Source organism: Nothobranchius furzeri, chromosome 13, assembly GCF_043380555.1.
Source record: "Nothobranchius furzeri strain GRZ-AD chromosome 13, NfurGRZ-RIMD1, whole genome shotgun sequence".
Lineage (NCBI taxonomy): Eukaryota > Metazoa > Chordata > Actinopteri > Cyprinodontiformes > Nothobranchiidae > Nothobranchius > Nothobranchius furzeri.
Window position 1 is genome coordinate 62344375 of NC_091753.1, and position 67500 is coordinate 62411874.

The 67500-nt window shown below is 45.8% G+C and overlaps 3 protein-coding genes across 4 annotated transcripts in view; all 3 read right to left on the reverse strand.

Moving 5' to 3' along the window:
• Positions 1-4637: 4637 nt before the first annotated feature.
• On the reverse strand, positions 4638-12306 carry ywhae1 (tyrosine 3-monooxygenase/tryptophan 5-monooxygenase activation protein, epsilon polypeptide 1). The gene is made up of 6 exons (XM_015977165.3): positions 12084-12306; positions 10778-10977; positions 10179-10285; positions 8141-8347; positions 7899-8035; positions 4638-4923 (listed from the first exon to the last, which is right to left on the reverse strand). Exons 1-6 carry the CDS (start codon positions 12145-12147, stop codon positions 4871-4873), a joined length of 768 nt encoding a protein of 255 aa, XP_015832651.1. The 5' UTR covers positions 12148-12306; the 3' UTR covers positions 4638-4870.
• A 4371-nt stretch (positions 12307-16677) lies between these two features.
• On the reverse strand, positions 16678-31744 carry crk (v-crk avian sarcoma virus CT10 oncogene homolog). The gene is made up of 3 exons (XM_015977164.3): positions 31389-31744; positions 30356-30936; positions 16678-17034 (listed from the first exon to the last, which is right to left on the reverse strand). Exons 1-3 carry the CDS (start codon positions 31606-31608, stop codon positions 16897-16899), a joined length of 939 nt encoding a protein of 312 aa, XP_015832650.1. The 5' UTR covers positions 31609-31744; the 3' UTR covers positions 16678-16896.
• A 4590-nt stretch (positions 31745-36334) lies between these two features.
• The window catches only part of lrrc75a (leucine rich repeat containing 75A), a 53476-nt gene continuing 22310 nt past the window's right edge, over positions 36335-67500 (reverse strand). For both annotated transcript variants that reach the window (XM_070543748.1, XM_070543749.1), the window contains exons 4-5: positions 38668-38941; positions 36335-37145 (exon numbers count right to left, since the gene is read on the reverse strand). In XM_070543748.1, coding sequence (XP_070399849.1) covers positions 36537-37145; positions 38668-38941 — 883 coding nt within the window. In that variant the 3' untranslated portion in view covers positions 36335-36536. The remainder of the gene's footprint in view (positions 37146-38667; positions 38942-67500) is intronic.

The window sequence follows — 67500 nt, forward strand, 5'->3', positions numbered from 1 at the left end:
GGTAGCGTCAGGACGTGTGGACTATGTCCAGACGCAATATGCGTCATTTCCGGTTCTTCGTGTTCCGGTATCCGTGAAAACAACAACATGTTTCCCAGTTCGGAAGAGATAGCGACCGCGTTTGTTTGCGCTTTAGTTTCCTCGTCACTCAAAGTGAGGTGCTGTGCCGCGACTCGCCATTTTGCCCCCAACTTGTTGTTTACTTCCGGTGTTCTGGTGCGTACAAGACGTCTCGCTACTCAAAAGAACAAGATTCCTTGCGAACAGAGCATGTGCAGAACACACGCTTTGATGGGGATATCCCGGTATGCGTTTACACGACCAAACATTCGGGTTAGAAAAGGGTTACCCCAGGTGTAGTAAACTCCGGGTTTTTAAAAACCCGGTTATGAGCATATCCGGGTTTTTGGCGGTGTTTACAAGGACCTGCGGAACCGGGTTATTGTGAATATTCGGGTTTTAAAAGGGTTACTGGCTGCATGTAAACGCACTGTATGATTCAGGTAAAGCATCTGTCCTAATGATGCCTGACCTCAGTGCAGCTTTTGATACTGTGGACCATAACATCCTTCTGGACAGACTCACACACTTGGTGAGACTATCAGGCACAGTGCTTGGCTGCTTCCAATCCTATCTCAAAGACAGGGGCTATGTTGTCTCTAATGGGCCATTCCCATCTGTACCGGGTCGGCCCGGGCCGGGTAGCCCCAGTCGGCCCCAGCCTGGCCCGGTTGATTCCACACATCCTTGTCTTAAGCCCATGTGGGCCGATTCTACCCACCAATCAGAGGCTTGCTCTAATGGAAGGCTGTCAGCAGTAGGTGTGTTGGTCCTGGTCGGCCTGAAGCAGACCCCCTCGAGAAGAGGGCTGAGAATGAGCCTTGGTTGGCCCGGAAAAATACCAGGCCACCCAGATATGTAAACAACCTACGCTACCCGGCCCGGGCCGACTCGGTACCGATGGGAATGGCCCACATTAGGGACTACCAATCAAAGCGGATCACCATGACATGTGAGGTCCCCCAAGGCTCAAATCTAGGATCACTACTCTTCAATCTCTATATGCTCCCCCTGGGTCAGGTCACACTTAAAGGGACTTTACGGAGTTTTGAATTTTTATGCTCGCGATTGCCCCCTCAGGCCAAAAATGTAACGGCAGCTTCAATAGTAGGCTCGTGCACGAGGCGCACATGCTGTACGTGCACACTCCTTAACGAAAATAACAGTCAGATAAGACAGTCAGCTCCGTGTGTGTGTGTGTGTGTGTGTCCTGGAGGACAGAGGACAGGAGAACGTGCAGCTAATTAATTAAATAATGTGGTTCTGTACCTTTCTCTTCAGCACAGCCGACAAAGGTTTAAGATGGGTCAGTCCTCCTGCATGCTCAGATCATTCCCTTCCCTTGCTTGAAAAATTGTTCCAAAATGAAAGTTGAACCCACATCTTTTTTTATCTGTGAATTCAATGCCGTTCAGCGAGTCTCAAATAAAAATTTGGGCATCTTACTGTAAAAAAAATATACCATTAATGTAAAAAATAAACTCTAAATAAACTATGTTCACATCCAGAATCAAACCCGGGTCATATGCACGATAGTCCGACGTCTTACAAGGCGAGCTATCGCGCCAGTAATGTAACTTGTATCTGCACGATTTAAGAACGGTTCGGAGGGCGATGCCTGAGCGTGAACGAGCATGAAGCAGCCTGCTCGACCCGAGCATCTCTCTTTTTCTGTGGTTTTACAGAAAAACAGGCAATCACAGTAAAAATGCCAGGGCTCATTCTACAGGACCAGGGCATTGCAGGAGAACGTATGAAGACATTTATTATTTCTATACATGTTTTGGCTGACACACTTACATAATGCCCCTTTAACAACAACATAGCCTATCATAGCTATGCTGATGACACCCAGATCTACCTCGCCCTATCACCTAGTGACCGTCGGCCACTGGACTCACTCTGTCAGTGCCTAGAACAAGTAAACGACTGGATGCAGTCAAACGTCCTTCAGCTAAACAAAGACAACTGAAGTTATTGTCTTTGGCAACAAGAAGGTTAGGATGGATGTTGTTGCTCAGCTGGACTCCAGGGGAATAAAGACAGAGACCAGGTTAGAAATCCAGGTGTTATTGACTCCGACCTGAGCTTCTCTGGACATATTAAGGCTATAACTAAATCAGCGTTTTATCACCTTCATCTAACATCAAGAGTCAGAGGTCTCATGTCCAGACCAGACTCAGAGAAACTCATTCATGTGTTCATCTCCAGCAGGCTGGACTACTGCACTGGTCTCCTAACTGGTCTTCCCAAAAGCTGTGAAGCAACTGCAGCTTGTTCAGAACGCTGCTGCTGGAGTCTTAACAAGAACCAAGAGAACGGAGCTCATCACTCCTGTTCTCAGATCTCTACACTGGTTACCAGTAAACCACAGAACAGACTACAAAGTGCTCCTACTGGTTTATAAACCACTCAGTGGCATGGGACCAGAACATGTCTGATCTCATTCCTGTATACACACCCAATAGGGCTCTGAGATCCTTAGGTAACAATCAGCTGGTAGAACCTCGGGTCAGAACCAAACATGGTGGAGATGCTTGTAGCTACTATGCTGCTCACATGTGGACTCAGCTTCCCATGACCTCAGATCTGCCCCAGCCAGTGTTGTTTAAAGCTAAAACCCTCATGTGCTCATCAGCCTTTACATGAATTGTTTCTTATGCTGCATCGTCTCCGCTGTAACTTGGTCTTCTCCTTTAGCTCTAGACTGTAATTCTGTGTGTATTTTTATGTTTTTGTTTTCATATGTTCTGATAATGGTGAAGCACACTGAATTGCCTCGGAGTTTGAAATGTGCTCTAGAAATAAAGCTGCCTTGCCTCTAATTCTCACGACTCTCGCTGCAGCATTTTGGACAACCAGAAGACCTTTAACTATTTTCTGTGGACTTCCTGATAGTAATTTGGTGTTTTAATAAAAACCACATCTGAACATGATTGTTTTATCGTGTTGGCAGGTTTAGACTTTGATTTGCTCCCATTTCTCGTGACGGGCAGTTTGACATGCAGAAACCACCAGAGGAGCTGCTGCACCTCCTTTAGGAGATCCCTAGATCTGTCGGCCTCACATCACAACTCTTCCCTCCTACAGGAGGGAGGTGGACAGAACAGACCTGTCTGTGGGGTGCGACGCCTCCTCAGGTGGAGCAGAGTGGATACAGCTGCTGTATTCTCTCCTGCAGCATCCTGGACCGAAGCTTCTGTAACTTACCGTAAACCTCCAGCAGATCAGCACCATGCCGGCCCCATGCTGGACTGTGGACATGCTAGTCATGCAGGACGGGGGTTACTGACTCACTACAGGCTCGCCACACCAGTAACCCACTCACCTCACAATTATCTTGCTTGTTTGATAAAAGAATAAGACACGTAGCTCTTCTAATCACTTTAGTGTAAATCATCAGATCGGTCCAACTGCTGGTTTCGTCTGAGGGACTCATCTCGCTGCAGGTCAGGATGCTCCTTATGGTGTCCGTCTGCTCGGACAGGCTCCTCCACTCAGACTGGCACCTAAATTTAGACGGAGGAAGTCCGACTACCAAGGTTGTGATGTAATGGCAGCTATGCTGAGGAACAACCTTAAGTCAGGATCCCTCAGTGGCTGTGGGCATAAAGGCGTCTGAGTCACACAACCAAGATCTGGTCTTCAAATGGCTGCAGTGATCACATGACTGCTTTTGACCATTCACAAACATTCAAACTGTATTTGTCCTACAAGCCTTAGAATAAAACAAATAAATGTGAAATAACTCAGATTCCAGGGATGCAGCAGGGACGTAAATGACCCGAGTCTAAGATCTAAACATCAGGAAAAACCAGTCAGGGTGTTCTTAATTAGATCGTTTAATGTTAATTCCATGCCACGTGTCATCAAGAACATTACAGGTTCCCTCCAGCAGATATCCAGTAGTACAAATCAGCTCCAAGTTACACAGAATGAGACCAAACCAGGAGAGGGACAGAAAACCGCAAAAGAAAATCACTGATCCTAAAGGAGCTTCAATATGGTGTGTGTGTGTGTGTGTGTGTGTGTGTGTGTGGGGGGGGGGGTAATGTGTTCATTTGTGCAAACACTCACCAGGATTTGTTGGGGCTTCCTGCAGAGGGGCGGGGCCAGACTTGATCTCTAGAGGAGAGTCAGCATGTGTGCACACTGACAGCATCCCAGTTCTAAACCGGTACAGGTACCGGTACCGGTACAGGTACAGGTACAGGTACAGGCACAGGCACGCGGCGCGCTCCGGAACAGAATCACTATGGTGTAAACGTTACGCTCGGACTTGCCCCACATGGATATCACACATGTTGCCACCTTCCTCTGAAAAACTAAGTTAACAAAAAGGTAAATCTGCTCAACATTTCACTAAAAACAGACAAAACAGCTCCCATAACTATTATTCAACATTAGTAATAAAAGTTAATTTCTGTAATTACATTAGGAAACAATCTCAATACATCCAGCAACTGATACAAATACTGAGGAGAAAGCAAAACCAAAGATACAAGAATGAAAACAAAGATAAGATCTTCAGAACTGCTTGTACCAGGACACGACACAGCAAACCAGCCAGGACCTCCGTCTTTATCTTTGTTTCTCTAACATTGGACTTCCTGTCTCAATTAAGTGGTATTAAATCCAACGGTGTGAGGGCTAATACAAAAATAAGAGAAAAATAAACTTAACTCCACGACCCTGCTGGGTCCTGGAGGGAGGGGGATGGATGAGGAGGACAACGGTGGAAGGGTGAGGAGGAGTGTGAGGAGGTGAGGGGCAGAGGGGTATCGAGTTGTTGGCTGTTGGTGGCAGAGTCTCACTGGGCCTCGTCCTCCACGTCCTGCAGTGCCTCTTTGCTCTGGTCTTCACCTGGACGCAAGACAACGCCGTTAGGACACTGAGGGAGGAGCATGTGTGTGACCACACCCCACCAATAAAGACCGGACCAGACCGGCTGTGGTGGGACAACCGGCCATCGTCCAAACTCAGAATCAAGTTTCATCTGCGGGCTTTAAAGGGAAACGATGCTAGTGTCCACTTTAATGTATGGTTGTAAAAACGTAAAACTCCACGTGTGTGTGTGTGTGTGTGTGTGTGTCCAACAGCTGAAATGTCTCCCCAGCCTTCACTAGTGTCTACAGGAGCAGTTCATCACTAAATCAGACCAGTAAGCTGTGTTCATGATCTAAAACATGCAGAAATGGTGTATCGAAGCTCTCCTGATTCAGTAGTTTACGCTGGTGTTGTATTCATCCATTCACACGCCGGTGGTGATGAGCTACACTATAGCTACAGACGTCCTGGGACACTCTGACAGACTGCCGAGAGCCAGGATCGATCTACAAGCCTCCGATTACAAGCTGCTCTACCGCCTGAGCTACTGCTGCCCCAAATGAATGAATGTTTGCAGGTTCACATAAAACTGATGGTCAGAACACAAAGTCAGTAAACGTCAGCCTTTTCAGACACAGCCACGTTTACTGATACAGTATGACTTTAAAGCATCCCTGAAACAAACAGGAGGAAGAATTTATTTCAACACAAACTCCTTAAAGGGGCATTATGGAAGTGTGACAGCCAAAACATGTATAGAAATAATAAATGTCTTCTTCATACATTCTCCTGCAACGCCCTGGTCCTGTAGGATGAGCCCTGGCATTTTTACTGGGATTGCCTGTTTTTCTGTAAAATCACAGAAAAAGAGAGATGCTCGGGTCGAGCAGGCTGCTTCATGCGCGTTCACGCTCAGGCATCGCCCGTAGCATTTGCTATCCGTAGCTTTAGCAGCAGAGAGAGAGGCAGTGCCGCCTAGTGACAAAGCTAGCTACATTTCTGAGGACCCTTAGCTACTTTCTGGTAGGGATGGGTACCTTTGACATTTGAATCGATCCGGTACTGATTCCCAGTACCTACGAACCGATACCGGTACTTAACGGTATCGATTTGATACTTTTGAGTGTTTAATATTTTACTTCTCTTTTATAATTAAATATATATTTTTCTCAATATATAACCATATTTGATAAATATCACGATAAATAACATACAACTGTTTGTATTTCAACATCGTCCTTGTAGTTTTATAAGCTGATAATTAAACTGAAGCAAACATCTTTACTGTGAACTAAATTTACTGTGTATCTTCATTCCTTTTACCGTCCTTTTTCAATTGATTTTTCCTACTGGGAAGTTAGAATTTCCGAGGAGAAAGTGAACGCACCATTAGCTGATAACAACGGTGGCAATGGAAGCTAACATATCAAGCTAACGTTATCTTAAACAGTTTATTTACCTACCGGAGCAGATTAAGATGAGGATGTCACACTTAGATCGTTGTCGCTGGTTTCATCATCACCCAGTTACCCATCACATTTAGTGAAGTGGACCCAAGCGTTAGCGTGCGTTCTTTCTACCATGCTGCTCTGTTTACAACTCGCTCGCAGCGACCGACGACTTAATGCTCTTGACCTGGGTTCAACTCCGGGTGTGAACATAATTTGTTATTAGGAGTTTCTTTTTTACATTAATGGTATTTTTTTTACAGTAAGATGCCCAAATTTTTATTTGAGACTCGCCGAACGGCATTGAATTCACAGATAAAAAAGATGTGGGTTCAACTTTCATTTTGGAACAATTTTTCAAGCAAGGGAAGGGAATGATCTGAGCATGCAGGAGGACTGACCCATCATAAACCTTTGTCGGCTGTGCTGAAGAGAAAGCTACAGAACCACATTATTTAATTAATTAGCTGCGCGTTCTCCTGTCCTCTGGGTCTCACACACACACGCACACACACACACACACGTCTCAGCTGTTGTTTTCGTTAAGGAGTGTGCACGTACAGCATGCGCGCCTCGTGCACGAGCCTACTATTGAAGCTGCAGTTACACGTTAGGCCTGACTGGCGATCGCAAGCATAAAAACTTCCTTACAGTCCCTTTAAAGCAGAGCATGAGAAGGTGAAACACCTGAAGCAGGTGGACAGCAGCTCCCAGATCAGTGATGGGCTTATGGTGGGAAATGCCAGTAGAGATCAGTACCCCTTATGGGCGAGGACCAAACAAACTGGACTTACTGGAACAGTCTCAGAGTGATGAGGTCACACATTCCTGTCAGCAGACAAATCTCTTCACGTGTACACAAGATGTAAACGTGCCCTCCAGCTGAGCTCACAGTGAGCTGAAGCTAAGTAGATCACCATCAACAGTTACAGCGTCTTACAGAGAGGCGGAGCTTCTGTCTGATCCACTGAGTCAACTCAAGCATGCAACTAGGAGCGCGTTGGCAACGAGAGGTCAAAGGCAGCAGTTCCTCACACACACACAGCAAGCATGGTGTGTGTGTGAGGAACTCTTACCAAGTACGGCCGTCATGAAGAACAGCTGTGGTCCTTTAGGACTCTACAGCAGAGGACGAGACGAAGACAAGAGGACCCTAACCCTAACCCGTGGAGGTGAACGGAGGACTAAAACAACTGTAAGATGGTTTAAATAACAAACAGCAGGAATGAACAACAGCTGCTTTGGAGGTGGACCAACACAGAACCATCTGCCATCACTAGCTCATGAATGGGGAGGCCCTTCTGGAGCTGGCAGCTCAACTTCACCATGACGGGAACTGAATCACCTTTCATAAGAGACGGGTTAAAACACGTGCATGAACAGCTGATTCCCTGGGCGTCATCACAGCGTGGAAGAACTAAACCAAAAACGTGTTGAAGATGTGCCCGCCAGACAAATAAACAGCAGTGTTGCGTTGTGTTGTGATGAACCCGATGAAAGCTAAAGGCTTTCAGGCGTTAGCTGGCATGAGGCTGGCGCAGCAGCGCAGGCGGGACTGCTTACCCTCTCCCTGCATATCTGAAGTCCATAGTGTCAGGTTGTCACGTAACAACTGCATGATAAGTGTGGAGTCCTTGTAGCTTTCTTCACTCAGCGTGTCCAGTTCTGCAATGGCGTCGTCAAACGCAGCCTTCGCCAACCTGAGAAAACACACTTCAGATGAAAGAGCTGAGACATCAGCGTGAAATGGGTGTGTCCAGACGTCACCAGGAGCCACAGTGGCTCGCTTTAAACGCGGCAGTAACCTGCAGGCGCGGTCAGGTGAGTTGAGGATCTCGTAGTAGAAGACGGAGAAGTTGAGGGCGAGGCCGAGGCGGATGGGGTGGGTGGGGGGCAGCTCGGACATGGCCAGATCCGTAGCAGTTTTATAGGCAACCAGACTGTTCTCTGCTGCCTCCTTTCTGTGGTTGCCGGTGGCAAACTCTGCCAGGTACCTGTGGTAGTCGCCTTTCCTGCAAAAGCACAGGTCCAAAACTAAACACACACAGAACCAGTCTGGAGCCTGGAGCCCAATCCTGTTAAACATCAAACCCACACACCAGGAGTCAAGGATTCCTGTTTCTGTTCACACGCACACACACACACACACACACACTCTCACACTCACTCACACACACACACACTCTCACACTCTCACACTCACTCACACACACACACACTCTCACACTCTCACACTCACTCACACACACACACACGCTCGCACACGCACACACTCACACACTCACTCACACACACACACACGCTCGCACACACACACACACACACACACACTCACACACACACACACACACACTCACACACACACACACTCACACACACACACACACACACACACACACTCACACACACACACACTCACACACACACACACACACGTTTGAACCGTGTATGAAGCGGAGGAACAGCACAAGGTTGGACCAGCAGCAGGCTGGTTTCACCAGAACCCTCCACACTATTTTCTGATGTTGTGGTCAGGAAGCGATGGAGAGAGTTTCATCATGCATGAGCTCTTCTCAGAGGCGACGGGTGTTGTTTGGTCTACGTACCACGTGTGACTCCAGCAGATAGACACCACCATGAATGGGAAAGATCTAAACCTTTAGTGAACACAGCTGATCAGGATGATGCTGTGTTAGCTTGTTAGCATTAGCGCTTTCAACTGCATCATCATCTAGCTGTGAACTTTACTGACCCTCACGGTGAACTTCCTGCTGTTTAACACAATAAAAGTATGAATCAGGCTGGGGAGGGCGGAGCTTCTTGATGTATTTCACACCTATGTATGGGTTTTTTTTGTGTGTGTGTGTGGGGGGGGGGGGTCATGATGAGCTGAAAGCAGCAGATGGACGGTCCATTATTAATATTATTATTATTAATATTAGCTGGATGTGTACAAGCGTCTGTGACAGAAACAGTGTTGGGTCTGGGTCACCAGAACTAAAGCTGGATAACGGACACGGTCAGAGTGTACCTAGCGGTGTGGCGTACATCACGTGTGTCAGAACACAACGCAGCATTTGTCTGGTACCGCTGTAGTTCTGATGACTTCTGCTGTTTGGTGGTTCTGGAGCGTTTACAGGAGACGCTACAGCTCGACCGACTCCACATTTCCTGATTCTGGCAGATTCGTCATCAAAGACGAGATCACCTCTGTCACTAACTCCAGATACTCTCCAGCTGCTCCTTAAGATCAGAGTTCACGTGGAGTTTCGTATGAAAGCTGTGGTTTCAGTACTCAAGTGTTTCATTAACAAAATGTTATTGGCAGGAAATCCATTTGAGGTTATTACAACGCTTTAAAACTCCCATCCCACCCCAAAATGGAACCTCCACCAGCTACTGGGTGAGACTGGTTTCTGGAAGTCTGCTGGATCTGACCAGCTCCCATCGTTCCCCTCCGAGTCTGTGACCCAGGAGCTTCCCATGTGTAGCCAAGAGAAGACCTAAGGAACTGTTTAGGGCTCTTAAAGGTCTGTTGGTGTAGCTGTGAAACATAAACCTGTTACAGCATCAGGAGACGTCCTACACCATCAGTGCTCACGCTGCCCGAGCACTCGTGTAGCGCATTTCTACCCACAGCAGGCCAAATCTGTGCCGGACGGACAACAGACACCATCGTTTCACTCAACTCATTTTAAATCAGAATAAGTATCTGCATTATTGTAGGTCATCAAAATGAACATCAGCAGAAATAAACGTGTCTTTCATAGCAGCAGTGCTGCCGCGTGTCGCTGGTTTACTTGAGCACCAGAGAATTTACTGATCTGAACAGAAAACACTTACATTTTATTGTAGAAGACCTTAGACTCTCCCATGGCTGCAGAGGGGAGTAGGTGCCTGTCCAGAGCATCCAGAATATCACCACATATAGACTTCAGCTCCTTCTCCACCTGCCAGCAAACCAACAACCTTCCATCAACCACAAACAACATCTTCAAGTAGAAGTCGTACATCCTGCTCCGCTGGGAGTGGGTCTACCTGGACCACGTCTGGAGCTTTGTTTGGACTAATGGTCCAGCTAGAAGCCGTCTTTGTTACAGGACACGTTAGATTGTTGCTGAATGTTCATTAGAGGCTGTAGTGGCCACACAAGAGAACTGAGAAAGCAGTTCAGGAAAATCCAAATGGACTCATCTCAGTTTGCCATGATGGCTGCAGTCCAGCTGCCTCGCCCATCTATAACAGTCTGGCCTCTCCCAGAATAATAGCAGCTCTCATTCTGGTTCATAAAGCCTCTGGAGTGCAGGCAGGCTGCTTCAGCTATGACTCAGAAGCAGGCTGTCCAGTAGCAGCTCAGTCACAAACAACATCTCATATTATCAAAGCAAACTGAGGCGAAAGTGAGGCAGAGTTTCCTCCTCAGCGTTTATTAAAGGATTTACCGTTTGCCTGTATTCCCGGATCATCTTCAGCTTCTCTTCTCCACCCTTGTTCTCCTCTCTCTGTTCAATACTGCTGATTATCCTCCAAGAGGCTCTCCGAGCTCCGATCACGTTCTTGTAGGCCACCGAGAGCAGGTTCCTCTCCTCCACTGTGAGCTCCACGTCCATGCCCGCCACCTTTTTCATAGACTCCACCATCTCTGTCAGAGGGGCAAAGACAACGCCCGTCAACACCTTTACACTACTTATTTACTTCTTGCAAAAAGCTTGGGAAAGATTCAAAATGACCAGTGTCCAAAACACAGTTAACGTCTAAAGGAGCGGAGATGTGTGGAGCCTTGTGGAAGACATGCTGAATCACCATCTACGGGCAGAGTTACCAATGAATCCAGTCTAGAGTAACACAGTACAGGCAGAAATCACAACACACACACACACGCACGCGCTTCACTCTGTGGTCGTTCACTAATAAAAACATCTAAATCTTATTTTTGAGGGAATGTCTCATGTAACTGGGTCAATATCCTTCCACACACCGAGAGGCCCTACTGGGTTACCCTCATTTATATATATTTGATCATGCACACACACACACACACACACACACACTGTACAAATGGTGATAACTTTGAGCTACATTCCTGCGGGGTTACCGTTTAGCTACTAAACCGTAAATCATTGTGTGCTCTCGGTCCAAATCTCCTGAATGAGTCATGTTGCACTCGCCTAACGTTACCGGGCAACGTGCGGCCGGTGGCGAGGACTAAAAACAGCCCCGACACGGCCTGTAATGGTATGACAGAGACAGGAGCCGGAGTCATCCTCGCTGACCCATCTGTGCACCCTGCTCGCCCGGGGAACACCCCACCATGAGCAGCAGCGCTCCGCGGCCTTTCTGCACCCCGCTGACGTTTCAGCGGACTAAACTGTGTGACACCGGTAATCGGTAAAGTCGGTAGCTGTGTCAGGGTCAGTGAAGTAGCTCCTGGCTGAAGCTAGAGACAGCGTGGTGCAGGGGAGGCAACTCCTGACAGCTTCACCAATCCGCCATTTTGTTGTAGCCACACCGCTAACGTTAGCAGCGTCTGTAACATCCCTACATTATTAAAACAGAGGAAACGCCGCACGGCACTGTTTATCGATTTAGGGACACGGCAATTCCTTCTAACAACGAGCCACATGTCCTGTCAATAAACGGTTAGCTCGAAAATAGCTAAATTAGCCCCGGTAGCTGGCAGAGCAGCTCCTTTAGCTAACCCTGGGCGAAAAAGTAGAATGAGAGCGGTGAACCTGATCCAGTCCTTACCGTCATACCGCTCTGCCTGCTCAGCAAGTTTCGCCTGATAAACTAGGTCTTCTCGTTCTCCCATGGCGACACAGAAGAGGCAGATAGAGCGATATAATAGTAAATCAAAGTGTCAGGTCGGAAGTAAAAAAAACGGTGGCGCTGCCTTCACGTCTGTCGGCGGTTCCTAGAAACCAACTGGTCGATCAGTCTCGATCCGTCCCACCGGCAGCGACGTGCGGGGTGAAGGAGTGGATGGCCGCCAGTCTCATCCGGGTACTGGCTGTAAGGCAGGCCGTTTTGACATATATTCGAACCGGCACATCTTTTCAGTCCTGTTTAACATATCAATAGTCGTCTTTCTAAGCAAAATGACACTGGTACTGGCCACTATCTAATTAACAAACAACTACAGAATTGGTCATAGTAATGAAAAGTGTAATTGAAATTATTAAAGAAAACTAACCTGTTTAAATCCACAAGTTGTTAATACATTTGTTGGCTAGACTTCTTCATTCTTCCTGGTCAGAACATCCATAGGGTTCTCTTTTCCATCATCAACCTGTGATTCTCAAACACCCTTTTCCAGGAGGGGTTTGCTGCCACTTTTGCATGAACAAAGTTGTAATTACAAAAAGTTTAATTTTGAAACAGTATATGAGATATTTTCCTGTTCTTACATATTTCATATGGTCAAGCCAGACATTTTCCTGTTCTTACCATACATAGCCACCAGCTTGACTCAGGGAGGTTCCTCCATAACAGGAACCTGATCTGAGTCCAAAGATAATAACACATTATTTGAACTAAACTAAGGTCATAATGAGATTTCTCTCTGGGTTAGAACATCATCGGAGTCTTTCAAGTGGAACAGATTCATGTTAAGTGGGTCCTGTCCAGGCTCGCCATGTGGATCAGGTAGCAGAACAAAATGGGTTTATCTGGATATGATCAGGCTTACCTTGATAAGAACTATTTGCTCTTGAGAGGGGTTGGACATCTCTTTTGTTTGACCTGGCTGGCTTTTGATTACCCCCAGACTCTGCCTGCATGTTGATATTTACCCTGAAAAGTGAAACGGTAGCTTGCCTTTTTATTGGGAAGAGGTCGTTACTAATGTCTTCACTTATGCCCCAAACATCAGTTCCAAGTTCCCACTCCTCCTTAGACGAGTGATAGATGGTGCCTCGGCGGGGGGCTCCATAGTCCTGCAGGACTTGGTGCAGGAACAGCCACCTAATCCGAACCTGAGTGGTATTTTCTGTTAACAGACATGGGCGAGCTGCAGTTCGGCCAAAACAAATGTTACGTTCAACACAGGGGTGTCCATTGGTGCGAGGACAGCCAAGGTGATAGGTCAACCATCGACTTTGTAGGCAAGCCAAGTTTATGAAGCACTTTAAAAACTGACCAAAGCGCTGAAAAGATACATGAGCTGTTAAAACTCAAAAGATAAAATGACAACGCAAATAAAACAGCATGATGAAAAAATGCATTAAAAACAGATCAAATCAATAGTAAGCAGTGACCAACATCCATACGCTAAGATAGGAAGGTGGAGAGGAGCAGAGATTTGAACTGATCACATGGTAGGGGATGACATCATGTAGGCCTGGCAGGACTAGATATGTGGTGAGGGTCTGCTGTGAACGCCCGGTGAACAAATCTGTCAAAATGGTCTTTAAAATGGGACCTGTGAGGAACCGGAGCTGCTAGACCTTGAGATGGAATGACTAATGCCTGAGGCAAACACCCACGTAGCCATGGAGCCCTAGTAGTATGGTAAGCATATCATAGCCTTTACCTGGTCTTTGACGAGTCGAGGCATTAGCAGACCTGCTGTCCAGGACTGAAAGATAATAGATGCAACTAGCAGGTTGCGTTTTCATTTTCTCAGTCATGCACATTGAATGTGAAACACTTGTGACCCAAGTCAGAAAACAATGACTTGTTAGGAGGAAAAAGTCATAATTCTTGGTAGAAGCTGATTTTATGATATTTAGGTCAGCAAATGATCCAAACAATCTTCAAGTTCAGAAACCTGAATGTGTCATTTTAAATTCACAAGGTTAGTCACACTACTTTACTGAAACGGTTTTATTGTAAATAAATATTCCAACTGAATAGGATCGTGTGTGAGGTACACTACGGGCTATTTCTCCAGATGCATCCTTTTAAACCATTCCTACAGTTTCTGCTCAAAGTATCTTCTGATGGCAAAGAGAACCAGCCGAAGCTGTTCTCGTTGAACGATCTAAAAACTTTTTATCCTCCGATCTGAATACACACAAACGTCACTACTGCCAGGGAAGAGCCAGGTGCAGGATGATGGCAAAAGTTTTAATCATGAATTGAACACAGCTGGCAGACGCAGCAGCCGCTCTCCTAAAGGATTCGTTCCTAACTTCATTGTCATACATTTAAAACATATCAAAAACACTGAGACATAAAACAAATCATTTCATAGGGTTGGCTTTACTTTCTAGTATATTAACACATTACATGCTACAGAAAATAAGGTCATTTCAATTGTTTTTAAAGAATATAGTGTCGTAATAAAATGGCACATTTTTATATTACACAATTTTCACTGGCATCATGCCACCCAATCCTTCGTTTGAAAGGAAATGAATGACTTCATGCAGGGCAACTAAAAAAATACTTCTTGGTGGTTTCATTGGCAACACAATGGATAAGACAGGAATCACGTGGCGGAGTACCTGCCAGGTGCCGTGGGAGCGGTGGGGAAGCTGCATTTGTCCAGAATCAGAGAGAAGACGGCAGTCCGTTTACCTACAGCCACTGAAACCACAAACCTCGGGTCCAACCATCAAAGTTTAACTAAACCATCAGGAAGAGGCAACTTTAGCAACGGACGATGCTTTCACCACCCTAAACACAAAGCATTTACTTATGCCAGCTGTGGCGGACGTGGCCCCGTCAGCAGGGGCACCTCCAGGTGGAGCTGGAGGGATCGTCCTCCCAGTACGTTCCTTAGTGGTGAAGCTCCCCCTCTGCCACACACCCGTTTCCACTCACACGAGCGGGCCTGGTGCTACACGGGGCGTTGAGCGCTGGGAGTGAACACGCAAATCAAACACAAACTGGACATTTTCTGGCAAAACAAAAATCTCATTATTTGGAAAGAAAACGGCAAAAATCAAAAAAAGTTTAAAGAGGAACCGTTCAGTTTGGCCTGTGACACAATTAAAGCAGGAAGAACACACAAAAGATAAGTACTAAAGGAATTTTTGGTGAGAGGTGACAGTGAAGATAAAATCATGATAACCACTCAACTCCTCGCTGCACTTCCTTCAACACGCAGCAGCCTGCTGATCTCAGGTCGGGTGGACTAACGGAGAAGGGAACTTGACTAACTGGTGCGGTGGCAGCCTACATTCAGTCTGTTACACTTCAGTCAGGCACCAGTTGGCCCGTGAGAAGATGCGGGCGCCAGGACCGATGCACCGCCCAGCTGCCGGCCCATCCCAACATGCAACAAGAAAATAAAAATGTGCACCCCTGGACAAAATCAGCTATGAAGAAAACTAGCAAAACCTACATTTAGCATGAGATGAGGACCACACAGCACATCATAACAACATGTTCTACCCATCCGACAGGAACTACATGGTGGTGCTTGGTCAGAGGCGAGGGATGACTGGGAGGAGAGGATGTAGTGTTGCCTTCACCGCCACCTCTTCCACACACTCTAGGGCTTCTCTGCTGGGTCCAGTCACCAGCTGCTGGTCTGGTCCAGCTGGTACTGGGTGGTAAGCAGGCCTGCACTGGCTCTGCTGGACCGAGTGCGGTCACGTCCTGAAGTTAGATAGTTGTCTACTCTGAGACGCTGCTGCTTCAGTCTGTCAGCCATGGGCTCACCCCAAACATTGCTGCATTCATGTCCAGTAAGGTACGGGCTTTTTAAAAATACAACGTCATAGACCTCACCTTGGGTACGTAGTAGCCAGAGAAGAGTTCTGTAGCTTCAGTCAGGACTGCTGCCTTTTCAAAGTGCTTTATGACATACAAGTTTATACAAACAACAGGCTGAAGGAGGATCCATTACAAGTAGCTGGGATTCACACGCATGCACGGGTTCTCCAGTCCGTGCACCGGGACTAAAGGAGTAGTGAGCCTTTACGAAGCACGCTAGTTGTTTACGGGGCAAACCGAGGATTCGTCTCAGATGCTTGTTCAGAGTTACATCCAGCATGTAGTAGTTCCCTCAGGGCTGGCTTCGACCAAACCAAAAACACCCAGGAGGAACTTCTAAACTTCCACTTATCACTTTAAATGAAACCCAGAGTCACAGTTAGGTGTTGCTCCATCCTGCTGGGCCAAAACGGTCCGGCTTTAACTTCATATTCATGGTACTGACGCTAACAGTCTTCCAAACAAAATCATGGCTTCAGAGTGTGCAGTCTTTCCTACGACATCTATGAAGAACTACACGGATCTTTGCACCTCCTTACTGTACTCCCGTTTGACATGAATGCAGCAGAACTGACCACAGGGGTGCGGTTGCCATAGCGACCGATAAAGATGAGCAGCCATCTACTGGCTCTGATACAGGAAGAGGAAGTGGTTGAATGCTGCAGTGAAGTGTCTCCTTCAATCAAGCGCCGATGAGCTGAACGAGGTTGGCGACAGCAACGCCACAGGGGCCCGGCGAGGCCCGGTTTGTTCTACGGGACTCTCCGAGACTGATCTTGGTGCAGGTAAAAGACAGAGGAGAGGGGGGGTGAGTAGAGCAGGGACTGGGGTGGGTGTTAGAGTGGAGGTGAGGAAGGGTCTAATACTAGTGTCCAGGTGACGGCCCAGCTGCCCGCTCTCAGCTCAGCTCGTCCTCGGCGTTGTGGTGGTCCAGCAGCTTGACGTGTGTGAAGGGAAAGTGACCTCGCTTTCCTTTGCACTCCCCCTCCCACTGGCCGTTCACGTTTATTTTCGTCACCTTCACCATGTCGCCCACCTGGGGAGGGAGAAGAAAGCAGGTGTGAGCACAAACACAACACACTCGGCTACACACTCATGCCCCGTAGAGCTGAAGCTACGATCCACCCAACGGGAAAAGGGTTCAAAGTTTGGGAATCTGTGCCGTCTTCATTTCACTCAAGGCTAAATCCTGCAGGTGAGACGCTTGTTTGGACACAAACAGCATCTTTGAAAAGCTGAAACCATTACACAGATCCCAGTTAAACCAGTGATTAATGGAGGAATCGTGTTGGCCTATCCAGGCTGAGGAGTGGCTGCTGCTGTGTCAATGAACCTGAACAAACAAGCCCAAACAGACGGGTGCAAAGTTCAGGGCAGCATGGGCCGAACAGAGTCCACCCGACACGATGAAGCCTTTCTGACTAGAAGCACGTGTCCCACTCGTCTCTTTGTCCCGACAGGATGCAGGTGGGCACAGAACAACCGTCTCAGTCCCACTCCTGAGGCCAGGTCTGACCCCCACACCTCGGTGCAGTTTGATCACACAGATTCATCATGAAAACATCAAACTAAACCCAGTCGTGCGCCGATTTTCTCACAGGATCAACAAGATGGGAAAACGCGGCTTTAGATTCACAAATGCATCACCAAGTCCATCTATGGATAACTGGATGGGCTGCGTGGTGGCGCAGTGGTTAGCACTGTTGCCTCGCAGCACCAAGGTTGCAGGTTCGAAACTCGGCTGCAGCCTTTCTGCGTGGAATTGCGTGTTGTCCCCATGCACGCGTGGGTTTCCTCCGGTTTCGCCCACAGATCACAACACGCCCTATAGGTTATAAATTGTAAGTCGCTTTGATAAAAGCGTCTGCCAAATAAACAAACATAAACATAACTAGTGGCGTGTATTTTCCATTCAAGAGAAAATCAGGCAAAAGGAGGCGCGGGGACACCGGTGCTGTCCTGCAGGAGGGGCCCTTACACTGGCTGAACTGTTGAGGCCACGTTTTGAAATAAAAGCAGGTTTACATCTAAAGCAACAGTCGTGTTTCCTTCTGAGACCACAAACCCGACTCCCACCACGTCATTTGCAAAGAAAAGTACAGAGTTTCTGTGTTTGTCAGCGCTAGAGACCTGCAGGGCGTGCCCACACATTTCAGGTGGCTTGTCTCATATTTCACCACCGATATGTCCTGACTGCACCAGCGAGGCAGCCTGGTCTGCCAGGCTCGTCCTCTGAATTCTACACAGAGTCTGGATGGGAGCATCATGAGGGGCGGGACTAGCCAGCTCAAAGATAACCAATCAGAAAACAGTCAGAAATGATGACTGTATCGCGCAACACTGTAGTTTTCTAGCAGTAGTCAAAGATGGCGTCTGGCGTCTTCTTTAGAAGAACGGCTTTTAGTGCCTTTTCTTCCCGTGGTTTTAAAGACGTGCCCGAGTCATTTAGAACAGAGGGCAGAGCTGCGGCTAACTCCGCTTCAGTCGTTTGTTTAGTCGCGTGTGACGTATGCTACTCAGCACTGATTGGCTCGATTAGAATTATCAGGGGGCGGGGTTAGGGATGCACAACAAATCGGCATCAATATCAGCCGATGTCAGTCATTTTTTAACATATCGGTATTGGTCCGATAAATAAAACTGGGCCGATGTTAACAACCGATATGTTTTCCACCTTGTTTCCATTTGTTTCAGAGGGTGAGGGAGGTGATATGTATTTTAGTCATGTGACAGTGACTGAACATCTCTCAGAAGTGTAACTGTGTGTGGTGTGTGTACATAATAAGGTAAATACAACAAACACCTTTCATTCTGTACAAAATCTGCTGATTTTAGAAGCATTAATGTCAGTATGGGGGGTGACGGTGGCACAGGAGTTAAGAGCTCACCCCATAATCAGAAGGTTGCAGGTTCAAGCCCCGCTTGGTCTGTCGCTGTTGTTGTGTCCTTGGGCAAGACACTTAACCCCCCTTGCCTGCTGGTGATGGTCGAGGGACCGGTGGCGCCAGTGCTCGGCAGCCTCGCCTCTGTCAGTGCGCCCCAGGGCAGCTGTGGCTACATCGTAGCTCATCACCATCAGTGTGTGAATGTGTGTGTGAATGGGTGAATGACTGATTGTGTTGTAAAGCGCCTTGGGGGGTTCCAGGACTCTAGAAGGCGCTATATCAAATACAGGCCATTTACCAGGATATCGGTATCGGCAAACATCTGTTATCAGCCATTACAGCGATATTAATATCGGTGCATCACTGGGTGGGTCATTTGAATGGGAGCGTTACCACGCCCTTTACTTCCCATAAGGAATCATTGGCATGGCTAGCCAGGCTACCAGGGAAGTGCAGGTCCTCCAAATCTGATCATCTGGATTTACTTCACGACTAATCTATTTGATTGCAAGTCTGACTAAATCCAACAAATGTGAAGTGGAAATAACAGGTAGCTTAAGAGTACTGAACAGGAAAAACGGCCTCGCTCCGAGCCTATAAATAGTAACAGAGTTGACAGAAACAGGAAGCGATGCATGTTGGGGAACTGTCCAACATCATAGGGAGGCTCCTCCCCTTCCGGTCAGCTCACGGGACCCTGAGCGGGGCATTAAAGGCTATTTTCTGGTCTGCTTTGCCTCACACATTTTTTGTACTTCAGTTTAAATGACAAATATGTGACCTTCGACTATATCGACTATGAGATTAATGAGATTAATTAGCCTGTAAAAATGACTACAAACCAGACGGTGTATAACCTCGCCCCTATCACAGCAGACTCTCCTCCCCAGCGTAGCGGTTACTTTCCACAAGGTCTGATTTAGAGTGGTTTTATCCATGTTTAACGCTCCTTCTGTCACTGTGGAAAAAGCACATGAAGCTCGCTAAACTCCGCCGTTTTTCTTCTCCTTGCCTGGTTTGATGACGTCACCATGGTGAGACCAGCAGCTGTAGTCGGTTACGTCTTTTCACAAAAGAACCTAAAATAACTTCCGCCTCCATTCAAAAATAAGCGCTTTCTTGGCATCTGAGTGTCACTCACATAGACGGATATCATGTGTGAAATCAGCGGCACACATCAAACAAGATCAGAACATAACGTTTATCGCTTCATAAAAATCCAATTCCATTCATTTTTTTGACAGTAGGGACCCACGGACCGGAGGTAGATGGGTGTGACGTAAGCTCCCCATCAACAGGAGTCCAAGCACAGCAACAGCTGGACATCAGGTCAGAAATAAACGGTTTTCACAGAAACATCAAGCGTTCAAATTCAACTCGGCACATTTGAGATGATCTTTAGTGAGTGGGGCCAAAAGTCCTGCTGATCACCTGGTCCAGCTTTAGTATCCCTCTGCTAAACCAGACACGGGTGATGAACTCTTTATTATTAATCAACTCACCTGCAGCTGTCAGCCAGAACCAGGCGGACAACTTACTCCACAGGATGATGCACATGAAGTATTTGTTGCTGAAGCTGCACCAGTTTTGGCTTTACGGAGCGATGATGCAGATTTAAGCACGAAAGCACATTTTTATTTCCCGTTTCAAACTTAAATGAGATTTCTATTCTGTTGGATGAAACAGTAAAATGCTGCAGCAGCAACTCCAGTAGGGTTTTTTATGTGAACGGGCAGATAAATGAGGTTTTTACCTGTTAAAAACAAAAACACACTCCTGGTTTTAGAGCGTAGGCTCCAGCTGAATTCAGTCTGCTGGCTGCAAAAAGGCAGACTAGTGAAGCAGATGTTTAAAAATGTCCGTCTGGATCTTGTTTAATAAAAGGTGCGGTTTACTTGTTTATTCGATGCATTTGCAGTGTGCCTCATGAGTCATTAAAAAAGCTGCAATTCTCCTGTTCTGAGATGCAGCTGGATTACTCATTATTACTAATGATACGCACACACCTTGCTTCTGATTGGCTAACAGAACGTGTTCAGCCACATGGCAAAGTCACCATCACCAACACACTATGCCCTCTCACCTCGCTGCAAAAAAAAAAAAAAAAAAAAAACTAAAACGCCCTCTAGTGGGCAGGCACGAGCCAAGATGAGCGACGCCATTAATGCTAATTCAGTGTGACATACCGTAAATCCTCTAATACAGGCCCGGGCCTGTATTTGACTCAAGCTCATCAAGCTCCAGGCCTTTATTGGAAGGAGGACCAGTATTAGAGGCAGGCCTCAATTTCTTTTCGAGCAAAATGAACTAATGGTTCGCTGGAGTTTTTGACGATTAAAAATGCGCCCACATTTTCAAAGTTAAACACATTTCTTTTAACTACGGTAGTTTCTGCTTCAGCCCTCTCCCCCCTCCCCCTGCTTCAGCCCTCTCCCCCCTCCCCCTGCGCGGCGGCCGCAAACTCACTGATGCGCCTGCAGCCTCTCGGAGTTGCTGCTGCTCTAAACATTAAAATAATTATTTCATTTTCTGTTCCTCACTTCTGATTACCTTCAATGGTGTCTGTTTGTTGCAACCAGCAGGTACAAAAACTAACTTGTTTTTATTTGGCTATTTTTCTGTCCTGCCTGTTTATTATCTTCCTGCATCTCCTCTCAGTCCTAAAGAGAAACTGCTACCTGGGTTCATATATATTCACCTCATGAGTTACCTTTGAACTGCAGCTCTAAAAGATCTACCGACCGCAAAAACAGCGGGGTGCTCGCCGGCCGCATCGGTGAGGTGCGTCACCGAGGACAAAACAGGTGATGCGCCCCGATCCACAGCAGCGAAACGCATCAGGCACAAATAAAAGAATAAAAGAAAGAAAACATAAAAGGAAATGAGCCGACATGAACGATCGCGTGTTAAATTAGTTTTTGAGGTGGCGACACCTGATTTGATAATGTTACTGTGGCCGTGCTCAGGACGCAGATGTCTGGAGCGCGTCAACAATCAGAGCTTTGCATGCGCAAACTGGTTAAGGTTAGGATGGGGGTGAGGGGAAGGTTAAATTGCAAGAGGGTAAACGTCACAATTTGGTTAAATGTCCGTTTTACGGCGGGTGTCGGTACCGACGCTCTGGCACAGCGCGTTGCCTCCCGACGAGCAGGAGCTCGTCACCTGCTGACAGCAGGCTGCTGTCTTTTCTGAGGACTGCATCTTGCCGGTCATTATCGCGTGACAGCGACTAGTCGATGACAGGCATAACAAGTCACTACAGAGCGGTGAAGTCGACTAGTGACTAGTTCATACAACCCCTACTACTGCTCCCCAGAGTGTTCTGCAGCATAATCAGCACGTTCTCTTTGAACTTGATATCAAATTTTCGCCTCCTCTTCGTCTCCGCACGGTTAAAGTTACCCTCGCGGTCTATCACTGGCAAATCAAAAGTGAGACGGATGACACAACCGCCCCCCGTACTTGCTTGTTACCACATTCCACCCGGCCACAATAAAAACAACGGCCATTATTCACCTCCGCCGACTCCGACCAAAATGTGATACCCGGCCGTTAAGTGAATACAGGCCAATATTAGAGGATTTACGGTAGATATGTGAGGACTTTCCAATCCTAGCATTTCACAGTTTTTTCCTATAAGAAGCTAACGCAGGAGATAGGTGTAGGAGACTGTTTTCATGTTCAGCCTGCACAGACAGCTCAACCCATTATAATCAATCATTAAAAAGGGTTTTCAGCCAACCGCTCCTTTAAAGGTCATCATTTATTCTATGTTGTGAGTAAATAAGTAGATATATATGTACAATAAAATCTACCACAAAATTACAGAACTTCTACACTAGATTACAGCCTCCCAATACTGTTGTTAAGATCAAGGTAAATATTTTGTAGAGCATTTTTCTGAAGAGCTAGAATGATGCTTGGGGTTTTTTCTAACTCTGTGAAGATGGATAATGATGATTAAACCTAAAGCTCTGACCGATCAAACGCATCACCTGTTTGAGCTGTTGCCTCACACCTCTCCCTCTTGCTTCAACATTTAACACAAACAGAAGTTTTCTCCACCCACCAACATTTCTACAAGGAAGACCTGGTATCGCTAATTACTGCTTAGAGGTGGTGCATTCAGGAACCAGGAAAAAGACTGCATTTTTTATCACTGCTTGGTCTTTAAAGGTAAATAATTAAAAGATATTTGAGTTTCAGCTAGGCCCTTCATTAAACAGCTGAATCTGATGACCAGCTGACTGCATCACTGGTTCCCAGCTCCTCAAGACCAATCTTCACTGGCAGGGGGGCATTTAAGACCTAGGAACGTTGGCTAATTATTAACTGTTCAGCACAGACATGCTGAGTCACTAACAGTCATGGCACTAAACCACAGGAGCCTCATTGGGTCAAAGGCAGACAAGTACAAACCCAGTGCAGAGGAAGATTGATATACAGGTGATCCCTCGTTTATCGCGGTAGATTCGTTCCAGACCTGGCCGCGATAGGTGAAAATCTGCAAAGTTGTGCAGCACCAGGCTAAAGGTCAAAGGTGACAGATCATCTGCTGCTGTGGCCCCCAGAGTCTGGACCTCTCTCCCCCCGAGCCTGAGATCAGTGGACTCGGTGGTCTCCTTTAAAAAGCAGCTGAAGACTCACTTGTTCAAGCTGGCTTTTGTATGACCTTCTTCACCTCTCTCTCTTTATTCTGCTCTCCCCACCTATTCCACCTTCCTCAGGATCCACTGGTTTCCCTCTTTCCTGTTCACTCTCTCTCTTTCTTAACATTTTTTAATCCCAATTGTCTATTTTTGCTCATTTTAAATATATTTTAACCATTTTCTAAATTATTTTTCATATTTTTACATTTTTTTGTTTTTGTGAAGCGCCTCGTGGTTTTTATCTTGAGAGGCGCTATAGAAATGATATTTTCTTCTTCGTCACAAAGCCAAACACGTGCACACAGCAGCAAGCTAATGTCCTGACCAAGGAACACGTTGGTCATAGACACGAGAACCCTGTCCATGGTCGGCGATCAAGGTTTCAAAGAGACTTTATTTCTGTGTTAAATCTTATCCTACTTTTTTGATATAACAGAATTATTAATTTGAAAAAACAAACTTTTATATATTTTATCTTTAAGGTAAACCAGACCCTCAGAGCTGCCAATGACTCCCTGTCTGCTGATGTGTGGACGAGCCGTGCTACAGAGGCGTATCTAGGTGTGTCCTGCCCTTTCCTGGGTGAACATATGCTGCAAGGGCTGCACCTGGCGGTAAGGCGTTTCCTGTTTTCAGTGTTGCACTACGTGAAGCTGTTTGGTGTTTGGGGCTCGCTAAAGCTGATTTAATTTCTCTGTACTAGGATAGCTCTGAGTTATTGTAGCACATAAGCACGCTAAAACACACATTTTCTGTTGTTCCACCTAGCTTTTAGGGAACCATTTGAGTTCGCACGCAGTTTATTTGGTGTTGACTCGTCCAGTTTGCTCGTCCAGTTAGCTTAGCGTCAGCATGGCTATGGCTACTTCTGTCTCTGCGTCTCCGTCTCCTATCTCTTGCTCTCTGTGTCAGATGTTTAGTTACTCCTCTGCCTCCTTTAGTGATAATGGTACGTGTAATAAATGTAGCATTTTTGTAGCTTTGGAGGCGAGGGTGTCTGAATTGGAGTCCCGGCTCCGCGCTGTTGAATAACCCGTAAACAGCCGTAGCTACTTAGCTAGCGCGGGGCTAACTAGCTCAGAACCACCCCGTAGCGATCCTCCAGCAGGACCCGAGCAGCTGGGACCTCAGGCCGGCTGGGTGACAGTACGCAGGAAGCATAGAACCCAGCCCGTGGGCCACCACCAACCCGTCCACGTTTCTAATAGATTTTCCCCGCTCAGTGACGCACCCACTGACAAGCCGACTCTGATCATTGGCAGCTCCATAGTCAGAAACGTGGCATTAGAGACTCCAGCAACCATAGTTAAATGTTTACCTGGGGCCAGAGCGGGCGACATTAAATCTTACCTGAAACTGCTGGCTAAGGATAAGCGTAAATACAGTAAGATTGTTATTCACGCTGGCGGTAACGACACCCGGTTACGCCAATCGGAGGTCACTAAAATTAATGTTGCTTCGGTGTGTAAGTTTGCCAAAACAATGTCGGACTCTGTAATTTTCTCTGGCCCCCTCCCTGATCGGACCAGTGACGACATGTTTAGCCGCATGCTGTCCTTCAACCGCTGGTTGTCTAGGTGGTATCCTGAAAACAACGTGGGCTACATTGATAATTGGAAAACTTTTTGGGGAAAACCTGGTCTGATGCAGAGAGACGGCATCCATCCCTCTTTGGGTGGGGCAGCTCTTCTTTCTAGGAACATGGCCAGTTTTATTAGTCCTCCATGACAACCCAGGGTCCAGACCAGGAAGCAGAGTCGTAGTTTAACCCACCCCTCTGCAGCTTCTGTACTGTTACCCACCCACTACCCCATAGAGACAGTGTCCTGCCCACGGCCAAAACCACACAGATTAAATATCAGGCTTAATAAAGCAAATCATGGAAATCTCATAAATATTAGAACAAACTCAACTGAGCAGAAAACTAGAAAAATTAAATGTGGGTTGTTGAACATTAGATCCATTTTTTCTAAGACGTTGTTAGTTAATGACTTGATTTGTGATCATCAGATATCTTTGCTCTCTCTCACAGAATCCTGGCTGCAGCAAGAGGACTATGTTAGCTTAAACGAGTCGACTCCTTCAAATTATTTAAATCATCATATTGCTCGAAGTACAGGGCGAGGAGGAGGAGTAGCAACCATTTTTCATTCGGACTTATTAATCAGTCCCTTACAGATTAATAGTTACAGTTCATTTGAACATCTTATTCTTAGTTTTCCTAATCCAGATTGCAAAACTGTAAAACCACTCTTGTTTGTAGTTTTATATCGTCCACCAGGCCCTTGCTCTGAGTTTTTGGATCAGATCTCTGATTTTTTATCTGATTTGGTGCTAAATACTGATAAGGTCATTGTAGTGGGGGATTTCAACATTCATGTGGACATTGAAAATGATTGCCTCAATGTAGCCTTTAGTAATATCTTAGACTCAATTGGTTTTACTCAAAGAATACATAGCTCCACCCACTCCTGCCAACATACATTAGACCTTGTTCTGACTTATGGCATAGAGTGTGAGGAAATAACGATCTTTCCACATAATCCAGTCCTCTCGGACCACTTTCTGATAACCTTTGAGTTTTTTATAACTGAGTTCTCGAGACATGAAAGTAAATTTCACTATAGTCGGTCTCTATCTGACAACGCAGTTGCATCTTTTAAATCAACTGTTCCATCTTTACTGTCCTCAGCATCTCAGAGGAACGTAGCAGAGGGCAATATTTTCAGTTCTAGCCCCTCACAAATTGATGCCTTAGTTCATCATGTTAATTCCTCTTTACGTGTGGCATTAGATGATGTTGCCCCTTTAAAAAAGAAGGTAATTAGGGACAGGAAGTTGGCTCCCTGGTTTAATTCTCATTTACGAGCCTTAAAAAAAACTCTAGGAAATTGGAGAGAACATGGCGCTCTACGCACCATGAGGAGGCCTACCTATCCTGGAAAAATAGTCTTGTGCTTTATAAAAATAAGCTTCGACAAACTAGAACTGCTTATTTTTCAGCATTAATTGAGGATTTATAAGCATAATCCTAAATTTCTTTTCAGTACAGTTGCTAAACTTACACAGAATCATAGCTCTGAGCCATCTATTCCCTTAGCCCTCAGCAGCAATGACTTCATGGGATTTTTTACAAGTAAAATTAATTCTGTTAGAAACAAAATCTTTAGCATCCTCCCTAATGTGATTTCTTCTTCCTCAGTAAGTGAGGCAGCTTCAGAGGTGACTGTAGAACCTCATCTGTGCTTGAACCGTTTTGATCCAGTTGAGCTTTCAGAGTTATCAAAAATAGTAGCTTCATCTAAACCTTCCACTTGCATTTTGGATCCAATCCCAACCAAATTATTTAAAGATGCATTTCCTTTGGTTACTGCCCCCATTCTAGATATAATCAATCTATCCTTAGTAAATGGGTATGTACCACAAGATTTTAAGGTTGCTGTAATCAAACCTTCACTTAAGAAGCCTTCTCTGGATCCAGATGACCCAATGAATTATAGACCAATATCTAACCTTCCATTTTTATCCAAAGTCCTGGAGAAAATAGTGGCCATCCAAGTATGTCAGCATTTAAACACTAATGCTCTGTTTGAGGAATTTCAGTCTGGTTTTAGAGAGTATCACAGCACTGAAACTGCATTAGTGAGAGTTACAAATGATATTCTCATGGCCTCAGATAAGAATCTTGTGTCTGTTCTAGTCTTGTTAGATCTCAGTGCTGCCTTTGACACAGTTGATCACAATGTTCTTTTAGAAAGACTTGAACATGTTGTAGGGATCAAAGGAACAGCGCTAGGCTGGTTTAAATCCTACCTGTCTGACAGATTTCATTTTGTAAATGTACATGACAAATCGTCTTCATACTCCAGGGTTACTTGTGGAGTACCACAGGGTTCAGTGCTTGGACCAATTCTTTTTACTATATATATGCTCCCAATTGGTAAAATCATTAGACAGCATGGGATAAACTTCCACTGTTATGCTGACGATACTCAGCTATATTTATCCATTAACCCTGATGAGCCTAATCGGTTGGGTAGATTACAGGCTTGTCTTGAGGACATAAAACATTGGATGACTCTAAACTTTTTGCTTTTAAATCAAGACAAGACGGAAGTTCTCATCTTTGGACCAGAAATCCAGAAAAGGAAATTGCTTAGCCAATCGCCTGACCTGAATGGCATTACATTAATCTCCGAGAACAAAGCAAGGAACCTTGGTGTTATCTTTGACCAGGACATGTCATTCAAATCCCAGGTTTCACAAGTTTGTCGGATTTCCTTTTTCCACCTTCGGAATATTGCTAAGATTAGAAGCATCCTTTCCAGGAGTGATGCTGAAAAACTAGTTCATGCATTTATTACATCAAGACTGGATTACTGTAATCCATTACTCTCAGGAAGTCCACAGAATGTAGTTAAAAGTCTTCAGCTTGTCCAGAATGCTGCAGCTCGAGTTCTGATGAGAATTAAAAAGAGAGATCATATCTCTCCTGTCTTAGCTTCCCTACATTGGCTACCTGTTAAATTCAGAATAGATTTTAAGATCCTTCTTCTCACATATAAAGCTCTTAATAATCAAGGTCCATCATACATCAGTGATCTGATTGTTCCATACGTTCCTAACCGAGCACTTCGCTCTCAGACTGCAGGTCTACTGGTGGTTCCCCAGAATATCTAAAATTAGGATGGGAGGCAGATCTTTTAGTTATCAGGCTCCTCTCCTGTGGAACCAGCTCCCAGCCTTAGTCCGTGAGGCAGACACTTTGTCTACTTTTAAGAACAGGCTTAAAACATTTTTATTTGATAGGGCCTATAGTTAAAATCTGATGTTAGCCTAAATCTGGACAAGTGGGGGAGTAGAGGGAGGTGGAGTGTACAGTCGGTAAAGACGGCTCTCCCTTGCCCTGCCTCCAACATGCCTCCATCTAAATAGGATAGACTATCCAGTTATCTCTGTAGTTATGCTGCTATAGGCTTAGACTGCTGGAGGACACACTGACCACTTTCCACACTCTACTGCTTTCTTCTACAATCTGCTCTTTAACTGTATTATTTCCTGCTATTTCAGCTGTTAACTTTATTTTCTCTCTAAGTGTTTTTCTCCCCAGAAGAAGCTACAACGATGTTCTGCTGAGCTGTGGTGGCCTCATGGAGGGGGCCATCGACTAGCACACTGCTGCTAACCACTAATACATTCTCCCTCTTCTGATAATAACTTTTTGCTTTCCTTGACGTTGGACGTGCTACTACTAGTTTATTCGTTTAATTATAGATCCACTAGCATAAATACAATAAAGTTTATCTCTCACCAAATAGAATATTTACTAAGAAATCACAATAGAACTATAGACACATTACTTGTCTTTGTGTGTGTGTGTGTGTGTGTGTGTGTGTGTGCGTGTGTGCGCGTGTGTGCGTGTGTGTGTGTGTGTGTGTGTGTGTCTGCTCTGTCTTCTCCATCCCCAGTGAGTCGTGGAGGATGGCTGCTTATACTGAGTCAGGATTCTCTGGAGGTTTCTTCCTGTTAAAAGGGAGTTTTCCTCTCCACTGTCGCTGCATGCTTGCTTAGTATGAGGATTGCTGTATAGTCACTGACACTAGTCAGTGACTCGATGCAATTTGCTGGGTTCCTTATATAGGAAACATTATTTCTGACTGGCTTAATGAACTGACCTGAATTGGAATGTTTATTATGTGAAGTGCCTTGAGACGACTCTTGTCGTGATTTGGCGCTTTATAAATAAACTTGAATTGAATTGGAGTGAAAGTGAGGGTTTTCCCACACCTGCACAGAAAAGATTTAGCCACATTAAGCTCAGCTGGCTAAATCTTTTCGGTGCACCCATGCCACTTCCACCCCATCGAAACAGACCTTCTCTGCAGCTGGAAACATCTGCTCTCAAGAGAGCAAGTCTTTCTCCAGAACATGTCGAAGCGCTAACTTTCCTGACTGAACAAGAGCCCTGTGTAGGAATAAAGACTATTTTAGCTGGATACACTTGTGAACACAAGTCATTTTTGTGTACCGCTTATATTTGGGTATACGTGCCTACCTCCATTACCAGGTTACAAAGTTAATTAAAGTTGTTGATAAGCTATAACTGTCTTTATTATTAAATGGTACATAACTGATCACACTTCAGGCTAGAAGCGAATGATGGTCTATTAGAGCATCTTGGTGCAATAAGCTAAACTTTATGCAGGACACAACTAGTTGACTAATAGATAGTCATTTGTGGCTGCCCTAATTTGAACCCCGATCACCCGGTCCCAGGGCGGACACTCTACCACTGAGCTGGTTAACTGGAATTACTTACTGGTTACTAAAATCTGTTGTTAGCTTGAAAATCAGCAGAAGGGGAAAAAAAACATCTTGAAGGGTCTGTTATGTCTCAGAAGCCCTGAGAATTTGTGTGTGTGTGTGTGTGTGTGTGTGTGGGGGGGGGGGGGGGGGGGGTCTTTGTCCAGCTACTAGCTCAACTGGATTCCAGACTTCACAGAGTCCAGAGGAAATGGTCCTGTTCCCAAACACAAACTATTTCCATCCCCCAATGACCTGCTCCGTGGGAGCCCCCGCTCTCACTTCCGCACAGTTTAACAGCCCAGCCGCTCTGCAGCCAGCACAGCTCGTGCTCAAGAGCTCTTTAATCAACAGGATTCATACGAACAATTACAGGCAGACTGTAAACTGGCTGACCTGAAAGATGTGCGCAGAGAAAATATTCAGAAGAAAAACGGACAAAGTTAAAAACGCACTCTTCCACCCACGCTTTAATGCATGCATCAACACCAGAGGGTCAAGATAACCAGCACACACTTACCTCTAAGGCCAGGGCGGTCTTGTCGTAGGCATTGGGCACCCTCTTCTGTATGACCCTGGCATAGACAGGTCCGTTCTGGAGATTTGGCAGGGGAGTGGGCTGGGCGTACTGGCTGGGGTCTCCCAACAGTGGAGTACCAGACGGTGCAACAGAGCCATCAGAGTTCCCAAGCACCACCATCCCACCCGGTGACCCCCCAGGGCCCACCATTGAGTTTGGCGATGCAGGTCGATACTTCTCCACGTACGGCACTGGGATCATCCCTGTTCGACCGTCAGCATTCTGGGCATTCCACCACTGCTCCTCCGGCTTCTCCAGAACTCGTAGTACATCCCCCTTCCTAAATGGAAGATCCTCTTCATCATTGCCTGGGAAATCAAAAAGCGCTCGGACATACTCATCCTCCAAGCGTGGCGGGGGTCCGCCACCAGGGCCCGTGCTCATGAAGGAGGAATGTTTGGATTTGTTGATGGGTTCTATCAAGGTGGTGGTATCCAAGTAATGGATCTTGTAGAACTCAAGCAGCGCCGGAAGAGCATCGAACTCCTGGTCTCCAATACGGAACCTGGGATGGATCATACCTGGCCCAAAAGAAACAAAGAGAGAATTCACAAACGCATCTTCAGCACCTGCTCTGATGTTCGCAGCTCCTTCTGTGAGCCCAGTTATGGTCATCAGGCATGACGCTGGTTTCCAGAATGAGGGCATATTTTAATGATCAGATTATGCACTTGTTCTTCAACATGAACATCTCGTATGAAAGAACATTATGATAATTTCAGTAGATGCATCTGAAAAAAAAATCATAATTCAGGGCAGAAACTAAACGGGTAGTTAGTTGTTATAATAATAACTATAATTATAATAATGTAAAAGAGCTTATGATGTATTGGGGGGTCACGTCTGAATGGTACTGTCTGCCATGTCCCCCACCGGTCAGTAAATGGGACGATTGCGCATCTTTTTTGGTGCAAGTCATGCAAGAACGGTCACATTAGCACCACCACCACATCCCCAGCCCCTCCGCTCTTACCCGGTCCGGACTGCCGGTTGTTGCTGATGCTGTTGATTATGTAGTGCGAGACTTTGGAGTTTTCTGACACCGACAGGACGTAGTCTCCGGGGCTGGTGATGGAGTCCCGGACCAGAAACACGCCGTGCCGCTGCCCCTGCAGCAGAGACACAGCCTCCTGCCGGCTCAGGCGACCCCAGTACCAACTCCCACGGTCCTCCGCGTCAAAATTTCCGGCCATGATAACTACTCCAAAGCCGAGGCTTCACAGGGCCTTTCCTTCTCTCCCTCCCGCTAGCCACCCGCGGAGCCTTCAACTCATACAACAAAACTTTAGCGCCCGAAGCACGTTCAGTAAACAGGCGACATGATCCGCAGCCGCTGTTTGCGCATCAAATCCTCCAGACTGCCGCTAAAGCGCGTCGGAAGCGACTCCGGTTTGCACCTGGGTCAGACTCGGGCTCCAGCGGTCACCAAGTCCGACTCGGAGTCTGAATTCCTGCTGCAAAGCCAACCGCCGCTGAGAACTAACTTCAAAAACTGAAATGGCGGATACGGGAAAACAAAAAGGCCCCACTCACCGGATGTGACGTCGGCGTTGGGCAGAACGCGTAAATTAAATGAGAAAAAACTGTACATCACTTCCGGTTTTATAGAAACAAGGGCCAGCTCTAACCCATGCCATAAGAAGAGGGTTTTGTACGCAGGAGCGTCACTTTTATTAGTAGATCTTATTAAATTGTACACTTTAGCGACTTTTTTTGCTCACGTGCTGTTTCATCCTGTCTGCAGTGCGGCACACCAAACTGTAGGATGTTCTCCCAAATATATATAAAATATAAAGCTAGTCTGTTTTAATCCGAGTACCCGTGGCAGTTAGCGGAACTGTCCACCAGATGTCAGAAAAAGAACATTTTCCTGGTTTCATGTTGATTTGGTTTGATTGGCACTCGGAGTCTTAGACCAAGTCCTTCTAGGTTCAGATGGAGAGCTCACCACTCTATGAAGGTGGTTTTAAGGACATTTTCGTGCTTCCCTGTTATTTAGGATTTGCACTATTTTCTTCTTGAGGCCAGTTTCCTCCAGGGACTTTTGCGTGACAAATGTATGCTCATTCTGCAACACAAATAAAGCAAACTGCCACTCCAGAGTTTATCAGTCGTTTGCAATCACACGAAGATTTCCATTTGTCTTTCTTACATAAAAAAGTCAGAGTCTTTAGAGCTGGAACGGATTCTTCTTGCCTTGCTCATTTCTATAGATTTATATTTTCCGAGACACATCCTCTCATAATGATATCTGAGATAAACCCTAACGTGTCTGACTTTGGTCTAATCTATCTGAGTTCACGGACCCCAGAGTGTGTGAACGTTATCGTTGATTTCTTGCGGTTTCTACTGATAAACATGGTTGAAATGGTTTAGTTTTTTTGCTGATGACTCAGTACAGAGCCATGTTGTCACACCCCTGCAGCCCCAAACAAGCCACCGGTTTGTTATGCACTGAAATGGCTTAATGCAGAAGAACAAACAGAGCTGAGCACAGATGGCATTTTCATACGTTAATATTTCATTAAAATGGCCTGTATTTGATATAGCGCCCCCTAGAGTCATGGAACCCCCCAAGGCTCTTTACAACACAATCAGTCATTCACCCATTCACACACACATCCACACACTGGTGGTGATGAGCTACGATGTAGCCACAGCTGCCCTGGGGCGCACTGACAGAGGCGAGGCTGCCGAACACTGGCGCCACCGGTCCCTCCGACCACCAGCAGCAGGCAAGGTGGGTTAAGCGTCTTGCCCAAGGACACAAAGACAGCGACAGACTGAGCGGGGCTCGAACCTGCAACCTTCCGATTACGGGGCGAGCGCTTAACTCCTGTGCCACCGTCGCCCACGTGTGTCTTTGCGGGCATCATCATGAAAATAAAACAAAGGTTGGTTGCTTTCTTTATTTTTGTAACATAGAATTTATTATTTAGCTCCATGGAAAAAACAACAAATTTGATGCTTTTACAAACCATCTTAACTTTGAATAAATGCAGTTTTCTTTCAGAAAGTAACAACATTACAGGGTAATCAGTTAGAAGCCTGTGATAAGGAGATAACTGTGGATGAAACAATCCAAGGCAACTGTCCGTCATGTCTCCAAATGCAACGTTCACTTTTTCTTTTCTCATTTTGCAGAAAGTCAGCAGCGTCCTTGAATGCAACACCCATGTAAAGCTCCTGGTTTTCTCTGGGATGAACATCATGATCGTCTTATTGTAACATGAAGGACCAGAGAGAGCCTGCAGAACAACAACATGACTGCACCTCCCGTGAACATGGACTCAATCACAAACCTGGGTTATACACCGTCAATCAGAGGACTTCAAATCAGAGCGCACGGCGCGATAATTCAGACTCCTGTGTGAGCGCTTTGATTTCACATGCCGTTGACGGTAGAAGCAGCAGACGTGTGCATAGTTCATTAAAACATCTGCTCACATCTGTGCAGCCAGTCCCAGTGTGGTCACAGCAAAGAGGAGCCTAACCCCAGCAGGCCTCAACCATCAGCCGTACACGACGCCGCGGCAGAAAGAACACAGATTTACACATTTACAGTCAAACTGAAAGTACGTGTTCATTACATGCCAGATGATGGCATCACTTGTGTAGGCCTGTTATGATTAAAGGGATCATTCTGATCAGTAAGTTGAGACAGACTTTGCAGACACAAGCGAATACTAGCTAAGCTCATTTAAAGGGATTCGTGTCATTAATGAGGGGAAAGGAGCCATCATGTTGTGTTCGTGGTCCTGACCTTGTAAGGCTTTACTAAACACAAAACACTGTTTTCACTTTGGTCAGTAGTATTTGGTAGGTCTAAATCAGGGTTGCACGGTATTTCATCCTTGCTATAAATTGATTGAATGAATGAAGTTATGGCTTTTATCATCTAATGAGCCACGCTGGAGACTTTTCAGACCTTTAGGTTCAGGTCTAGACTCAGATGGTCTTGTGAAGCTGCTCTTACGTGTTCTCGGTTTTGTGCCTCGGGTTTCCTTTCTGATGTAAACCGTTTACCAAAACCTGAAGCCCTGAAGCCTCCAGAAACCGCTGTAGCGAGCACTGCGTTACTCTCTGTGTGCAGTAGCACGTCCCCAAACCCATCACCATGTTTACAACAGGAGTGGTTACCATGTGGTAGTGCCTGTTACATCTCGAGTGATGCACTTATAAAATACCCTAGTCCTTCTGTCAGATGAACTAAAAATTACTCCTGGTTTTTGAATCATTAGAGATCCTTTTGATTTGTGTGTGACTATAAAACAGCCCGTTGAATCTATTTACTCAGATCCACCTGTCCGGTCCTACATCTGCACCGGCGAGCTGGCAGCGCCAATCAGGATATAATCAATGAAAATAAAACGGTTTATTAGGTCTGTTTAGCAGACGAATCACAGTGGTTAGGATGCATGGGTGGGCTGCGGGGACATTGCACGCTGATGGAAAAGATGGGCATGCAGATTTGTGGAGCTCGATCAAGAAACGTCCTTAAATCGAGTGGCCCCTGGCTTCAGGCTGCAGTGAAGAGAGACGCTGTGGGCTGCGAGATGATACAAGACATAAGTCTGACTATCTGGGTGTCTGGTGTTGAGAAGAGAGTCCAGCCCGTCACCAGGCCGCCCTAACCCTGTTTGCTGTAGTGCTGCATTTGATGTGTTGGTGAAATGAAAGTACAGCACTTAAAGCAGATAAACCATTTAAATATCGATGTATCTGATACACAAGGCCAACCAGCAGCCCCTCGTTTCACCTAAAGCAGGCTAGAGAGGATCATCAATGGCTGTTGTCTTAAAAAGCTGCTCCCTAAACTTCAGGATGTGGGATTAAATACATCAGACCTTTCAAACGGATTATTTTTAAAAGCTTGTTTTAGTTTTGAATTGTTCAAAGTCCCAGTTACTGCTAAAAGCTTCAGAGTCACAGCAGCTGTCTGTCTACTCAGTCCCTTTAAAACCCTCTAATTCATATTAACACATGCACCGGTTATTTAATATGTATAGAAAAATAGGCATTAAATCGCTTTAGACACTCTTTTCCTACTGCTGCTGAAGCAGATGTTGTTCTGTGTCTCGGTACAGCTCCACAGGTGACTGAGGTATAGTTTGCATTAATAAAACGGAGCTTAGTTTAACTTCAAGGCTTTCTCCTCCTACCAACAGGATCATTCCACCTGTTTCAGATAAACTAACATCCTAATTCAGACACACTCACATGAATATGTATATAAAACGTGTATAGAGGGAGATACGTGAGCTGAATCAGAGATCCAGAGGTACATTTTACTAGTTAAAGCTCTGTGTGTGTGACAGCTACTACCCTCCTAGCTTTCTACCTGAATGCAGTCGCAGCAGAGGGGCTAGATACGAACACAACACAGCCCCCCCAGAGAGAAGCATGGCCCCGACGATGAGAAAAAGGCCCCTACATATTTCATATTTGCTACTGAAGACACGGTCATGCGATTAGCGCATCTATCCTCCGTACAGCTCTGCTTTCTCTCCTGGACTGAAGGCCTTTTGCACCCTCGGCTCTCAGCCATCACACCTTTGCAGCAGCAGGGTCTTCCTCAGGAATTTCAGCTTATCAACACGTTCATACCACTCCTGTCTGATCCAGCTGTCAGACTGCACAAAGGGAGGGAAATGTTTAGTTTTTTGACATTATCCTTGTAGCTTTTGTTAATAATTGATCTTTCAAGGCCCTGATTGGTTCTGCATGTCTAAGATTTCCCCCCTGCCAGCCTGGTTTTACCTCTCAGGGCACACATTACCCTGGGAACCAGAGGTGTCACAGGCACGTGGGTATTATCATCATTACAACGGAGGACCTGAATAATGTATAGTATCCTGTACAGAAACGCCTCTGGTGACGTACTTAGTTTATTCTGCGTCCTAAGTCACAGGTGTTCAGAGTAAAAGGTGTTGTCCGTGGGCTCAGCAGTCAGACGGTCAGCATCTGAAACATCAGGTAGGTCTTTCCTTCCAAATCAGATCACCGGAGGACGTGTCAAACCTGGTGATCACATGCAAAGCTGCAGCCTTCCCTCAGACAACCATTCTGTCCACTCAGGACGAGACACGGGAGGAGAAACGTACGCGTCAGGGAACATCAGTCAAGTGAAAGGGTCTGATTGGCCTCGCAGGTCCTCCTCCAACTCCCTCATTGGCTCCACTGCTCTAGAGGAGTGTTGTGATTGGCTGGAGCAAGACAGGAGGGATGAGTGGCTCTGTGTGTCATCCTCATCCACCACCACTGCGGCCCTGCGTTCCTTCTGAATCTCACTGTTCCATGCCTCCTTCTCCTTTTCTTCTTCCTCCCCGCACCTTCGTTTCCTGCTCCTCCTTGCTACTCTCCTATGATCTCCTATGGTCCACATGCTCTCCTCGTCATACTCCTTTCCTTGCGCCTCCCTGTCAAAGTCCAGCAGTTCTTCCATCATCTCCTCAATCTCCGTCTCTCCATCCATCTCCTCCACCTCTGACCGGAGCTCACCCATACTTTCAGTGCGGTTGGTATCATCCGTCTCCTCCTCGTCCCCAACACCCTTTAGTCTTTCCGGGGGATCGCTGGCCTGGCTCTCTCCGAACTCTAAGATGGTTGGTAAGTTGCCCTGCTTGGGACATCGTTTCCTCAGGCTGACCAGGAAAGGCTGCGGCAGTGAGAAAATGTCCACGTTATTCCCCAAGTCGATCCAAGTCACACTCGGGAAACTGTTTGGATCCTGCAGACAAAATTAATCAGGAGTTAACTACAACCAGATCGTCACCATCTTTGATGCAATCTTTTCACAAAATCTAAGAAAATGTGAGCTTGGCAGATCTTTTTATCTCTGTAAGTAACGTTGGGTTATGCTTAAAGGGAAAACTCCACCTGATCAAAGTGAAGCCAACACGGAAGTGACAAAAATTGCAGTTCCCCCCTCATCCACTAGAGGCTGGCTCCAGAAAGGAGCAAATTCCCGTTCACTCCCATGTTAAAAATGCCAACTTCACAGTTTTCCCACCTAGCTTTGGTCAGCTGTGTCTTAAATGTGCTTTATGAATAAAGGATGGGTGTTTACAGCCTGGTACAAAACACCATCTCATCAGTCGTCATGACAACTCTGTAGGGGATGGATTATTTTAACCCATCCAGATAAATGTAATAAAGCTTGAAATCATGAATAATTAGGGGCGTGCCCCTTTGGTTGACAGGTGAGCCGTCAGAGCGAGCAGCTTGCCTCCTGCTTGCTCCAGGGAAGGCCTCAGTCTCGGCCTCCCATTAAAAGTGTCACAGCCTTGAAGACACAGGGTTGCAGAGTCGCTCAACTGTGGATGTATCTGGATGAAACCACCCACCAGCCTCTGCTAGCTTTGGTTAGCTCACTTGGCTCATAGCTACATTGTCTCCGAGTTTGATGGATGTCAATCATCTGGCCCCGCCCTCACAGCCCTGCTAAGCTCCATTGTTGTGTTTTCCTGGAGATGCGTGACGCAGCCAAGATGGCGATGATGGGAACCGCTAACTGGGCGTCAGTCCAACTCTTCAAAAAGGTGACAGCATGGAGGGTTTTAACATCTAATATGTCACTGGTTATATCTGTAAAATTAAGCATTACCACTGTTTCTGTGTTTCTGAAGCTGAGAGTGAATACCAACAGCAACCCTGATCCCGGTTTCACACGGCGAGCATCAGCGGAACGGAACAGCAGCGGAGCGGCTCACTCGCCAACTTCAACGCGGTCCTTTTCACACCGGGAGAGTCTCGGCCACGGCACGGCTTCCTCGCTGTACCCGCGAGACTGTAAAATCCCTCCAGACTTCCGACACCATCCTCATCGAGAGATCACAACCCCCGCGAGGAATCACACCGTTGCACGACGTGTCCCAGAAGCGGCTCGCGGAAAACATAGAACTCGATCCTATCTTTAGCGGCGCGGCGTGGCATGCCGCTTCTGGGACGCGCCTGAAAAGTGGCGCATCGCGGCTGGTTTGAAACACTCCATAGACTATATTTGGATTTATTTGAAGCGGTGCCGCTTCGCTGCCGTTCCGTTCCGCTGATGCTTGCAGTGTGACCCCGGTCCAACTCTACCTGCTCCGTGGGAGTTTGAAGTTCTACCTTTTAGTAAAGATGGCTAAACAGGATTCCCAACAGTAGAAGATACATCGCCAACAAATGAGAAGACAGTCGGCCAAGGTCCAAGTTTGTTGTTGGCAGATGAAGGGAAACGTTCATGAAAACATTAACAACACCTTTCTGACCTTTAGGGCATCCGTGAGCTCCTTCAGAATGGCTCTGGTCAGCCTGTTTCCATTCAGAGCCAGGGTCTCCAGGTGTGGCAGTGAAGCCAGCGTGGGGAGGAGCTGGAGGAATGCCTCATCTGTCAGCTCAGTGAAGCCCAGCTCCAAGCTGACTACGGTGGACGCATGGCGCTGCAGGTGTGCACACAGACGCTCCATGTCTCGAATGGTCAGAGGAATCCCCGAGAGATCCAGCGCCCCGGTGGACAGCGGGTCCGTCAGCACTGCCTTCACACTACAATCAAGAGATGTGAGAAAATATGACAACCCATCTACATTAGTGTGCGTTTCTTTGTGTAGGGCTGGCAAATGGATTACTTATTTGTACTTGAGACCAGGAAGATGTGATATTCTACACGAATATAAGATATTATTACCTTGCTTGATGTTTATTGTAAATATCAGACGATTATAGGGCTTAATCGGAAGGTTCTAGGATTTTTGCTTACACTTCGTTTTGATTCAGAAAAGAGTCAGGTTCATAAAGTAAGAAATTATTTTATTACAATTACAACACGACAAGTGAACTACGCATTTCCTGTGACTGGATGCAGCTAAATGCGATGAAGGCTATGTGTCAATGTGATGTAGGTCAGAACTTCCGAATCTCGGAGAGCGGCGTCTGCGGATGAAAAAGAATTTTCGGTGGATCGGAAAGTCACAGGGGCCGGCTGACCGCCGGCACCGGAGGGCCGTAGAACACCGTGGTACCGACTCTTCAGTCCAGAGAGGTCTCGGGTCACGACAGCTGGATGGAACCGCGCGTCTGGAGGACTCTTCAGGAGCCTAATAATAATATCAGCTTGTTCTGCAGGAGCTGTTTAGCTGTCTCAGCTCTGCAGGTGCAAAAAGGTCTTGACGACGTGTCAGAACCTTTGATGGTTAAAGAGGTTGCGACAGGTGGCCGGTCTGAAGCGTTCTCTTTTACTAACGAATCACTCAGCATGATCCAGTTTTAAGGTTTTGATGTTATGACTTGCACGGCCAATCAGAGGCTGACAGCTTGGGAGATGTTACCAAGACAACTCAGAAACACGCCTTCTTGATACCGGATGTTCTGACTGGTTAAAAGGGCAGGTTATGTGTCGGAGTTTAACTTGTTATTGTGTGATGTTATGGACCTGTCGTCTAAACACGCTGAACACACTGCAGTGGTAGACTTAACATGACATTTCCTCCACTGAGCACAGATTAATGAAGCATTCCATAATAATGTGATTGTAAGTGGTAATAAACAGCTTTTATTTAATGATTATCGAGATTATGAGTCATGGAAGAAGTTCATATTGATGTAGGAAATCATTCTTGATTTTAGCACTTGATCCGAGCTGGAGTTGTTCCTTCTGTGGAGGCAGACAGATGGGACCTTGGGAAAGAAAGTTATTGTTTATCTTTCAGACTTGCAGAGTCTGTGAGTCCCAGCTGGTGTGAAGGCGGACTCGTTTAAAGGGAACACGTGCAGTGTTGTGTCTCCTTTCTGACCAGATGTTGAACAGATGTTGGAAGGTCAGACTGTACCTAAAACTGCCCATTGCTGGACGTTACGTTTGTACACTTTATACTGATGTGTTCATATGCAAGCACATGATGATGTTATAAAATAAAATCTCACACTGAATACAGCAGTCTCCTCCTCCTCCATCGCTCCAACATCACACTTTTAAAACTGAACAAACGATTTAAAAAATGTTTTGCATTTGATTTTTTCCATCATTTACTGAGACGAGTGCACCAAACTAATGGATCGACCAACCTTTCAAAAAGGGCTCCATCTCAACGAATCCTGCCTACAACAGACTCCCGCCCAACCAGAGGAAGGGCTTACTTTTCCCTCTTCTGACCAAAAATAAAAACTATATCATCTAAACACAATTAAAATGTGCTTTTAGGTATTCCAGCAGATGTTGGGTGTAAGCATTTTAAAAAGGAATAATTCAGACAAAGATATGACGATCAGTTTCCAGGTGATAATACAGCACCACTGATGCAGCTTACAGTAATTCTCATCCATGATCAGCCGTATCACAGCTGACCATCAAGCCACTGAGTCCGATTCTACTTCCAGGTCCATCATGGAACTGGCGCCAGTCCAGAGGGTGTGTCTGTGTCATAACTAATCCCGTTGTATTGATGGGTCTGGTTAGTTTAAGATTACAAAGGAGGTCAACTAAAAATGGGAAATGCTCAAACATGAAAACCATCGACCTGAGAGACCAGCTGCATCTGGTGGGAAAGACATGGAGTGACCACACCCTTGAAGGCCAAGCAGGCCTCTAACCTGTCTTACTCAACGAAAACTCAACCAAGTCCACGCTTGATCCTGTGGGAACAGAGAGGCATGCTGGCGGAAGCCAGCTTTCAGAGATCTGCTCCTCAGCCGCTAGCTGGAGCTAAAGGTGAACTCAGGAGGATCCAGCGGAGTAAAAAAGGGCTGATCTGGAGTCTGCCACAAAATCTGATGTAAGGTGTTCTCTTGGCTCCAGCTTGCAAATGGAAACATCACCAGTAGGTCCCAGCACCAACAGACCCGTGGACCCAGTGGGACACAGACAGAGGATTTTAAGAGCTGAATCTGCATCTGCTCACATATCTCAGAGGAATCTGGGACAGAGCAGCCTACAGCAAGGAATGTGGCCACATTTAGCCTTGCATGTTTTCTTTCCTTTGGCCTTTCAGAGATCTCAGACAGACTTGTGTTATTATTTGGGTTTGGGTTGGAGGCATCCTCACATTTAGTGGACACAACACGGTGGTAAAATTAATTCTAAAACCAACAAAACATCAACATTAAAAGGTTTATAAAAGTTTATTTCCTAAATCCAGTTATCTAAGGGCCTTAAAAGACACATTTGTGTGTTTTTACTCAGTGAGATCAGAAACCAGTCAGTGATTCTTGGGAAGGATTTATCATCTTTGAAGTAGACCGAGGCGCAGAGTAAAGCCGATGCCTTCACATCACAAGCCCTAAACGTGTTAACGGTCTATAAATCCATCGCTGTGTCTAAGTGAGGAAAAACAGGAGACTATTAATGAAAAGCTACTCTATAATTTATGGCTTACAAGCCTGTAATGGCTTTAATGGTTGCAGACCCATAAAACACAAAAACCTGTCAGCAACAATACGATGTGGATAAGGCCATCGACGTCTGCTTCAGTATCAGTAGGAACTCAGAAGGTCTTTAGAAAATGTCTCGGGGACGGCAGACCTTTGACCTTAACCCTGAGTATAACAAAATGTTAGAACGACCGGTGCTGCAGCTGAACTTTCTCACTATGTCATCATTTTAGTTACAGAACTAACAAAAAACAAAACAAATGACTGGGCTCAGGACAGAGGGATGTCACAGAACGAGACGAAGAGAGAAACAGAGGAAGTTTAGCAAACTTCAAATTCTTCCTTCAGGAGGCAAGAACCACCAAACATGTAGCTACGCTGGGGGGGAGGGGATTCTGTGATGATGTCATCAACATTTGCTATCGCTCACAATTCAAACTCCTCGTCTTTGGCCCTCTTTTATGTTGATTTTATTTCACCGTTTTCATTGGTTCACTCTATCCCTTATTTTACCCATCTGTCCTGTACCAGAATGTTTCACCTATTTTGTAATTTGAATTGCTTTTATTGTTGATTTATTCAATATATTTACCTTCTACTGTACCATGTTCAGCGCCTTGGGCTTCCTGACAGGGTTGCGGAAGGCGCTTTATAAATAAAGCTTTGATTGATTTGATTGATTGATTGATATGTGCGACGTACCGACATCTGATTTGTAGTCATGCTAATTACGAACATTTACAAGCTGATAAATCTCAAAGTACGTGACTGACGTTTCATTTAAATTGAAGTGCGACGTGTGCAATCCAGGGCAAAGTGGATTAGAAAACAGCTGTTTTAGCCCCGCTGTCTTCCACGGACCCATGAGCCGACCAGACAGGGAGAAGACTTAGGCTCCCTATAGCCCAAGGCGACTGTCATGTCCCTGAGCAGAGGTGAGTTCCATCATCTCCTCTCACTAGAACCTGAGTTCATTCTCCGCAGGTGGGGAGCAGAGGGAACTACAGCTGCAGACGATTCCCTAATCAGGAACGCGGGTTTAAAAGGAGGACGGAGACACTTCATTTCGCCGGATGATTGTACCAGTTCAGGTAGCACCAGCCACTCGACCTTGAACCTTGAAACCTGTTTAACTCGTGTTTGGATTATTGACCTTGGATCGTAGTTTCGGATTTGGATTTGGATATTCCCTTATACCCGTTTGTCTCGCTCAGGATCACCTCATCATCATCTCACCCTCGCTGTCTCCAATTCTGGATTATTCTACACGTCCCGTCCTCCTCCGACGTTCCGGCTCGGATTTCCCTCTGCTGCCTCACTCCTACGACATCTCTCATCCTCTGCTCAGCGTCCTTCCCGGCTACACTTCCTCTCAGCACCGACACCTCAAAGACTCGAGCCGTCTTGGCTCCTCAGCACAGGACTTCCCTGTTGCAGTTCTTAGTTCCGTTTATAATAAAGACATTTTACTTTATTCTTTGGACTTGTGTGATGATTCTGCATGTCTTGGGTTAGGCACTTACCTCGAGCCATGACAGCGTCGATTCCTCAGGCTTTACTTTCTCCTTCTATCTGGATTTAGTTTTTAGTTTTTCACCTTTTGTCACTAGCCTTCAACTTTAATCTGAACACCTTCTCTACCTCTTCTAAGTTCTTATTTGTGTCATAAACAGAAGGAAAAGAATGACATGAGATTATTTTTAACTCTTAGTTTCTGCTGAGTAGATCCATGGAGCCGCCAGACTCATGATTTTATAAATGAAAGTCGGTGCTATGAGACAAAAACACGTTGTCGTGTCTATTTAAATAAACTGGATTGAACTGAACTGAGCTGAAAAAGAAAATAATGCGAGCAACCGGACTGGAGTCAGAAAAAGACGGACTGGGATCTTGACTTGGACATCCTGAGTTCCTGTGTGTATTTGAATGATTTACAGCAACAAACAAACCAAAGCAAGGAAAAGCTCACGTCTGGCATCAAACCAGAATCCCACGCTACAGAAAGTTTCTCACGTGAGACCGGAGTCATCAGCCCTGTTGGGACAACAACCACAGACATGACGGGAGGAAGAAATACGTCCTCATCATGGATCCGACTCTGAGTTCAACACTGAAATGTGATAATTTACCACTACGAAGAATACAGACAGAAACAGCTCAATCATACCTCCATAACAGCTAGACCTCTCTGTGTGTTCACCGCTAACAAGCCTCTGTAATGTGTGTTTACTAGGACCACCTAAAAAAGGCAGAACTAATGGTTTTTTAAATTCACGTCACAACTTGGGTGGGCAAGGAGAGGTCGAGGCTAAATGCTCTGGAAACAGGATGGCAGGCGAGGGTGAGGTTCTGGGAAGGCGGATTCCCAGCATCATAAACTGGTTTTACATATTTTTATGATCACCTTGCTGGAGGGGAAGCAGCCAGCGCTTGTTTGCAGTTCAGCAACACTAGTTATGGCTGGACTCACCCCTACCCCAGGGTTGCTCATGGGGGAGGCACTGGGTGGGTAAGGGCATACTCACAAATTATTAGCAAGAGATTTTCTCTCTGCAGCTCTAAGCTGCAGGAGGGAAGGTTGTGACTGTTGTTTATGAGAGCCGGACAGCAGATCTGATTACCTGGGCTTCTGGTCTCTGGTTGTCTCCTAGAAGGAGAACTATCGGTGGCTGACATTAGTTTTTTTTTTTGCAGACTCAAAACACGAGTTTGCAATGACTGAGTCACATGGGTAAGAATGAGTGGGACGAATGGCGTTCCTGACCTGAGCACAAGCTGTTCGACAAACAGATAACAAACAAGCAAAGGGTGGCCCATCAGTGCTCTTGATACGAGGCAGAGGCTCAGTTACTGACTGTTTAGTCGTATCTTCAGACTGATCGCCCTCGGCCTCGTTCTGACCCGTTCAGATTCCATGTCATAGCATCGGACAGAACATCGGTGGAAACTGGGGAACCACTTGGTGTTGCTGGAAGCTGTGAAGCTGAAGGAGGCATTCATGGCTTGGCTGTCACACAGGACCCTTGATGCAGCTGATAGGTTTCAAAAAGCCTACAGCAGCCTCTACGGTCATGGATGTAAAAGTTGCACATGGGAGGAATTCTGAAACGCCATTAAAAAGTCATCTTTGGGTTGGCCCCCAAAGACGTTGTTGCTCCTCTGCTTCCTCAGCGGCCAGGCTGGAGTGCAGGCCTTGACTGCACCTTTGGGTGAAGACTAAAGGTCTGCTCGGTGAAGTTCAGGCAGATTACCACGGGGACTCCAGCCTGCTTGACCTGTTGCAGGTTTGGAGAGATTTTTTATCCCTCCCACTGTCTTTATGGGTGACCCCACGGGGAAAGATGACCATTGAGCAGGATTGATGGTTTATCCCTTGAGGTCCACGTGGAGGAGTGAGGTGGTGCTCACTCCTCCACGTTGCGGCCCAAGGCGTTGGGCTGCAACAGTTCTGACCCGCAGTAAGCCGGGCTCGTTCCAGGTGAGAGTTGGACTCTGCCAAGGATGCCCTTTGTCACAGATTCTGTTCATAACTTTTATGTACATGATTTCTAAACACAGCCAAGGTGTTGAGGGGCTGCTTCATGCAGATGATGTGGTCCTATTGGCTTCATCAGACCATGAACTCCAGCTGTCGCTGGAGCAGTTCGCAGGATCAGCTCCTCTGACTCTGAGACCGTGGTCTTGAGTCAGAAAAAGGGAAGAATGCCTTCTCCAGGTCAGGGACAAGGTCCTGCCCCAAGTGGAGGAGTTTTGCTCAGAAGTGAGAGAAAGATAGAGCGTGAGATGGATAGGCAGATTGGTGCTGCGTCTGCGGTGATGCAGGTGTTGTCATGGTGAAGAGAGAGCTGAGCCAGAGGGCGATGCTGTTGATTTACCGGCCGATCCACATTCCCACCCTCACCTATGGTCACAGGCTCTGTGTAGTGACAGAAAGAACGAGATCGCAGATACAAGCGGCCAAAATGAGTTTTCTCCACAGGGTGGCTGGGCTCTCCCTCAGAGATAGGGTGAGAAGCTCGGTCATCTGGGAGGGGCTCGGAGGAGCTGCTTCTCCACATTCAAAGGAGCCAGTTGAGGTGATCCTAACCGGATGCCTCCTGAATGCATCCCTGATTTTCTGGGCACGTCTAATCTAGAGGAGACCTAAGAGAAGACGCAGGACACGCTGGTGGGTCTAAGATTCTCCACTGGACAGGGAATGCTTTGGGATTCCCTCCTGAAGAGCTGGCCCAAGTGACTGGGAAGAGTGAAGTCTGGACCCTCTCTGCTTAGGCTGCTGCCCTGGTGACACGGCCCCGGATAAGAGGGCAATAACAGAGTAATGGATGATGGAGGTTGCTGAAGGTTTTGGATTTGTGGGGCTATTATATCTGGCACGATTGACTTGTTGAAGTTGAACTTTACTCTAGGCCACGTGTCTGCAACCTGTTCCCATCAAAGAGCCATTATTACCCGTTTCCCACAGTAAAGAAAACACCGCAGCGGCCGCAGCATTGTGGGCGGGGCCTACCCTCAGACAGCAGAGAGCTGCTCACAACAGGTGACAGCAGCCGGTACCGGTCGCTCGTGTACGTCAAAGCTATCTTTCATATGAAGATAATCAATAAAACGATTTATATAAAGTGGATCCAGAAGTTGTAGCCCGTCTCTGCCGACAATATTTAGATATTTCTCACCCTGTTGGTGGTTTTACTGAGCAGGTGCCACTTTTGTCATACGTTTCTTTTTAAAACATGTTTAGACTGTTCAGAATACAAATCCAGGCTCTGTCACGTTTGATTGTTGTAATTAAACTTTGTAGGTGGGGAAGGTCAGAAAAGGATCCGATCATTTTGTTTTTCCCTCGTTTACAGCGACGGAGATAACGGCGCAGTGCGCCTGGCTCTGGTGGTAATCAAGTTTAATTTGATTTATTTTCACAAGAAAACAGAACAGTTAAAAGCAGGGCTTGTGTTGACCGGACAGTTCCTGTATTTGATCGTTTATTTTGACGGAGAAAGAATAGAAAGAATTACCCCGACGCATGCAGACGAACTGACATTTTATTCTACGCACATCACAGATGTAGCTAAATCACTCAAGAAAAGATTTCCTTCTGAACATCTGAGCTGGACACTGCTCAGTCAGCGCGTACATAAGGTGCACAGCGAGCTGAAGATGTGGAGAGGGGCTTGGAGCACGTCGCAGAACCAGAGCGCATGCGGGAAGATTCCTTCCACTGAAGCGAGACTTGTCACTTAGAAAATGTTCCCTGATTATGAAACTTTGGCTGAATAGCGCTTGTTCCTGTCTCCAACGTGGCGACACATCCAGGAGCCGTCTGAGGAGAATCCCAGAATCTCACATCCTCTTCAGCTCAGAAAGCGCCTTTATGATTACGCACAAGCGTGACCCTGTTCAGGTTTACGCAGACAATCTTTACAAAGAATTGACTTACAGATATAAAATTAATTCAGTAAAATATAAAGCATTTTATTCAAATATCCATTCATTATTTTACAAGCACAGAGGGCCGCATCAGATGGATGGAAGAGCCGCATGCGGCTCCAGAGCCGCGGATTGCCGACCCCCGCTCTAGGCCGATGGAAAAGAGGCTCCAGCTGTTTGTTGAACCTGGCTTGTACCTCTGGGTCATGGAACAGTGGAAGTTTGATTATTTGGTCCATGTATCATCAAAATAAAGAGCAGTGTCTGCTTTGTTTTACAAAGCCCATAGTGTTACCGGTATGGTTTGGACTCTACCAGGGCTGTCCCTCGTCTCAGACCAGGTCAGAAGCAGAGATATTTCCAGCAGAAGCTTTAGTGTGGCAAGATGCAGGTGCCCCACTGTGCAAAGACGTAGTTTGGACATCCTACAGACGTGGTCTGGACCGACAGACTCAATGTAGACATGAGCTGCACATCCATGCAACGTTGACTGCAGGTGCAGGGTGCGTTACAGCAAGTCCAGGCCGAAGTATGTTCTAATCTATCTAATTACGTTCAGTTGAATTTAGACAAGAATCATCCTAATTCAGGTGTTTCCTGCTGCAACACACCTGATTCAGTGGCTGAATCACCTCTTCAGCAGCTCATTGGCCTGTTACTCACTCTCTGATTAAAAGCAGGTGTGCTGGAGTAGTGAAACAACTAAAACATGTTGGATAGAGGACCTCCGGGACCAGGGTTGGTTATCCCTGGTCCACAACAAGCTTCTAGATTAAATGACTGTTCAACTAATCCAGCTAGCCTGAAGCTACGAGGAAGTATGGGGTGACAGTGGCTCAGGTGTTAGGAGTTCACGCTTCGATGGGTTGCCGGTTCAAACCCAGGCTCTGTCCGTGTCAATCATTGTGTCCTTGGGCAAGTGACTCCACCCTCTTTGCCTGCTGCTGGTGATCGGAAGGACTGTTTGTGTAGACAGCCTCTTTTCTGGCAGTGTGTCCCAGGGCGCCGGTGTTACAATGATTGTCTTGTAAAGTGCTTTGGAGTCCCCGACTTAGAAAAGCTCTATCCTTCCCATTCCTGGGCCCGCTCACGTAAAACGATGATGCACCCAACATCCGGCGAGATACTGTACCATCACTGGCCATTGACATGCATGTTGAGGTTTTGTACATCGCAGTAGGTTCTTGGAAGAATTCAAGAGGATTTAAAAAACCATTTCCCCCTGGAATATGGATTTGCGTGGCTTGGGAACATGTTAGCTGTTTTACTAACAACCAGAAACTTCATGACTGGAACATGCACCTCGGACTAAGAGAGAGGGTGGCTGCATTCCACTTTGGCTGTACATCAGTGCATGAAGACCCGGTCTTTCCCTGTCTGACTGCATTGTCAATCTGAAATAAGAATCATTTTAAAAATGTACACACAGACTTTAGACCCCAAAATAACTGAATGGAATCATTCTTTTAACAAGCAGACACGATTAAAACAGAGCTCACGGTTTAACATTATCAAGCGTGTTGAAAATGAGCCTTAAACCTGTCGTAAAAATGACTTTCCATAGGACGGCAGCCGCATGGCTGCAAGATCTGCCTTGACCTGCAACACAGGAACACCTGATGTTTGTATTTCTCCTGATGAAGAAGCTAGAGCCCAGGCTTTGTGAGAAGAGATTTAGGCTTTGACTCAGCTCGACATCAGTTTTAAAGTTTCAACAAAACACGACCAACTGTAGGTACCGATGAGCCTCTGAGCATTTAAGATTGCTCATTGCCTCACTGTTGGACACAACAAGTAGCTAAAATGCTACTGTATGTTAGCTTTGACCAGATTTTCATGTCATCCTCCGCCCCTCTACTGCAGGAAGCAGAGAGACGTAAAGGTGTCTGTTTGAGCCGTGACAGCTGGTGTTCTCACATAGTTTACATCTCTGAAAGCCCAAAAGCACAAACATCCATCTGTGGCACTGAAACTCAACTGGTGGCTCGCGGGCCACATCTGGTCAGCCAGACCTTTCCACATGACCCCCCAACACTTTGGGCCTGACGTCCCCCAACTGGGGGACTTTGAAGTTTAGCAGCAAAATGAATGTTCCAAATATCAATAAAAGTTTGCATTCTGTAAACAACTACATGTCATGAGCCGGGGAGAGTGCTCCTCTCGTTTCTTACCATCTTTGAGTTTTGTTTTTCAGGAGAGGGAACAACAGCTGTTACCCATTCAGCTATTCAGCTGGCCGGCTTGTAAGGAGGATGGTTGACATGATTCAACGCCGGAAGATTACTACTGACTGGTAGTTTCTAGCCTTCGATTTATTCCATCTCTAGTTCTCGAACTCTTGTGCTTCTCTTGTGACCTCGACTAACTTGGATATTTTGAATTACTCACCTCAGGTTGGATTCTCCTAGGGATTCACCCCAACGCTGTATGGACCTTTACCCGGCTCGCTTCCTGGTTCACCATCCACTGCTTAACCGACCCGCTCCCCACCACACCTCGCGCCCTCTCCAAGACCCACACTGGCTCGGATCCATTCTCTCTCCCCATCTCAACCGCTCTTCATTCATTCCCTGGATTATTACCCCGGCTCACCCCTCCCTCGCACTTCTCTTCCCAAACCGTAAGTCCCTCCGTCAGTGTTTCCCCTATTGTACTACAACTCCCATACTCACCTCTGCTACTCTCCCCTCTAGACGCTGCTTCCCGTTGCCTCACCCGCTGGACTTCCAATGCACCTTTAGTTCATCGTTTTAACAAAATATTTTATTTTTTCATTCAATCTGATTCCGTCTCCTGATTCTGCATGTCCTGGGTTAGACTCTTGCCTCAGACCATGACACTAAAACCACAATCAAAACAGTTCAGATGAAATACAAAGCCATTTTAAATATTAATAAATGAAGATACAATAAGACTTGAACTTTATTTTAGAAGAGCATCTGACCCTCACGGTCTCTGCTGGAACAAACCATGGCCCTTGATACATTTAGTAGAGGACCCCTGCTCTATGGTCTCCATGCACTGTAAAAAGCAACCTATAGAAACTACCCAATAAAATAGAGGTAACAATTTGCTTGGTTAATTTATACCCCATATATCTCTACAAATAGTATCTTATACTCAAAGTAAAAAAATCTTAAAGGAATTGGGTAAAATCTTACTGACATTTATTAGTAAATATTACCCAATTTTCTAAGCTAGAAATACAAAATTGTACACACATGCCAGAGCTGAGATCAATCCTGCAACCTGCTTACTGGACCACCTGCTCTACCTTCTGAGCTATACTGCAGCCCAACGGAAAACTCATATGAATATGAATTTATTCAGACAAAAGCAATACAAAACAGCATATTTCTGGTTTACAAAAGCTGAACTGAACCTGCGTCCAGGAGGCATCCTAATAAGTTGCCCCAGCCACTTCAACTGGCTCCTCTCGATGTGGAGGAGAAGCAGGTCTACTGCGAGCCTCTCCTGGATGACCGGGCTTCTCACCTTATCTCTAAAGGAGAGCCTAGACACCCTGTGGAGAAAACTCATTTTGGCCGCTTGTATTCGCAATCTCGTTCTTTCAGTAACTATCCAAAGCTTGTCACCATAGGTGAGGGTAGGAACTTAGATCGGCCAGTAAATCGAGAGCTTGGTCTTCTGGCTCAGCTCTCTTTTCAGCATGACAGACCGGTACAACGCCTGCATTGCCACCAAGCCACCAGGTGACTGGTTTAGATCTCTGGACTCCTTAATCACTAAATTCCTTTGGCAGGATAAACCTCCACGAATTAGCTTAAAAACGCTTCAGAAGACCAAAGACAGTGGAGGACTGGATCTACCCAACTTTTATTATTATTTCTTAGCCAACAGGCTGCAATATATACCAAGATGGTTGCAAGATAACCCATTAGACGAGTCCTGGTTAGATATAGAACAGACACTTTGCAATACGATAGAGCTTTCAGACTTACCATTTATTAGCTCAAGCATAAGAAAACATGAAAGCTTCAAAAGTATTAGTATCAGCACCTCTCTGACAGCATGGTGGGAGTATCTTAAAATGACAGAGTCTTCACTAGTACCATGCAGACGCACACCTATCTGGAATAATCCTGATATTTTGCAAAATAATAAAATGATGAACCTTCCGGACTGGAAAAATAAAGGAATCCTATACCTGGAACACATATATGAAGGACTGGACTTCATCCCATTTAATAGAATAGTCTCCCAATTTGGAATAGATAAGAATAGCTTTTTAGAATACCACCAAATTAAATCTGTGGTAAAACAAAAATTTAAGCTCAATAAAATAGAATTACAAACACCACCAAGGGTATTAGACTTCTATAATCTCAAACCCCCCAAACTACTGTCTAAAGTATATAAGACACTGTCCAAAATAGACAATAGAATAATAATCCCTATTGAAAAATGGGAGGTGGATCTATCAGTCAGCTTTGACCAGAACTTCTGGTCCCAAACTTGTTTAAAAACTTTTAGAATGATCAGACACTCCAATTTACAATTAATTCAGTACAAAATTCTACACAGAGTACACTATACAGGTCATCGGATGTTCAGGATGGGGTTTGTGTCGTCTGACACCTGTACACACTGCACAAACAACGTTCCTGACAATTACAAATCTACCACTGAGTCAATTTTTGATGTTTTATCTCCACATTGCCCCTGAGAGCATGGTTCCCCTGGCTAGTCTAAAACTTGGTCATTTATCTTCTGCCGTCAAGACAAACTTAAGAAATTTGGGTGTTTTTGACCAATCAATGTCTCTTGAAGGTCATTCAAAAACGTTGGTCCGAAACTGTTTTTATCATTTAAGAAATATCTCCAAACTGTGAAGGTTGGTGTCAAAACATGAACCTGAAATGGTTCTCCATGCCTTTATCTCCTCCCGTCTAGATGACTGTAACACACTCTTCACATGTTCTAACAAAAAAGCCCTTGACCGCCTTCAGTTGGTCCAGAACTCTGCAGCGAGGCTCCTAACTGGAGCAAACAGAAGAGCTCACATCACTCCTATTCTGTTGTCTCTGCACTGGTTACCCGTTAACTTTAGAGTTCATTTTAGAGTCCTGACTAGAACTTTTAGGGCTCTACATGGTCAAGCTCCTCCCTACATTACTGAACTGTTAAAGCCTTATGCTCCAACCCGAGCCCTCAGGTCCACACACCAGAACCTTCTAGAAGTTCCAAAGACCAGATATAAAAGTCGAGGTGGTCGCTCCTTCCAGACTGTTTTACCCCGACTCTGTAACGATCTTCCTTTATCCTTACGCAGCGTTGACAGTCTGGACACTTTTAAAAAACAGCTAAAGACCCTTTTATTTAAAGCTGCTTTTACCTAAACCTTTTATTTTCTTATTTTTAACTCAAATTTTTAATCTTTCATCTGTTTATGAAATTTTATATTTTTTTGTCTTTATTTTTTCTGATGTTAATCTAATTCTGTTTTGGGAGCATTTTGATTTTATTTTGTTTTGATCTATGTGAAGCACTTTGTGATTCTATGTCTGTGATAAGTGCTGTAGAAATAACATTTACTTACTACTTACTTACACATATATCTTAAGCCAGGAGGAGTTCTGCCATGTGGTGGACTTGCTAATGCTAACTGTTATCTTCTACTAGCCGAGACATTTTCTGCTGGACGCTAAAAGAACAACAAAAAAGATGGGTGAGTTCATGAATATCTTAAATGACAGTCAGTACGGGTTTAGACTGCAATGGCACTAATGGAATTAACAGAAGAAATATCGGAAGCCATTGACCAAAAAAAAACAAAAAAAATTTGATAAGTATCTTCATTGACCTAAAAAAAGCATTCGATACAGTAGATCAAGACATTCTTAAAAAAAAAAAACTTAGTATATTTGGCATAACAGGAACAGCCCTAAAATGGATTATGAGTTATTTACATGACAGAAAACAGTATGTTCAAATAAACAACATCAAATCCAATTTGGATAATATTACTTGTGGAGTACCACAAGGGTCGGTACTAGGCCCTAAAGTATTTATTATTTATATAAAGGATATTGTCTCTACATCTACTATGCTAAAATGTATCTTATTTACAGATGCGGAGCTCATCACCTGTGCTGCGGTGATGTCACCTCACTGACGCAGCATCGAAACGCGCACTCCGCTTTGCGGTCACGAGATCCCTTTGATCTGCTCAGAAGTAACTGATGAGGTGAAAAAGTAAGAATCCAGGCAACAGATTTTCTGGAGAGTTTAGAGGAGATGCAGGAAGATGAGAGACAGACAGGACAGGAAATAGTTCAATAAAAACAAGAAAACAAAGTAAACTGTAGGTAGATTTATCACCACTACACGTTCTTACCTGTATAAAACAATAAGTTATACACATGTAATAATTATACATCTGATACAATTCAGATCACCTACAAACACTCAGTCACACACCCAGGGCCGTTTCAAGACATTCTGGGGGCCAAGGCTAATTGAAAGCCACTATTTGTGGATTCTCTGAAAGTTTCCATGGAGTTTGTGACAACTTATTTTATCATTGATCCTATCGTCTAATCTCACAGCTGAAACAAGCATCCTTAATAATCTGTGCACAGGAAGCGTACCGATGCTGTAGTAAAACAAAAGGTATAAAAATTTATTATTAATAAAACCTTGTTGCAGCACTAAAGCAGAAAAATGAGATTTTGCTATAAATATGTTAAATATTTACATATGAATTGTTTTAGAGCCCTTTTATTGGCAGAATCTGATATTAATTTAGTTCTTACAAAAAATGGGTCCCAACTGTAAAAAGGTTTTCTGGAGACCCGGAATTCAGCCACACACAGGAGTTAAATATATAAAAATATACTTTATTAATAAGGGTTTGGGCATGAGCTGGGTCTCTGGAGCTAAGTACTGTTGAAGCGGTCAGTGAAGAGGGAAAGTATGGCAGAGGCAGAGGCAGGGGGAAACGGTTTGGATAGAGTTCCCAGGATGTTCCTTAGACAGAAAACTCCCTCCTCTTCTGTGACACTGGCAAATGTTATTATGCACAAATACTCAGTCCATAGGCAGGGCTCAGAAACAGGCAAAGGCCATCAACAGAGAGGCAGAAGCAGGTATACTTAACAGGAGGAGCAGACTAGGATCAGAAGCCGTGGTTCAGAACAGGGTCGGAGTCCAGAGGTCAGAAAAGCAGACAAATCCTTTAAGGGCTAGGCAGAGACAATCCAGGAACGTGTACGTGTACGTGTACGGGGCTTGGTAGGTCACAACGATGAATTGCTGGAATGCTGAGACAAAAGGCTACAGACAATCTGGCACTGAGGGTTTAAATAGAAGAAAGAACAGGTGTGCTCCATGAAGTAATAAGGCAGAACTCAGGTGAACCAAATGATGCTGACTAGGGCAGGAAGGGCAACCAGCATGACAGGCAGAATATGAGGAACATGAATCATTACACCAACATGGTTTGTGTGGCGTTGCCATAGTGTGACGTCATAGGCACAGATCCCCTGTCTTGTTTGGAAATGGAAATATGGTCACCCTACATTAAACAAACTGTCCAACCGGGCTTTTGCGCTGCACAGAGACGCTTCGCTGCCTATGACTTTGAACATCAGTTGAGAGTCAGTCTCATGCAGACTGACCAATGAAGAGAGGGCCTCAAGTTAAGACCCTCTCCTCATTGGTCAGTCCACACAAGGTGGGTCAAAGGTTACTCTGAGCGGGTTACGTGATGTCAGGCATTCAAGTATTGAGTATATTTACTGCATATTACAGTAAAATATTCTGTATGTGACCATATTATGGTGATCATTGGGTCGTGATGATGGGGCCCTTGAATATTGTTGCCCAGGGTACAACAAAGTGTTGATCAGGCCCTGTCATGGACAGATGAGACAAAAATGGAACATTTTGTTGAGGCTCATCAGCTCTATGTTCACAGACAGAAAAACGAAGCATATCAGAAAAAGAACACTCCCTACTGTGAAACACGGAGGAGGCTCCGTTATGTTCTGGGCTGCTTTGCTGCATCACAGGGTGTCTTGAATCTGTGCAGGGTACGCTGAAATCTCAAGACTATCAAGGGTTTTTAGAGAGAAATGTGCTGGCCAGTGTCAGAAAGCTTGGTGTCAGTCAGAGGTCATGGGTCTTGCAACAGGACTGTTATGGAAATTTTATGTTTCATTATTTCTTTATCATTATTCCTGAAAGCATTCTCACACTCAGACACACACATACACACACACACACACACATACACACACACACACACACACACCCACACACACACACACACACACACACACACACACACACACACACACCTCTGTTCTTTTCTTATCTCATGTTATAGAATAAACTCTCAGGGCACATCTCTTGGCAGTTGCCTATGAGCTTCTGCCCAAATAGTAATTTGATGGCTTGTCTGCTTATTGTCTCTTTTCCCTTCGACTGCAGGTAATGGCTTTATTGATAAATTCCCTAACAATGACCCAAAACACAGCTAAAAACACCCAACAATGTCTAAGAGGAAAACATTGGACTAGTCTAAAGTGGCCTTCTGAGCCCTGACCTCAATCTTATCGAGCATCTTTGGAAGGAGCTGAAACATGGCATCCTTCAAACCTGAGACAACTGGTGCCGTTTGCTCATGAGGAGTGGGCCAAAATACCCGCGGAGAGGTGCAGAAGTCTCACTGACAGTTACAGGAATCGTTTGGTTACAGTGATTGTCTCAAAAGGTTCAAATTCAAATCAAATTCAAATTTTATTTGTCAAATACATACGGTAGTCATACACAGTATGAAATGCAGTGAAATGCTAATACGGCCACCAGTGACCTTAAAAAAAGAGAAATACTAAAGAAAATAAATTGAACTTGTAAAATAAACTGTTCAAATAAGGGCATGATGAAAAAAATACTAAATATTGATATATAGAAGAAGAAAAAAGTATATATATAAATTTAAAGTGGCAGTGGTTGAGCAAATATACATGAAAAGCGACCACCACCAGCTCACCATCAACCTCGTCCAAACCGCTTGTCTCACATTAACTCCTCATCAGCTCCACCTGCAACGCTCTCTATAAAACACCAGGACCAACACCAAGCCAGCGCCAGATTACTGAACGCCCAAAGCAAGTTAATTCTCCAGCATTTCCACATTGCCTGAACCACGTATCCTGACCTTGTTTTGTCTCACAGACCGTCCACCTTGTCTCGCCCCTGACTGGATCCTGTTGCTTTGATTACAAGCCTGCCTGGTATACGGACCTTGGGTCTGCTTCTCGACCTCGCCTCCTGTCTGCTCCCTGTCTTTGACTCTGCCTCTCAGTCTAGCTGGTTTACCGAACGCCAACCCATCTCTGGATTTTGCCTCTCGCCTTTCCCCTTGGATTTATTACGGCTCTCTCTGGCTCTGATCCATGCCTCCTCACTACCCTGCCTCAGCCCCATCAGTCTCTGGTAACGCTGTGGTGATGCGATTGAGAGACCTTATCGCCTGCAGCAAGAAGCTCCTCCTCAGTCTCTCTGTGTTGGCCTTCAGGGAGCGGAATCGCTTCCCAGGCCGCAACAGAGAGAACAGTCCATTGTTGGGATGGCTGAGGTCCTTCATGATCTTCCTGGCTCTGGTCCAGCACCGCTTGCTGTAGATCAAGTGCAGGTCAGGGAGCTCGGTGTGGATGATGCGCTGAGCCGACCGCACCACCCTCTGTAGAGCTCGTCTGTGCTGCATGGTGCTGTTTCCAAACCAGGTTGTGATGTTTCCCATGAGGATGCTCTCTATAGTGCAGGAGTAGAAATTCCTGGAGGGCAGTCTGATGTCTCTCAAGCGTCTGAGATGGTAGAGACGCTGTCGGGCCTTTTTCACCACGGTGTTGATGCGACAGGACCATGACAGGTCCTGCGTGATGTGAACACCGAGGTATTGGAAGCCGTCCACTCTCTCCACTGGGCTCCTGTTGATGACGGGGATCTGGTAGTTCTTCTCCTGCTTTGTACTAAAGTTCACAATCAGCTCCTTTGTCTTGCTGACGTTCAGGAGGAGATTGTTCTTCTGGCACCAGTTCTCCAGATTTCCAATCTCTAGGTAGGCCGACTCATTGTTGTTGATCAGGCCCATCAAGACAGTGTCATCAGCAAACTTGATGATGGAGGTGGAGTCAGTAGTGGCCACGCAGTCGTGGGTGTACGAAGAGTACAGCAGGGGGCTCAGAACACAACCCTGGGGAGCTCCAGTGCTGAGAGTGAGTGAGGCTGAGACATGTCCGCCCATCCTTACTGCCTGTGGTCTACCAGTCAGAAAATTGGAGATCCACAGGTTGTACATCAAAATATGAAGTTAGAGGAACCATAATTATTTTCCAGGCCTGTTCCATGAGTTTATTTATATTAAATAATTCTGTTGAAGCATGGTTGAAAAGCAATGTCTGACTTTCACTGGTTAAATTTCATAGAATTTTTATTTATTATTACTTTGATCAGATTCAAGTTATTTCCGTGATCACTGTGGTTTTTGTGTTCATTCGATACCAACATTGTCCACCTCTGTAGGTGTGGGAGACTGTTTTCATATTCAGGTTGCATGAAAAACTCAGTGGTCGACTATAATCAGTAATAATCATTAAAAATGTTAAAGTTGAAGATCTTAAGGTTTGACGCTTTCGGCATGCTCTGGTGTCAAAGGGAGCAGAAACTGAATTAGAAAACGTTCTAAACGGGGTTAGAAAGTAGCATTGATGCAATTCTGACAACATAATAAAAGCTTAAGGATAATTGTCCAGCTTCACATCAGTCAGAACCAGTAGAAGATTTTCACCATTTTACAAAGACAGTAACAGAATAGCTGCACATGAAGAGCTTATATCCTTCCAGTCCGATTCTACCTGCATCTAAGGTGATGCACATGGGGGATATGAAGACTCACAAGGGACAGAACGATACACACAGACTGAGTCACACTCTCATCTCTGCTGGGAATTAGTGTATGGGTGGGAGGCCATCAATACATCTGGTGGTTAGGAAGGCAGCCAGCGACTCAGCAGAGAGACAGACTGGCAGAGAGACAGGTAGGTGAGAGGACAGACAGACTCTGAGAGGAAGGAGAGGAAGATGAGACACAAGGTGTTGGACTAAATGTCATAAACAGCTGCAAGCGTGTGCGTGTGTTTCCATGTAACAGTGTGCTGTGTTTCCATGGCAAACAATGTCGTAGTCAAGCAAAACCTCATTATTTCTCTGCAGACTTCACGAAATCTAAATGAGCCATTTTCACAAAATGGACAGCTGAACAACCCGGAGACCGACAGACAGAGAGACAGACGTCAGGTCAAATGCTGAACAGACATGCTGCTCATCCAGAGAGAATTAATCTGCTGATCAGCTGTCTGCTCCTAGAGACCAGAGGGCGTTGCTTCAGCTGCTGCATGTTCTCCTAACATCTGACACTTTGACTGGGCTGCAGCCACTTTTCACCGACGTGGTAACATATCACTTCTCACCATGAATAATGATTTGTTGTGCACTCATTAGCAAAACAACCCATTAATTATCGTGCAGGTTTTCTTTTACTGATTCATTCAACCCTCACCTAAGCCCATTAGCTTTAGTGGATAGATCACAACTACAAGCAGTCAAAACAAGTTTCCTCTGCAGAGTGGCCGGGCCGATTTCTACCTCTCAATGCCCCTCAACTCCACTCTACATGGTTCGCGTGGTTTCCCATTACGACTGAGAAACAGCTCTAGTGGGTGGGCTCGTCACAGTAGACAGCGCTACTTTTCAAGCTCTGGAGTGCAAGGTGATCTCTATGAGACACACAAACACAACGATGGAAGACATGGTGGCATGATGTTAGACTTTCTATCACACCCCAAAAATAAGATAATCATGAAAGGCTGCAGGCAGGGAGGTGGAAAAGTCTGGTGCAAGAAGGGACTCCGTCCCCTAGCCAACCAGTCTGGAGAAGGCGTCTTCAGCCGGAGCTTGGAACACTTGGAACCACATCGAAGCAGGTACTAATAAAGAGGCAGCAGCCTTGGACCCGTTACTAGTGGAAACACCTTGGGACCGGGCCAAACCGAGTCAAGCTACAGAGTTGAGCAAATCCTAGTGGAAAAGGCCTTTCATAGGTGTTGGGTCCTGTTGGGTCATTTAACATTTATATTATTTCTGTATTGTTTTTTTGTATTCTTTCACATTTAGCACCAAAGGGAGTAGCACTCTAATTTAGCTGTGCACTGTACAACGACAATAAAGGCTATTCTATTCTATTCTATTCCCATCAGTAATGGGTCTGTGATTGCGGCCAACATTTCAGTACCTGCTTCCGTGTGGTTCCAAGCGTAAAGAGTCAGGCTGAAAATGCAACTTCAGTGACTGTCGCTCACTGATCTGCTTGGGGGTGGAGTCACTGGTTCCCGTTTCTGACATCAGACTCATATAAAAAGTCACAAACTGAGCAGATTTTTCAATATCGCCACCATGTCCACCATTGTTTTGTTGTGTAATGTTTCCGTGTAACATTCAGACTACTTTTGAGTTGGGTCCAGATCCTTTTGCTCTTGCGGATGCCATTGTTAAGGTGTGTTTCCCAAGCCCCCTTAATTCTGCAATGAAATTGAAGTAAAAAAAAAAGGAAGTGGCTAAAATTGCAGTTCCACCCTCATCCTCTAGGGGCTGGCACCAGAAGTGAGCAAATCTTCATTGACTCCCATGATAAAAATGCCATCTTCACAGCAGAATAAACATGTTTACAGCCTGGTTCCAAAACCACTTTGGGTTTAATAGATCTAGTTTGCATCCATGACGACTCTGGGGAGCGTGAATGTTTTTGTAAGTCTTCTGTTCAAGTGGAATTTAATGCTTAAAATTCTGAATAACTAATGAGCATCAGTGACTTCAGAGCTAGCCCCGGGGAAAGGCCTCAGCCTCACGTTAATAGATGTTTGGCCATTTTGACTCTCTAAACTTTGGTTGTGTCCTCTGTGTGTTTGGATGTTAGCTGGACAAAACTAAACTTCAGAGAGTCAAAATGGCCGAACAAACACCTATTAACGTGAGGCCCAGACGGAGGCATTTCCTCTGAGCTAGCTGTGGTTATTGACTGCACTAACAGATCATCCAAGCAGTTTCTGCTTTACTTTTTTATTAGTAAGTTAAATCATATTTCTGTGCTTTATTTCGCTGGTTGAATGGGGGAAACGCTGTGTCATTTAACTGCTTGGTCAAACATGTTAGTGGGGCTGCATAAGAACCTTGAGCGGGTGCCCGGCCTCCCCCGTCTCCTGTTTCCTGCTCGGGAACAGTTGTTAGAGCAGGAGGCTGCTCCCGCTTCCTGGGGCGGCCGGGACGCGTTGTCCAGCTCCGATGCGAGGCTGTAGTCATGCTGGTCACTTGTGGATCTCTGAGGGAGACCACAACACTGCAGCTCTTTTTGTTGACACTGCTTCACTTTTGAGTCGCTCAACCACAGTTCTCTCACTAACAGTTTGCTGGTAGAATGGGAGAAAATCTGCGTTTGCCGTAACACTGCTTGGTCTAAGATGGGTTGAAATATAACGTGTTGGTGTGGCTGCTGGGTAACAAAACTAGCGTTACATATACGACTGAGGAAAGTGGAGGCAATCGGCTTTGCTGTTATACCGCAGTCAAGGATCCGCCGTTCTCGACTTGGCTCTCAGCTCGATGGGGTGTCGACACAGCGGGGGACTCGCGGATCTTTGACTGTAGTGGACCAGCGAAGCCCAATATCCTTGGTCAGCTTACCTAGTTATGATTTTATTACTAAGCAGGCCAGAGGTGCCTTTACTTTGGAGTTGCTGTACCACGTTGTTCTTGCAAAAACACCAAGAAAAACTCAGTTAGCGTTGGGTTAGCATGTAGCTAATATCCTGCAAATCTCCAACCGTGGAGCATGAGCTGATGTAAAATGCCACGACGCCAAGCTACGATTGCAATGGTCTGAGGCTCCACTTGTAATTTAACAGTACCAGTCCATATAAGATCTCCACAGGTGACCATCATGAATACAGCCCGAAGCTGTATTCTGAAGCCAGTCTGCCATGCAGGTGGGCTACTACAGTCCCCAAAGACCTTCTTAGCTTCTTGGGTTAGCTAGTAGGTACACTGGTTCATTTGTTCCAACCCTAACAGCCCCACCCTCAGCTCCACCTCTTTTCCCATTTTTGGATTGTCTAGGCAGTGTTTCCCTTACATAGACGTTGCCGTGGCGACCTGCCATGGCTGAAATCCCAGCGCCACGCCTACAAGATCCCAAGTTTTTTTAATTTTTTGTGCTGTTTCCTGAAGAGGCAGCGGGAACAACTCTGTTGCTTGTGACCACAGCCGGCAGGCAGCAAGGAGGAGGAGGCAGGGCAGGGTGGTTACAGCATACGTTACTGAGTTCAGATTAGAAAGGCAGCAGTGGATATAAAGCTTTTTGGTTTACATGTTTCAACAGCATTAAGATAGATGAGTGTTGACGATCTTGGCAGGGTTTCCCCCAGTTCTCATTAGCCTGGCGGCCCGTCAGGTTTCCCTCCCCCTGCCAGGCTAAGCGTCACTTATTTATGTAAAATTGATTGTTTTGCATGTCTGGCTTTAACCACATCTAATACTGTATTACGGCATGAGCGCAACAGCGACAACTTAAGATCGATGTGTGAGCCGCGTGAGAGGTCGGGTGTTTTCGATCTGAACCCTTAAAACCTCCAGCAGGCTATGCTGCACTACTGACATGTTAGCATACGGCGCTAACAACTTAGCGACGTGACAAGTCTCGGAGAAAGCGTAAAAACACGTTGGACACTTCTTCTGAAGCGAAAAAATAAAACTTTTTCTAAAAGATATCGGCCAGAGGCAAAATTCATTTGAACAGCATGTGTAAATGTGTATTAAAACCTCAGGTGAAAAAGGTTTTTGGATCTTGACGGCTGGAATTGTAAGAAAATCTGATGTTTGTGACCGGCGCGGGAAAAACAGAAACTAACTTCCGGTTTAAGCCCTGGGCAGCTGGTGACGTTTCACATGGAGCTCTGCTGAAACAGCTGTAGTAAACAACGCCTGACTCCGGTGTTTCTGCGTTAGCGTTATAGCAGAGAACATTGTGTCATCAATCAGATGTAGCTTCTGAAGCCTCTGCTAGTCCATCAGATTTGTTTTTTCTCTGGGATACGGCGACGAGAACGGATATTGGATTACTGGAGAAGTTCAACCGAACTCCGACCCCGCCAGCTGGATATCACTACCAGAGGTGCAGACATGTTTTAGACCGTTTGACTCAGAAGGCCTGCGACCCGATTTGCACATAGAGGAGGATTCTGTTCATCTTCAGAACCAAAATCGGTTCAGTTTGTTTACTTTTCTTAAATATTTCATTTCTGTGCTCCACTGGGAGCTCTAAGCTGGTCTTAGCTCCATCATGTGTCCCAATATAGTTCAGTAATGTACAGTTTTACTGCTGTGTGTGTTTATTGACATAACTCTGGAAAATATTTAACCGACAATTTACCAGAATAAATCTTCCTGATGCTGGAGTAACTCCTTAGCTCAACTCGTTGTTTGCACTAATCCAGGATGCCATGGAGGTTCTAATGTTGAAATACAGAGATCATCTATTAGATTATATATATATGTGTGTGTGTGTGTGTGTGTGTGTGTGTGGGGGGGGGGGGGTAGCTTTCCCAAAGGACTTGTTCTTTCCTTACCGGAGCTAACACGGTTAGCAGTTTTGCTGCAGTCATGCTAACGGGACTCGTCTGGAGTCCAGAAGTAGCGGTGCGGTTATAGATGGATTTATCTCGTCGTCTCGTCTTCCTCCGCTTATCCGGGTCCGGGTCGCGGGGGCAGCATCCCAACTAGGGAGCTCCAGGCCGTCCTCTCCCCGGCCACCTCCACCAGCTCCTCCGGCAGGACCCCAAGGCGTTCCCGGACCAGATTGGAGATGTAACCTCTCCAACGTGTCCTGGGTCGACCCGGGGGCCTTCTGCCGGCAGGACATGCCCGAAACACCTCCCCGGGGAGGCGTCCAGGAGGCATCCTGACCAGATGCCCAAACCACCTCAACTGGCTCCTTTCGATCCGGAGGAGCAGCGGTTCTACTCCGAGTCCCTCCCGAATGTCCGAGCTCCTCACCCTATCTCTAAGGCTGAGCCCGGCCACCCTACGGAGGAAACTCATTTCGGCCGCTTGTATCCGCGATCTCGTTCTTTCGGTCATTACCCAAAGCTCATGACCATAGGTGAGGATTGGGATGTAGATCGACCGGTAAATCGAGAGCCTGGCTTTCTGGCTCAGCTCCCTCTTCACCACGACAGATCGGCTCAGCGTCCGCATCACTGCAGACGCCGAACAAATCAGCCTGTCGATCTCCCGATCCCTCCTACCCTCACTCGTGAACAAGACCCCGAGATACTTAAACTCCTCCACTTGAGGTAGGACCTCTCCCCCGACCCGGAGGTGGCAAGCCACCCTTTTCCGGTCGAGAACCATGGTCTCAGATTTGGAGGTGCTGATCCTCATCCCAGCCGCTTCACACTCGGCCACGAACCTACCCAGCAAGAGCTGAAGGTCAGAGCTGGATGAAGCTAGGAGGACCACATCATCCGCAAAAAGCAGAGACGACATTCTCCTGCCACCAAACTCGACACACTCCACAGCACGGCTGCGTCTAGAAATTCTGTCCATAAAAGTGATGAACAGATCCGGTGACAAAGGGCAGCCCTGGTGGAGTCCAACCCTCACTGGGAACAGGTCCGACTTACTACCGGCTATGCGGACCAAACTCACGCTCCTCTGGTAAAGGGACTGAATGGCCCTTAACAGAAAGCCACCCACCCCATACTCCTGGAGCGTCCCCCACAGGGTGCCCCTGGGGACACGGTCATAAGCCTTCTCCAAATCCACAAAACACATGTGGATTGGTTGGGCAAACTCCCATGCCCTCTCCATCACCCTTGCAAGGGTATAGAGCTGGTCCACAGTTCCACGGCCAGGACGAAAACCACATTGCTCCTCCTCTATCGGAGATTCAACTATCGATCGGACCCTCCTCTCCAGTACCTTGGAGTAGACCTTTCCAGGGAGGCTGAGGAGTGTGATCCCCCTATAGTTGGAACTCACCCTCAGGTCACCCTTCTTAAAGATGGGGACCACCACCCCGGTCTGCCACTCCCTAGGAACTGCCCCCGATGACCACGCAATGTTGTAGAGACGTGTCAACCATGACAGTCCTACAACATCCATAGCCTTGAGATACCCAGGACGAACCTCATCCTCATGGATTTATAGATGTAGGTTATTATTTTAGATCAGACCTGTTATTTAAAAATGCGTGTAGGACACAGACACGTGGCTCAGACCTTTTGCTGTGGCTGTAAACACAATTTTACGTAATAATTAGGAGCATGAAAGTAAACAAATAACAGTTATTCACAATATTAGTATCAGCAGCTAGCTTGTTTTACGTGCTGGAGCAACGTATGCGAAACACAGTTCTTCACTGTCTGGAGGAGAGGATTTGGATTTTCTGTAATGATTTATGACAAAAGTCCTTAACAAAATAAAAAACTGGACCCAGTACATGTTTATATAGATGGTAAAGTGTAGTTATACTGCATTTCTACAGTTTTAAGGCAGAGTCTGGCCAATACCTCTAAGCAGAGCATGACTTTGCCTCATTCACCCTCTGCCGAGCCAGACCGAGCTCGATAACATTGACCCATTGCTAGTTTGCGTAGCCACTGGGTCGTTGGAGCTGCCCCGTGACTGCCTGATGGAAAATCAGCAGGTTTCATCAGACTTGTAAAATTTCTTGTTTTTGCTGGGGACCCCCTGTATTTTACCACTCCCTCCTGCAGTCTTCCCCTATTAACATTTAAAATGATTCTGTAAATCCGTGTATCAATAGAAAAAATCTCTGCCTCTGCCAGCTGCAGTAAATGTAGTCTCCAAATAATAAATAAGAGGTGAATTCATCTGTGTATCTTCTCTGATCTGCATTAGTGATGTTTTCAGCACCAGAACAACGAAGCAAAGAAAGATTCCTGAGTTTGTTAGTAATTTTATTTATTAGATGCATCTGACCTGTTCTATTTTTCTCTGAAATGAGATCAGACCAGTGCTTCTATGGGTCGTCTCCTCTCTGCACTAGAAACATGTACTTTATTATAATGTTCACTGTAATGTATCTTGATGTTCTTAACACATAAATTACATCAAAGATATTGGTCAATAATGCCAAATATGTAAATTTGTGTTTCAGTCATTTTTATACTGGCTTAAAAATACTCCATTAAGACTACTAAGCAGGGGTGTAGAAGGTGTTTAACAGGGCCAGCCCAGTAACGGTCTTGGACCAAAATAAAGGGGGCAGATGGAGATGTTTTTCCAGACGCCAAGAAAAATTAAATACCAACCCCCTGCAAAATGTGTCACAGAGAGTTTAAAACAGAAATTATTCTTGTGCAAATATTGGTGTATTCACCTTTAATACTAGTTATTAAGATGCAGCAGTTGCTGGATTGGTGCAGTTCAAAGTGGAGTGCATCAAATAAAACAATATTAACATAAAGGTGAGACGTGTCATAATTTCATCGCACCATCATTGATCCTTGCTGATGATAGTCCCATTTGTCCATACTCTAAGCCAGTGCACAGAAGACAAGGGGAGAGGGACACGACTAAAATGGAGTAGAAATTGGAGTAGTAGTGGAAGTATGCTGCCTCCATTCAAACGGACGAGCCCACTTCATCTGTTGCTCTCAGACTTAATGGGACTTGAGGCTCGTTTGCTTCAGACTGACTGGACTTCAAGGCAGCCTGAAGCGGCTGCTGTGCTACACTGAATAAATTTCACCCACCCGTCCTGAGTTACTTATTTTAGGTAATATTTAAATTCAGTAGAGTGAGTCACTTCTCAAATAGGGACTTCAGAAGCTCAGTTTTGATAGATCGTGAAGTAGATACACACTCCCAAACACACACAGCAGGGGTCTAAGTCATGTACTGAACTGTTATTTCTCAAAAGCGACACTCCTGCACTGGAGTGCAAGCTGCTTCAGAGAGGAGGTGACACCTGTTGTTTATGTTAAAAGCAAAGAGGAAAAAGGGATTTTTTCCTCTTGATCCTTGTTTCTCTCATCAGTGGGAGTCTATTCTCCAAATGTGTCCGACCACAAAGTCATTTTCCACCATCTGCTCTCACCCTGAAGATTTTTACAGCGTGTCTTGATGCTTCTTGGCTGGATACCTATTGTGCAGCACCATGCAGGGATTGGGGTTATAACCATTGTGGCTGGGAAACATTCGTGAATTCTGCCTATTCTGCAATATGTAACAAATAGCTCAAACAAAAACAAGGTATGTCAGGATCTGATTTACTGCAGATGATTTATTGGAGCTGCTTCACTCAAAAGAAATCTGATATTTTTAAAGGAAATCTACCAACCTCAGAAAAGGGTAGAAGGTCAGGGATGCCCAAAGTGGAAGAGTTTAAGTATATCGGGGTCTTGTTTACGAATGAGAAGATGAAGAAGAAGAAGAAGAAGAAGAAGAAGATGAAGATGATGAAGATGATGAAGATGAAGAAGAAGATGAAGAAGAAGATCTTTTCTATAGCGCCTCTCAAGATAAAAATCACAAAAACAAAAATTTAAAAGCTTGAACAAGTGAGTCTTCAGCTGCTTTTTAAAGGAGACCACTGAGTCCACTGATCTCAGGCTCAGGGGGAGAGAGGTCCAGAGTCTGGGGGCCACAGCAGCAGATGATCTGTCACCTTTGACCTTTAGCCTGGTGCTGCACAACCAGTAGGCTTTGGTCACTGGACCTCAGGGACCTGCTGGAGGTGTAGGGATGGGGAAAGAAATCGATGAGTGGATTGGTGCTGCGTCTGCAGTGATGCGGGCGTTGTACCGATCTGTGGATGTGAAGGTAATTCACCACATTCTCACACCCAAAGCGTCAATCTATGCCGATTTGGGATGACCCAGCGCATCAGGAGACGACGATCAGAGACAAACTGATGACGCAGCGTCCCAGAGCGTCGGTATCCGACGCCGATGGTGAGACGGACATTAGAACGACTTGTGAACTACTTAACCTTCCCCTCAACCCAATCCTAACCTTAAGGTCACAGTTACTTTAAGTCCATCTCATGAAAAATCGGAGCAGAAACAAAGGTGTTGCGTTTATATTTTTGTTGAGTGTATATAGGATGGTTTGCCAAGCTATGTGTAACACCCACAAAAATACCTGGTTGATGGTGTTTGCAAATGCACTTTCATTTGGCTCAGGCCCTAAAAATAACCTTTCTCCAT

What these genes read in the sequence shown, in the direction of transcription:
- ywhae1 (XM_015977165.3), bottom strand. Translation starts at nt 12,147, where the DNA reads ATGGGAGAACGAGAAGACCTAGTTTATCAGGCGAAACTTGCTGAGCAG. An exon ending in GCAGGCAGAGCGGTATGACG is followed by an intron (nt 10,978 to 12,083) that starts GTAAGGACTGGA and finishes CCCCTCTGACAG; the next exon opens with AGATGGTGGAGTCTATGAAA. An exon ending in TTCAGATATGCAGGGAGAGG is followed by an intron (nt 4,924 to 7,898) that starts GTAAGCAGTCCC and finishes TCTTGCGTCCAG; the next exon opens with GTGAAGACCAGAGCAAAGAG.
- crk (XM_015977164.3), bottom strand. Translation starts at nt 31,608, where the DNA reads ATGGCCGGAAATTTTGACGCGGAGGACCGTGGGAGTTGGTACTGGGGT. An exon ending in CAACCGGCAGTCCGGACCGG is followed by an intron (nt 30,937 to 31,388) that starts GTAAGAGCGGAG and finishes CTTTTGGGCCAG; the next exon opens with GTATGATCCATCCCAGGTTC. An exon ending in AGACCGCCCTGGCCTTAGAG is followed by an intron (nt 17,035 to 30,355) that starts GTAAGTGTGTGC and finishes CTCCCTCCCCAG; the next exon opens with GTGGGCGACATGGTGAAGGT.